The sequence below is a fragment of the Neltuma alba genome, unplaced genomic scaffold, assembly GCF_004799145.2.
Source record: "Neltuma alba isolate B1F8T4 unplaced genomic scaffold, ASM479914v2 tig00011439_pilon, whole genome shotgun sequence".
Taxonomy (NCBI): Eukaryota; Viridiplantae; Streptophyta; class Magnoliopsida; order Fabales; family Fabaceae; genus Neltuma; species Neltuma alba.
Window position 1 is genome coordinate 491,259 of NW_021636121.1, and position 72,089 is coordinate 563,347.

Consider the following 72,089-nt stretch of genomic DNA (forward strand, 5'->3'; position numbering starts at 1 on the left):
AACTGAGGAAATGAAACATTGTCGGTTAAAGCAACTCAATGAATGGTGGAGAGATTTTAAATCTATGCTTACAAGGGAGTATCTCCATGGAAAAAGAAAGGGCAAACATCCTAGGGATCGATACTCTTTTATTAGTGACGAGGCATGGGGGAGGTTTATGCAGCAATGGGAAGACCCTACATTTCAGGTTTGGTTTCTTCAAACTTAGTTTTTAATCCATTGATATTTTATTTAACTAAACTAACATTGTTGAATTTGTTTCATTGTCATAGGTACTGAATAGGAAGAACAAGCAAATATCTAAGCAGAATGTGTACCCACATACCATGTCTCGTGTAGGGTATAGTGGGTTGGAAAGAAGTATGATAGAGGAGAGGAAAAAGAATGCATAGATGGCTATTGCTTCAAATTCCACTAGAGTCATTCCACCTGTCGAGTGTCCCTCTTGTCAAGAAAAATGAAAGGTAGCAAGGGTTAAAAAAGGTCAATATATCACTCCAGATATTGCTAAGAGGATTGTAAGTAATATTTATGCATTATGCTTCATTAATTACTTTTTTCAATTATCTTAAATTGAATTTGTTGCTTTAATGTTAAATGATACACTTAAGAAACAATTATCCCAATGTACATTTGTTCCTCATAGACAGATAGATATCTTGGCTACTGCAATTGGAAAGGCTAACCATCCTGGTAGAGTTAGAGGGGCCCCTAAAGGGATTGGAATTAAATAGTTCTTTGGCCCTGGTTCATGAAGAAGTACTGGATCATCCTTTACTGACAAGGTATCTAAAGAGAAGCTTGACCAGTGATTACAAGAAAAAATGGAGAGAATTCAAGCTCAACTCAGTCAAGAACACAAGATAGATATGCAAAAGATGCGTGAGGAGTTCGATGCCAAGTTTGCACAGGCTAAGATGATGATGGGCATGACAAGATTCCAGATGCCCCGAGTGTCTAAACCTTCACAAGTAATAATCGCACATCTTCTCAAATCTTCTAAAAGTTCATTTTATCCATTTAAACTTATTTAATGTGCCTTAAGTAATTTCTTTTTATGTTTCAGGGTTCACCTATGATGAAAAGTGGGAAGGGTAGTAATAATCAGACGTAACAGCTGACAGTGTCTAGCCCTGACCCTGCCCAAGACAATTGAATGTTGTGTGCTCTATATATGGACCTTGATGATTCATCTCTTCATGTGGCTAATGGTCAAATATTCTCAGACACAACGATCCACAGCAAGAAAGTTCCGAAGGATCAAATGAGGGTGACGGTGGATAGGATTTGTGGTGGTCAAAGTGGTATACTAGTGCCCAACCCTACTAATGAGGTTTGACTACTGGCTCATGCTAAAGAAAATTTCATTTTGTGGCTAAAGAGATTTGTTGGAAAGCCAATACCAACAAAGAAAGTGACAACAAAGAGGGCAACAAAGAGCACATCAGATCTTGTCCTCTAGCCTTTTCCTGATCACATGGGGGTTATGTATGGAAGTTTCGCGTTTCTTCATTCCATGGTGGCAAACATGGAGAACCCTTTTACTTTTAAGATGCCGCTAGGGATTGTGGGTTCAAATATAACATACGACTTCACCATTGACAAGAAGGATCTCATTCAGTTTCTCAACTTTGAGAAGCTGGAAATAGTCTTCATGTAACTGGCTATTTTTGTAAGTCACAATATCATTTTTTAATTTCATGTTATACTTATGCAAGTCCTAATATTTCTTATTTAAACAACATGCACTTTATTGAGTCTGTAGGCAAAAAGGACTTGAGGACACATATGGCTTTATGTGTCTTCAAAGGGTGCGGAAAATAGTCAATACTGTGGAAGCAAGGTCGATCTACATGATGACCATAATGACTCAGATGAAAAAGAAATTATATTTTGCATCTTACATGAAAGGGTAAGTATATTATTGTATTTGAGATACACAAATTATATATATAGGATTATAATTAACATGATTCGTATTTTGCAGTTATCATTGGATCCTGATTGTTTGTGCCCCTTATGATAACAAAGTTTATTAGTTCGATTCCCTCTGTGGAGGTCCATAAGAAGAAACCAGAGATGTCATCAACATGTTAGTTTATGTTTATATATTTATTACGTGTAAAGTTTATAAACACATGCTCCAATATCATTTTTTTTTTATTGCTAATAGGGCTTTTCATAGTTCTAATGTTATGGCCAAACAGCAAAATAGGCAACCACCAAGATGGTTTCTCCCACAAGTATGTTGTCTAAATATATGCTTACAAATCTTTTCAATAATCAAAGTTAATGTTTATAAATTTTTTTTAGATAATCAAAGTTAGACATTTAATTTTATATTTCATTTTGTTAGTATCGTTGTCAACCCAAGAGTGTTCAATGTAGATATTATGTCATCCGCTATATAAATGACATCATTAAGATAGGGGTGACTGAGAAATTAAACGAGATAAATATAGATTACATTGCATACAATTCTTCAATTCTTTTAACATTTTTGATCAAATTGACTAATAACTATGTTATTTTTAATTTACAAGTATTCTAAGATATTGTGCCATATGATATGGAGGAAATCAACTTGCTGAAGGATACTTTGTCAACAACATTATTACAAAATTTTGAAAATGTGAAATAGTTAAGTGATTGATCACATTTTAGTTCATTGTTTGATTCTAGTTGAGTATTTGTTGATATATTAGGTGATTGAATAAGAATTGGATGTCAGTGTTAGGATAAATTTCTTGAAATGGTTCTGCATATTCTTTTGCCTTTACTGGTTCATTTGAGTCTGTACATTACAAGTAGGTTGTAAAAAAAATTCACACACTATTAAAAAAAGAACTCTTGTTTTTAGCAACGGTTATTTTAATAACTACAGTTAAAAATAGACTTTCCACGACGTTTTGATTAATAAAACCACTGTGGAAAGTTTCCACTGCATTTTAACTAAAAAACTGCCACGGAAAGAATTTTTTACAATGGTTTTAAACCACTGTCTTTTGTTTTTCTTACAACATCGACGGAATTCACATCACTTCCAAAACCACCATGGAAAACTCATTTTAACCACCATTAAAAGCTTTTTTTCTAATAGTGCGAGAAGGAGGCAATAGAGGGGTCATCTATGTCGTCATACTCGATGTGCCTATTATCGAGTAAGAGGTTGATCTTGTTGTTGAGGGCATAGAAGTGAGACACCAAATGATGGAGATCGCGTTTGATTGCTGCTACTCTTGCAAGTAGCTAGTCGAAAGGAGGCGAAGAAAGGGGAGGTAGGGAGGGTAGTATAGGGAAGGGGAGGGGGGAAAGATGGAAGATGTGTTGGAATGGTCTTCAATCGTTTCACTATTATGGGGCTGCCGATGATAGTAGACAAAGATAATAGGAAGGAGAAGGACAATTGGCTTCTGACTTTAAATAGATGGCAACAGAACATGCTTAATGTTCGAGTTCAGATTACTTCAGGGAAACAAAAAGGCAAGAGATAGGTTAATATAAAGATTAGTAACATTGATATCATTTAAGTATGCTTACACCGATTGGATTAAAGTTCGATGTAAAAAATAATAATGACATTGAGCTTTAATAATAACCGATGTAAAGATTGTATCGTCATTTACAAAAATACCACCACCTTATTTATTATGCTATTGGCGCAATAACTAGCATAGATTAGACGATTTAAAAGGATGTTTTTCTAGTAGTGTATATTAAAAGAGTGTTTAGTATAAAGGTTTGATTATTACTTGAAATTGGGCAAACCCATATATATGGGATTAGAGAATACCATTAGAGGAGGTGATATTTCCCAATCCACCTATATATATAGGTTTGTTCAATTCCAGGTAACAAACATTTTTTAATATTAAACACTCTTTTATTAAGTTTTTTCAATTTCAATCCCAATCTTTATTCTTTATTTTTAATGTTTTATACTAAACGGGACATTATAGTCCAAGCAAACTAGTGCATGGGAAAAGGGTTGTTATATTTTGTATTGATAAATAAATTATCAGAACATGAAATATTATAATGACTCTATAATCTAATGATATAAAACTTTTTGTACATGTTGGGTTGAACCCACGATGACCACGAAAGAGTAAGAGAAGCAAAAAATAAATACATACTACGCTAATATAAAGATTGAAAAGAGAAATAGAAGTTGATGAAAGGGAAAACAACAAAACAAGAAGAAACATATTTAGTTCTCAGGAGTCTCCGATCCATTCAACTCTTTGACGAAACCAAGAAGATACGATAATCTTACTAAGAAAACAAAATAATGTAACAGCAACCACGATTTACATAACATACTCAAATGATTCTTCACTTGCAAAATCAAAGTACTACCACAAACAAGAAATAAAAGAACACATCTCTCTAAAATGTCTAACTAACCACCGATACAGAAAACAATTAAATTCTCCAAATCCTTCACGCATGTTTAGATAACCATTACACCTTCATTGCCTGATCTTCAACAACAATTTCCTTTGTCTGAGCTTGAGTCTGAACCTGAACCTGATCTTGCGCCTGAGCCCCAGCCTGAGCCTGAGATTGCCTGGGACAGTGCCGAAAACGATGAGTTTTATGATGAGGAAGACAAGCTCGACTGATCATGATTCCAAACACGGTTCCTAACCCAAATACGACGCCGGTCCTGAGCACAGCCATGAGATGAAAGTAAGAGCAGAGCAACGAAGCGATTATTAATTATGAGTGGATAAGTAAAGTAGTTAATTGATAATTGATTTTGGAGGAATTGGAAGAGGTGTCGTGGCCTTGTGGGCTCTTTTATATCAATAATGCAAGTAAGAGATTGTTTCCGCGTTGCCTTAGCGCTCACGCCTTCTTTCTTTGACGGAACCCATGCTTAAGTAACCTCTTCTCCAAGGGTCAAACTCCCACCCTTCACGTTAACTTTTTTTATTTTTGGGTCCTGACCTTTCAAAACAATCTGAGATTTTAAAGATTAGTTTCTCCAATCCAAATATAATTGACAGCGAAGATCCAATTCACTTTATTCTTTATATTTGTCATTTTTCTTGAACTAACTCTATTAATTATACAAATAATGTGTGAATTAGTAGTCTAGTCTCTATGGAAAAATATTTTAGAGAAACCAACATAACTTTCATTTTTTTTTATAAGTAACTAATTGAATTAATTTTTTTGGTTTAATATGCAATTTTTTTCCTGAAATTTAACCTCGTTTTGGTATTAGTATTTGAAATTTGAAATCAATGGTTTTGAAAGGTTTCAGGAACAAAAAATTTTTGTTTCAAATTTTAGAAGTCAAAGTCAAAATAAAATCAATTTGTAATAACTAAAAATAATATTAACTATTTTTTAATTTATGTAAATTAGTTGTTAAATTCTTACGTATAACGTCTGAGAAATTATTTTTTATAACTTTTCTTTGTAATATATATTTATAAAGTCAGGATATAAAATGTATGGAATAATGGAAATCTATGGATTTTTAGGGTGACCACCAACCATAGGCCATAGCCCAAGAAGGGCGTGGATAAGATCAGAATATCTTTAATAATTTGATATCTTCAAAATGATCTTTTATTGGATGTTTGTCCTTTTAGAATACTTAAATATTGTAATTTAACTTTAATTGATGTACTTTAGATAAATGCAATTTATGCATTAAAGTTTACTTGTTAGTATGAATGGTGAAAGAAACGTTTGATGTTGGCAAAAAAAAAAAAAGTACAAATGATGATTTTGTAATATATTGCCCTCTATATTAATCACCTCCTCTTAACTTAAGCAGAAGATTACAAGTTTGACCCTCCGCAGGTATGATAGATGCATAAGATCAATGTGTCCTGTAGATTTATTTACAATATTTTCTTGACCAGATTTTATATATAGTATTTTGAATACAAGATCAGGAAAAATTCCATGGTGTTTTGATAAAATAGTCTTCGCTCTTCTTCAATTTTGAAGCAAACCTTCCATATTAATTTAAATTTTTTGAAATGAAATTATGCTTAAAAACGGTGAAAGGGAAAGAGATAAAAAAAAAAAAACAGATATGCGGCTGTACCTTTATGCTAATTGTAAATACTAAATAGCATAATTAAAGAGTGTGTTTGTGTGTGTGTCTTCAATTTAATCTTAATTACGTAATGGATTTTTTTTAAAAAAAATTTTACATCAGTATTTTTTGAATCTTGGATTTTTAACTCCATTCTTATCACTTAAACTATACTCAAATTAATTAATGACTCAAGTATATGATTTGTATATGTTTAATCTGACATTTTTCTTCGATAAGTTTTTCTTAGATAAGAATCAGAAAAAAGAAAAATTAAAAACAAAAAGATCTTGAGCAACATAATGATAAATAAAGACCATACAATAGTAAAATGATTTATCAAAGGATTCTTTTTTTTTTTTAAACCCAAAGTCAAAGAACAAATAGAACCTAACGCCAAGTTCTTTGACCTCTCATTGCTGCCCGTTCCTCTCATTCGCTGCCTCTTCTCTATTCGCCACTTGAAATGTTTTATAAGTGTAAAATGAAATTTGAATTGTATAATAATTAAACTAAAATATTCTAAGTATCATTCTAGTTTACATTAATTACACAGACCTCCCTTCTATTTTAAAAATATACAGTTTAGTTTAATAAGTTAATATCGTCAAAAAGATTCTAAAAACACTGTTTTTAACTGAAATTTATATTATAATAAATTTTATTTACTATTTTACCTCTCATTGTAATAAATTTATAAATTATATTTTACAATTATATGAATTTTATTTAGTTAAGGCAATACAAAAGACTTGATTAAAAATTTAACTAATTTTTTAATAAATATATATATAGTTGACTGAATATGTTTATAAATTTTTATAATAAAGATGTGTTTAAAAATTTTGAATTATAAATTTATATAATTTATAAAATCTTTTAAACTTATATCATTTAAAATTTATGATAAATAAAAATTTTGTATTTAAAATATATTTTTACAATTAAAAGAAATCAAAATAAATGATTTCTAATGAATGTGATAAAAAATTAAAAAATAAAATTTTATGATTTAAATCAAAATTAATAAATTTTATAACATATCAGAAATTTTTTAAAAAAAATATGTAGCAGAATTTTTTTGATTTTATAAAAAAATTTTGAAAAATATAAATGTCTAAATAATTATTAAGCTAAAAAGGGGTGTTTTGGTTAAAAGATAATTTAAAGTCAAACTTAACGGTCACATAACCGTTTGGGTAGATGAAAATAAAATCTTAAATATAAAAAGGAGATTTGTGTAATATATATTTTTATTTAAAGGAGGTTTATATATGTTTAAAATAAAAAGAAGGCTTGCGTAATTGAAATATAATAAAAAGGTAGTTGGTGTATTTTATTCTAATAATTAAATAAGATGACAAGAGCCAACTAATTTAAGCGATAAAAAATCCGTTTCACTAGAATAGAAATAATATGTTTATTAATAGTTTTCTTTTTAACGAGACAAACACATACATACACAAAGATATATATTTTTCTTTTAACAAGGGCTTTGTCCTATTGAGTTTTTTTTTTTTTTAAGTATGGCTCTAACAAGGCACATTGTTTACTTGTGGATATTTAAGAATGAGTGTTATAAATATTATTACAACATATGAACGTCCATAACCTCTCAAATGTCATTTGGAGGTCTACACTTAAAACTCTTCATTAATGATTTTTAGGAGTTTTCATTATATATGTTTAATTTATTGTATTATATATATTTTTATTACTACTTCCGGTTCTAATTATAAGATTTTGTTTATAAATTGTAAACAAAATCTTATAACTAAGAATGGAAGTAATATTTATTTATGTAACTCTTGATCTAACGCTAGAGGCTTACAAGTAGAGTATAGAGGCTATGTGAGGCACTTAAGACGCCTAAAACGAGTGGGATTCTTCCTATGCCTCATCCCTACTACAACCCTCTCTCACCCTATTAAAGCCTTTTATATTTATACGTTTCATAACACGTTTAAAAAATTTATTTTTATTTAAAAATAACACATTTTACTCTATGCTTTTACTGTTCTAACCATAGAAAAGGGGTATTAGTGACAAAAATTAGTACTTATCTGATTTTAAATATAAAACCTACTACTTTATATTCTTAATATAAGAGTTTATCTGACTTTATTTTAATCCTAAATATAAGATCCCAATTAACTTTATCTTTCATATTTATCAATTTAATCATAAAGTGATCCTTGTAATAATGATAGTTCTAACCAATATACTAGTATTTGATTAGCGAGTATATTTGAGGAAAAACAACATCTATTATTACAAATAACAAACATAACTAATTTTCTTAATCTATTGAAATTAGTCAACTAACTTTTATATTAAAAATAAGAGATAATATTTTATAATATAAATTATATTATAAAATGAATCTTATATCTAGAAATATGTTAGCATTTGTATATAGTAAAATGAAAAGCACTAGGCAATCCTCAATCAATTCATGACATTAAGAAACGGTACAAAATTAGGTGCGAAAATTTAAGATTGGCAAAAACGTTCGTACGCGTTCCTTATTTTCTTCTCGTTGATCACTCATTGTTGATTAATGGAAAAGATTTAATCAAAGGAAGGGTCACTTCTACGAAAATCCTAATCCAACCGTGGCCCAAAAAGCCGTCTTATAAAAGGAAACCTGACAAAGACACTTTCGGAAAAATAAAAAATAAAAACTCCTTTAATAAAGAAACGCTGCGCGGCTTTTAATTCATCAAGTTATTCCGGATACCTTCTTAATTGCTAATTTATAAATATTATATAAATAGATTGTTGTAATTTTTATTCTTTTCATTAAGTTTTTGTGGTTTTCTTAAGCTGTTTAGTAAGAAAAACAAGGTTAATAAAAGATGGACATGACTCTCATCCAACATATACCTATATCAATTTTACCTACTTTTTTAATTTCTTTGCACAAAAAGTCATGTCCTGCTTGTCTTAGCGCTTGTTATCTGAAAACCAACTATTTTTGTTAAGTATGTATATCTTTTTATTACAAATAATTCTATTTAAGATATTGTTGGGCATTAAGTTATCTATCCGAACAAATATTCAAATTTTGTATCGTTTTATTATGAGAGATTAACTTCTTCGGTTAAATTCGTCTACTATTAGTTTAAAAAATAGCATTTTTAGTCATAATTAACAAAATACTAGATAAATATATAAAAAAAATTTCACATGACTATGTAATAGATTCACCGCCACATTGTCCATATATTTTATATTTACAGTTTAATGATGATAATGGAATTAAGGAGTCCATAATTACTTTCTATAAAAATCAGCACCACTTTTAGTTAGCGAAGGAGAAGCGTTAGGTATATTTAATTATTTATCATTATTTATAATTATTAATATTAGAACTAACGGTCTCAACTCCCAAAGAGATGGTCGCTGTAGCTGTTAGCCACTAATGTGGCATTCTGCCTCTTTCTTTACCGTTAATTCCTGAAAAGTCAGCACCGAGACATCAAACCATGAATAAAGTTGTAATAAAAAATTTGTAAAGACAAAAGAAGAGAGCAAAAGTATATAAAATTATATTGTATGACCCAAATTTAATACTATTTATAATATAAACCCAGAATAAACTCCAATCATTCTCCAATGCAAAAGGACCTATATTTCTTTGTTTTTTTTTGAATTAAATACTAGATAACATTACTTACAACAACTGAAAATTATATCTAGTCTCCCTCTTCACTTTCCTCCTATGGGCACATAAGTGCAAGAAATTGTAGCTAATCATATGACATAATTTAGCAGGAAATTTTTTTTTTTGGGTGAGTATTTAGCAAGAAATTGGCAATGTAATTATCCTGCTTGTAAACATGGTATAAGGACTTATAGTTCATGTTGAAGCTTTTCCAAAAGGTTATCACCTAAGTTTTGCATAACTATATTTTAAAAAAAATTACAATTATCCTTAGGAATATTAAATTTTTATCACATTATTTCCCAAATTCTCATTTTACAAATTACAATTTATAGTTCCTTAAACTATAAAATAAAATATGATAATTAGACTTAGATTATAGGCTTTATATATTATCTTACTTTTAAACTTTTTTCATTAAAATTTCATCACATAATTTTTTTCTGTTATAAAAGACTTCATTATTTCTTAACATTGTTTATTTTAATTGTCAAATTAGAAAGTGTCTTCGTTATCAAATATAAAAGCTAGTAAATGATTTTCTTTTATTGCAAATATGAGATTTCAATTTGTTATCTTTTAAATTTATAATTTTTTCTTAAATTATTTCTATTTTATGATTATTATCTTTTTTAATGTTAGAATGGACAATATATGATTATACTATGGAGCTTTAAAATTTCTTTATGCCTATTCTTTAAGTATTAAAAGTTATAATGAAAAATTTTAAGTCATAAGGAATTTTTATGCTTATCATTACCGAAATCTAAATTTCTAACCATAAAGGCATGTTTGTCCATCAATGACAAAAGGAACATTTTTATCATAAAAATAACTTAAAACTGTGTCTTTGATCATAAATTTAACCAGGTCTGGGTACACCAATGTAATTTTCTATGCGGGTCTGTTAGTGTAATATTTTCCAAACGAGAAAGGCAAAAGTGGGGCATGATGCCCAGCTGGCCCAAGCCCACGTACCTTTCTTTGAAGACATCCAAAGCGAAGGAAAAGCTGTGGAATTCTTATTCTTCTCTTCCGTTAGATTAGGTTCATACTCAATTGATTTGATCCTTCTTTGCTTTCACGCTTTCAAGTTGCGAAGTTTTAATTCGCTCAGAATATGCCTGAAGTGGATAGTTCCTCCACCAAACCCCCTCAAATCTCCGAGATGTTCCAGAAATTTGCCCTCGCTTTCAAGACCAAAACCTTCGAGTTCTTCGCCGACGAAGATCAGGCCGCCGGCGCCGCAGGTGAAGACTCCGATGGCTTCTCCCTCTTGGATTCTGCCGAAGATTTCATCACCGACCAGAAAGTTGTGGTGATCAAACCAGATCCAGCCTGCAATTTCTTTCGCGAAACGACGCCGTCTCCGCCTGAGCCGCCCATAGCGAAGCCTGCGGTTGAGAGCTCCGTGAAGAAGTTGGAGCAAACTGAGAAATTATTGTCGCCGGCTCAACAAGCGGCAGTGACGAAGTCATTGAGCGAGAGTGAGATCAGAGCATTGAATACTCAGATGATGCACACGGTGATTTCCTCGATCTTCGCCACGGTTTCGTCATTTGAAGCTTCGTATGTTCAGTTGCAGACTGCTCATGTTCCGTTTATTGAGGAAAATGTGAAGGCGGCTGATAGAGTTTTGGTTTCACACCTTGAGAGACTATCCGAATTCAAAAAATTCTTTAGAGATTGGCAAAGGAGTCCTGATTTTGATTCTGAATTTCCTATCAGGTCTTGCTTAGGAGCTCAGGTGGAAGAAAATCAGAACAAGCTGCGGACTCTGGGGACTGTTTCGAACCGCTTACAGTCAGAGCTTGAACAAAAACATGATGAGGTTTCGGTTCTGAGGAAAAAGTTGGACGAAATTCAAAAGACTAATGTCAAGTTGTCCAAGAAGTTATGCGGTAACTTGAATTCTTCTAATGATGTTTTGCTAACCGTAAGAGTGTTTGATTCGGTCTTGCATGATGCTTCTAGGGAAACTCACAAATTTACTAAGATATTGATTAGTTTGATGAGAAAAGCTGGGTGGAACTTGGATGTAGTGGCCAACGCAGTTCATCCAAACATCAACTATGCAAAGAAAGGGCATAATCAGTTTGCACTTTTGTCATATGTATGTTTAGTGATGTTTCAAGGTTTTGATTTGGAAGATTTTGGGATGAATTCCGGTGAACCCATGTCAGATGGCCATGATTTAGATTCAGAAAATAAAAGTAGGTTTTTGAAGCAACTGCTTGAGCATGTATCCAGCAATCCAATGGAGTTGCTTAGCATCCATCCTACTTGCGAGTTTTCAAAATTTTGCGAGCAGCAATACGAGAGACTTATCCATCCTACGATGGAATCATCCATTTTCATTGATTTGGATGGAAATGAAACGGTACTGAAGTCATGGAGGTCAATAAGCATGTTCTATGATGCTTTTGTTAGAATGGCTAGCGCCATATGGACACTTCATAAGTTATCCCATGCCTTTGATCCCGTGGTAGAAATTTTTCAAGTGCAGAGAGATGTAGACTTCTCAATGGTATACATGGAGGATGTTACAAGGAGAGTTACTTGGCCAAACAAAAGAAGGGCAAAAGTGGGATTCACAGTGGTTCCAGGATTTAAAATAGGGGAGATAGTTATTCAATCACAGGTTTATCTGAATGACTTGAAATGTACAGAGTAGTATAAGTAGTTGTTCTTGTTCAAGATATGCTATCAGATGAGACTGTATTTGTAAGGTACCAAACCTGTTGGCGGCTCTGGCAGTGTACACCTTGTTTGCTTTTCATTGTAAGTGAAATCCACTGACTTTCCTGGAATTTATACCAAGAAGATGCCTGTTACAGATTGAGAAAGAAACGCTATGTATACCAGAAGAAGACGTTTGGTTCTTCTGCTGCTGTAGTGGGAACAAGGCAAGTTGTGACAAGTCTTCCCATCTATTTATTGTCAAAACTCATGTGCAATAGGTAGCCTGCGGACACTTCCCTTGTTTTATCTTTCTTTTCTGTTTGTCAGTTTTGTTTTGTTGTTTATAGGTTAGTTGTGTAGAGCTCTGTACAGAATACTACTCCGTTTCTGGGGACTATGAAAGCTGATCAGTCAATTGTGTATCTATCACTCAAAAAACGAATAAATGTTTCCTTATGGTTATCAGTAACATTTTATTTCAAGAATACAAGGCTTTATTTATGTTTTTTGCTAGCAAGTAACTTTATACTGTGGTTAGTAATTTTTTAATATTGTCTCTTTTGGTTCTGTTTTTGTTATGGGAAAATAAAGGTTCAAGTTCAAATGTTTCCCAGGTTTGGCTGGCTGAAAATCTTACCTCTTTGTATATGCACATTTTTTTTGGGATAATTCTGTTGCATGAATCATTTTTGTCCTGTTTTTGCCTGCCAACCCTCTTTCTGAACCTGGACTTAGGTATCCTATGATGAAAAAGTGGTAGGAGTGATATGTAGAGCCATGGCTGAGACCCACTAGATAGATTCCACCCATTTCTGTCTGTCATCATTTTTCTGCAGGAATCCACTCCACACGCAGCCTCCATGCCCACTTTAGCCATCGAATGATTGTTTTAGGATCCTTCAGATTCTTATGAAGTTGGATGTGTTGGCTGAAATAAACTGTTTTTGAGCGTTAAGTCCAAATATACTTATGAAATATTTGCAAATGCACACTTGGCGTCATAATATTTACATAGATGCAAAAGTGCTCATGAAGATTGCAAAAAGGTGTAAAAATGTCACGTCTGCTAATTTAAGCAAATGTCCTTTAACATTTAAAATAGGGTTAATACAATCTTTGGTTTCAAGTTTGTCCTTATGTTGATTTTCGTCTCTTAAGTTCTAAATCATAGGTTTTAGGGGCAAAATGGTTCATGTTTTTATTAAATTATAGGGACTAGTATTTTAAATAAAAAAAGACTTGAGGAGTTAATACTTATGATTTAAAACTTGAGGAATCAAAACTAAAATGAGAGTAAACTTGAGGGACTGAAAATTGTATTAATCTTTTAAAATATAAACAGATTTCCATCTTAATCCTGCTTTTGATTAGGCTCTGACAATTTTTGAATATGACCTGATAGTATTAGATATTAAATTTTGTCAAATAAAATAAAATAATGGTTTCTTAGTTATTAGTCGAAGGTAAAGCACCTACCTTCTCAAGTCGTTAGCGTTCTCGGGCAAGCATCCCGGAAAAAGGACCTTCTGTTTAATTTTTTTTTTTTTTTGGTAACAACGACCTTCTGTTTAATTTTATACTGCGAGGCCAGAAGCTGTTTCCTTCGACCCACTTTGTATTATCTTTCTTTGTTTATTCTGCAAATGGACTTAGAGAGCAATCATTTACTGCAACAAACAAGTTGATTGCCAGCTATGCACTGGAAAACGTAGCTGGGATCTGGTAAGATATTTGTCTTGGAACTTATTGTAGCTTTAGTTGGCTGCATCTTTAATCTAATATAATGTTGACGCTGTTTTCGTCAACCAACTTATTCCTTTGTGGTCATTATTTGGCAATGCTTAGTTTAGTTGGCTCTTCAACATGGATATTTGCTCTTGTTTGAGTGGATAAGTGTTTTTTTTTTTTTTAATAATACTCCTTCTTGTTATGAATGTAAAAGTTAGTAGATGAGTTTGTTATAGTATTTTCAAATTTTAATTCATAGTGTCTCTTAAATTTATAATTTTTCTCTAAATTCTTCATATTGATTATACGAATTAAGGGATTTTCATTGTGAGTGTAATGTCCAGTACAAATAATTAAAAAGAATATCTTAGAGAAATTATATATTTTTAAAATAATTAATTTTTTTTATGTATATACCATCTTGACCAGTTTGCTCCAATTTGAATTGAACTTCACATGGAATAAAAAAGAAATAAAATATTACCTCCAGTCCTAATTAGAAGAGCCAGTTGACTAATTTAAAGAGAGTAAGGAAGTAAGTTGAGTTAGTTATTTTATTGAGTTAGTTATTTTAGAGGATAAAAAAAATTCTTGTATCTCCTATTATATTTAAAAAGTAATGGTACATAGTAGATATTATTGAGAAATACGTAAGAGCTAATTAAAAAATTTTGTTTTGATCTTAAACGTAAGGCTTTACTTAATTTTGTCTCATAAATTTATATTTTTTTTCCTTCTAAACTCTTCTTATTGGATGCATATATTAAAGGGTTTTTTTATTAAGAAAATATTTTTCAATACAAATGATTTTAAACGGGTGTTTAGGGAAATTGATACATCTTTTTATAAAAAACTAAATTAATCTTTTAATATACATAAATATATATTTATATATTACATACATATATAACACTTACTTCGCTGCTACTTTTTGTTGTTATATGAGCTGGGCCCAAGTTACTGTTGCATCCTTCTTGTATGATTGACTATCGTTTAACTTTAGCACGCCTTGTCTCCTTTCCTTTGAAACGCATAATGCGGCCGAAAAATAATCCAATCATGATTTAACATAAATCATGCGAATCAATCTGGATGGTTTATGTCTGATACGTGTCCACCAAAATGTAATTTGGATCCGCACGTGATGGTTATGTGAGCAATATTATTGAAATTACATTATAAATCTAATAAAATTTGAATCACTTGGAAATGCTTGTTTAATTATTTTAAATTCATATTTAAGATTTTTATTTTGAATTTATTATTTATCCAAAGATAAACCCAATACTTAAGTTACTTCTTATTATATACTCTTTTGATTCTTAATATAAGACTTAGTCGAATAGTTGATGTTGCTTCCATACTTATCAATTTTTTTAAAATTAATTTTATTGATATTCTCTCAATAATAATCAAGTAGGAGAGGAAGGAAAGAAATTAGAAAGATGCTTAAGGTGTTTTATAAAAAGCATATTATATTAACTAAAACAACTAGCATCCTTAATCTACTCCAATTAGTTAATTACGTCTTACATTAAAGGCTAGAGGAGTATAATACTACTATGTAAAAGATAAAAAAAAAAATAAAGAGATCAAAATTACAGAGGTTAGAAAAAATAAAAATAAATAAATAATTTATCTTTTATGATTATCTGATATATGCGTTTTTCAATTTTACTACGTAAGAAGATGATTTATTTCTCTGTTAGTTCAGTCAACCTATGTTTACAAAGTTTGACTCATTAGTAAAGCTCTACCATATTAATTACCAAAAAATTTTGAGTATTTACAATAGTATTTCCCAAAAAGAGTAGATATTCATTAAAAATAATGTCTCATATCTATTAGAAAAATTTAATTAAATCCTGATTAATGCTCTCTTTATTCAAGAGATTAAATCCATAATTATTTAACTGAACAGCTATTATAATATTTTGGAGTATTAAGGTGAAAATTCATGAGCGTTGGACATCGATTCTATGGGGTTAAAATTACTATGATTTTAAATTTTTGGAGAAATATTGAATCCAATAAAATTTTTGAGTGCTTAGCACTCAAGTGAAAACTTCCAAGAAAAATTTACACTTTATCCTTTTTTTAATTACTTATACAAGTTTAGTTTCTTCTTTGAAAACTACAGTTACAAAGCATTCCTTCAATTCCCTGTAAAAGCTGAATAACTAAAGAAAAAAGAACTTTTAATGCTGAAAAACAACCAAAAAATACACATTACCAATAAATAATGAATTTGAAAAGTTATTGTAACAATACAAACAGTACGATGTATGCAATTCATGAAATTACTCTATAGGAAATTTGAGCCGACACAATGGACATGTATGGTATGGCCTGTTTTTAGCCATTTTACAATGCAATTATTGTGGAAAAAATGGTCACAAGGCAATGCAAAAGCATCTTCGCAACCATCATCATCTTCATCAAAACTTTCTAAGCAAATGCTACATTGGCTTGCCTCCATTTTATCATTGGACAATTCCATCTTCTTTAGTGGTGATATAGCCTTTTCTGTTACCGAAACTATAAACAATTGTTGCGTGGATTGGTCTATGGCTTGATTCACTTCTGTTGATTCATCAGAATTAGAAGATTGTTGATGATGAATGGATGGCTCTGTGGGATGATAGACTTCTCTATATATCATATATTCATCGTATTCATTGTCTGAATATAGAGCAGTAATTTGGAGATGAAAAGACAAAGGAACTAAGTCAACATCAGAAGCACTACCTTAGGAGTTGAATAATTTGAGCAGACTAAGAAAATTTGTTAAATTAATTATTTGTAATAAATAGGAGTTGTCTTTCTTAAAATATCTTTGCTAATTATGTGTATATTAGCTAAAACCATTATTTAATGGAACCTTTAATATATGCAATTATTATAAGGATTACTTTAGAAAAAATAGATAAATATGAAAGTCAAAGTGGGTTGAGATCTTATATTTAGGACTAAATTAAAAGTCAAATTAACTCTTATATTAAGGACCGGAGGTAGTAGTATTGACATGAAGTCTTTGAAGATTGAAACGTAAGAGGATTCATGATTATAAATTTATAATATAATTGCAAAAGGATGAAGATTTACTCCCAAGTAGAACTGCCAGAAGTCCTAAGGTTCCATTTAATATGAATCATTAAAAAAAAGGGATAATGATTGAGATTATAATTGAAAAAATCTATTAAAAGAGAGTTTAGCATGAGAGATTGCTTGTTACATTGGGATTGCTTGAGAAAATCTAAGGTCCCATTTAGTACAAAGCATTGAAAATAATGGATAAGGATTGTGATTAGAATCAAGAAAATTTATTAAAAGAGAATTTAGCACGAAAGATTGCTTGTTATATGGGATTAGACAAACCCATATATGTGATATTGGAGAATATCATAGGAGAAAGTGATATTTCCCAATCTCACTTTCATAAGTCTGTTTAATTCCATGTAACAAATAATTATTCATGCTAAATATATTTTAATGATTTTTTTTCAATTACAATCACAGTCTCAATCTCTTATTTTCAATATTTCATACAAAATGAGACCTAGAGTTCTAAGCTCTCGCGGCAACCTATAGCCCCAAAACCCATATCACAAATTAAAGTTTGCAATAAGCAAAACCAATATAAATAAAATTTCAATGGAAATTTATTAATTTCAATCCTCAGAATCTAATTACAGCAGTTAAACGCATGCATATGGGGGGGAAAAAAAGAAGATTTAATCATAAGATTTGGAAACAAAAATTTGAACCAACCGAAGGAAGGAGGTTTGACAAAGAGAGGCTCACAGATGGTGAATGACTGAGTCCCAACTTCACACACACATTTATATTCTAATCATAAGACATATATTTTAACCATTCAAACGTAATCTTCTATAAGATATTGTTTAAAATTATTCTTTTTTATAACTGTTTTAAAATTATTCGACATTTCATTTTAAAGTAATTCATCATACCAAATTTTAACACTTTCAAATTTGATTATTTATTTTTTTATAATTTAATATTTTAATAATAATTTTATGAAAGACCAAATCTAATCTGTTTAAATATTAATCTAACAGTTAGAGAGAAAAAAAGGAAAGAGAATTGGAGGTACAAAGACAGAATCATTTTTTCCCTCTACAGTTTACTAAATCTAATTAACCTTAAAGTTTACTCTCTCAAAGGTTTGGCCAAAAATATTTATTTCCCACAGTATTTCCCAAAGAGAAGAGACTTGGCCATTAGCATTTAACTTGATTTGCAATTTCTTACAAGAGGTTTACATTTTCTCTTTCTCTACACCAAGTATGAAAGATTTTACCATTAGGTTCATGTTCGTGTATAAAGATATCATATAATTGTAGTCCAACTTCATGTGTAAATTCCATAAAAGATGATAGTCTCATCTATCTATTTCAAAATGAAATTAAATTCTTATTGTTGCTTTCTTTATTTCACAAGTGTTTCATTATTTAATTGAAGTAATTTTTAATTATAAATTTTTTTAATTACAGATACAATCATACAACTTTATTAGTTTCTTCTTTGAAACTTGTAAAGCATTCCTTTCCCAGTAAAAGCTGAATAACTAAAGAAAGAAGAATTATAATTCATGCGGTAAAACAACAAAATTAAAGAATTACACAATAAATAATGAGTTACGAAAATTTATTCCACAGGCAATTGAAAGCGACACAATGGACAAGTATGGCCTGTTTTTAGCCATCTTACAATGCAATTATTATGGAAAAAATGGTCACAAGGCAATGCTGAAACATCCTCGTCACTATCATCATCATCAAAACTTTCCAAGCAAATGCTACATTGGCTTGTCCTCATTTCATCCTCGGACAATTCCATCTTCTTCAGTGACGACGCTATAACTTTTTCTGTTGCCGGAACTATAAACAACTGTTGCATGGATTGCTCTAAGACTTGATTGATTTCTGTTGATTCATCATGATCAGAAGATAGTAAATGATTAATGGATATCTCTGTGGGATGATAGATTTCTGCATGTATCGTGTATTCATTTGCTGCACTTAGAGCAGTAGTTTGAGGATGAAAAGACAAGGATAGCAAGTCTTGAATGGAAGAAGTATGGACATGAAGATACACATTTAGAGGTATTAAACGATGATGATGATGTTGAGTAGTAGCTTCTTGGTCGTAAGATCTGATTTCGGATGCCAATAACTGAATATTATTTTGGGAAAGATAGTTGGCTACGTTTTCACGAAGAAATAATAAAATTTCTTGAATTAATTCTTCACGAGACATGGTGATTGGACATTCAAACATTTCAAAAGGTGTCATTCGAAAAAGCCTCCTGTTGGGTGAAGTCCCATGTTGAATGAAAGCAAAACTGATTTGGAACATATCTTCCGTATCAAGTCTTCAGAAATCGAAGCCTATACAAAGAGGAGGGTTGCTTATGCTTTGTTTGTTGCGAGGGGAAATATTAGTTTAATTTGCTCTGGAAATTAAAAAAAAAAGATAAATTTTTTAGAATAAAGAAAGGAAGAATATAGAATCTGATAAAGAATAGAAACATATTAAAGTCATGAAATATTTATATTAAAAGAGAAAAATAATTAGTCCTAAAAGGGAAGCAGGAATAACAAGTGACTAAGCTTGGACTATCATAGAAGCTCCCGCCCTGAATGAATTTTTTTTTTTCATTATATATTTCAATATTTCTCATAAACTTGTTCTTTTGGTTCCTTTTATTTGAAGTCATAAAAATAGAAATTAATGGGAAAAAGATTGATCCAACACAGACGATGATGATGATGGTGGACTTCCACAAGGAAAAACGCCTAAACCTATAGCCCAAAACCCATGTCACAAATTGAAGTTTGCAATATAAATAAATTCTCAACCGAAATTTATTAATTTAAATCCTCAAAATCTAAACTAATCGAAGTATATACATAATTGTATATTCTAACAAAATTTGAAAACAGCAGAAATAAAAATTCAAACTAACCAAAGAATGAGGGAATAGCCTGGGACGGAAGCTTGACGGAGAGATCAGGGCCTCACCAATGGCGAATGACTTTGTTCCCACTCTATATGTGTGTATATATATTCTAAGATTCTAAGAGGTAGACCGATAATTTAATGATTCAGATTATTAAATTAAAAAGATAAATCTAAATGGTTCAAATATTAATCTAACGAAAATGAAGATGGTAGAGTAAGAGAGAATCATTTTTCCTCTATCTCTATCTATCTATATCTATTTCACCTATAAAATATTGCTAAAAGATATGTTTTGAATTATTTTCTCTTTAAAAAATTTAAATTTAAGTCACTTTAACATTATTATTCATTATTTAAAAACGTTTCATTCTAGCACTTTTAAAATTGAAATTTAATATTTTTAGTTTGGTTTGTAATTTATCATGGATTAAATCTTGGTCGATTTTAAAATAGCCTTGATGTTAATTATTTAAAAATAATTCATGCTAGCATTCTTAAAATTTATTTTATTATTTAAATTTATAATTTGAACGTAGATAGACCCCCCATTTAACTTACTCAATTCATACACATAATATATATATAACTAATTACTGTAACCCTATAATTTTGTATGTTTTCTTTTTTTTAATATCATGTTGCCTTTTTATAATATATATATAAATATAACTATTATTCTGATTTTTTCATAAAATATTAAATACTTTATGCAGCGGAATACGTAGTTTCAGCAACATTATCATCTGAATCCTAAAAATTCAATAGGATTATCAAGTTTCATTTAGCGAAGTTTTCACCATTCATTACATGCTTGTTTTTTTTTTAAAAAAAAAAATCATTCAAACGTGGTAGCTTAGAGATAAATCTGTTCCCTAAAATTATCATGAAGTTATTATAATGCTAAAGCCCTTAAATTCATCCTTGATTAATTACATGAGCATAAGATTATCTAATGACTTTGGACAAATTATTTATCTTCACATTTTTGTGTTGAAGTATGGATATATATATATATATATATGGTAATGTGACTTAGATTTCTATTCAATCTTATAAAATTTTCAAGCTCAATTAAAACAATACAGCCTCTCTAAAAATATGTTCTGAATTATTTTCTTTTAAAAATTGAAAGTTGAATTTACGTATGTTTATATTTTTTTAAGTGAAAAATTGAATTTGTACCAATTTGAGTAAAGCTTGCCTTGCAATATTGCTATTTGCTAATAGATTTTTTTTTTTTTAACTAGCCTATTTGCTAATAGATTGTCCTCGGAGGGTGAAAAAATAGAATTGAAAAAAAAAGGGAAAGAAGTAAACGAAGAAAATGCAAATGAAGGAAAAGGACGGCTTCTTTTATATTAAACCACTTATTAATTTTTCGGTGAAAAAAAACTACTTATTAATGTGTTAATCATTCACATCAAATCCCTAAGGATATATTTGATTAACATTTTTTTGTAACAGATTTACATTTTTTTTTCGTATATAGATATATCATATGAATGTATCCCAACTTTAAGCCGAAATTTCATCAAACATAATCATCTCATCTACGGTGATAATACAAGCCAACTTGATTAGGGTTAGACGGTACACGTTAAAAAGACCTATGTGATGACTGTAACATCCCAAAAATTTGAAACCCTAGTAATGAGAATGTGAGAAATGGGACATGATTGATAAGCATAAGGTATGAGTAAAGCATGGAAACCCAAAATGGGATGAAACTGACTTTATCGGGTCCCTAGGGGCAAAACGGTAATTTTGAGAAAAGTTCTCAAAAATTCCCTAAAAATAGGAAAAGGTGGAATTAGGGGTTTTTAAATCACATATGATATTTTGGGAGTGAGAATGGCCCAAAATAAATTTTGGTGAAAATTCCTAAAAAAATTAATTATTTTTGGGAAAATAGGGAAAAATGAAGGGGAATTAAAGTGATATAATTATTTTAATTAACTAAGGACTCCAAAAATTCAAGGAAAAATATGGATACACTCCCTAGGAATATATATGAATTTATAAAATTGTTTCCAAGTATTGAAAATGCAGGAAATAATTTATGGGGAATTTACTTCTGAATTCCTGTCGGTAAAGACCAGATTTAAAAAAAATGTGAAATAAATACCTAGAGGTCTTGAAAAATTTCCAAAACTTCCAGATCACACTTTTAGAATAAATAGGGATTTATCATGAAAATAAATAGAATTTTTGAAGCCCTTAGCTATTTTTCCTAATAGGGGGCAAGAAATTGGGTATTATGTGACCAAATGATTTTTAAAATTACCCTAACCAATTCCATTGCTTCCTAATCAGTTTTTACCATTTATTTAGCATCTAACAAGGCCCAAATTCGTGCCCATCATGACCAGAACAGCTGCCTTGTGTGCTGGGCAAATTTTCAACCATTGGATCAACTCTCTTGGAATTTGAGTCAAAACATGTGTAGCTAGGATTGCCCCCTCATTTTGGCCGACTTATGCACTTAATTTTAGGACAGAAATAGCTGCCTAAGAGCAGGTTTTGGGACAGCAAATGAGGTCTATAAATATCCCAATAATTCTCCCAAAATTCGTGCAAAAATCTGGAAAAATAGGGAAGGTTCTGCACAAATATTTCTTAACTTCCAAACACTCTGCAAACCACTTCCAATCCAAGGCTAATCATCAAGCTTTAATCCAAGACTCCTTAAGGTATGTTTAGGCTTTAATTTGATGCATTTTCAATGGCCAAATCGTGACTTAAATTGAGGGGGAAGTGCTGTTCCATTTCTGTTTTGCTGGAAGTTCTAAGAGAGAATAGCAAATTGAGTTATGAGCTTGTGGTTGATGTTTGGTGCTGTTTCGAACGGGTTATGGAAGAAATTACCCTAGGACCTATGACTATTCAGTTCAGCCAACTCAAGAACTCAAGGGTAGGAATTGTTTCAATGAGTTTTAATGGTTCCAATGGATTTAAAATGTGATTTTGTGTAGGATTATGCTATGAAAGTATGTTTAAATTCATCGGAATCAAATGTGAAAATTTATGAACCTAAGGGGAGGTGTTCGGCCATCTTGAATTCATGGACTTATGATTGGATTTTGATGGTTTTGATGCTTCCATTGAATTCCTTGGGTGCTTTTGTGTAGGATTATATGGAGGAATTGAATTTGGAAGCATTAAAAATCAAAGTTGGAAATTTTGACATCTTCCCTTGTAAAAATTCGTTTTTGTTTTGACCAGAACTTAAGGAAGGGATTTGATTTTGTAAAATTTGATTTGATATTTAAATTCTACATGAAAAATTATGTACGAATGGCCAAGGAGGTTTCTTGAATCAAAGGAAAAACAATTAGGCCAAAAATCCAAAGAAAGAGGGTTTAATGTTTAAGTAATGTGTAATGTGTTTGAATAATTGAATGATTGGCATTGGTGTTGGTTTGATAGGTACCTTGCCAAATCCTCAAGAGAACATCTTGAACCTAAAGGAAATCAAGAACCAAGTGTCAAAAGGTAGCATTGAATTACATTTTGATTGCTTTCTTGCTTACATTGATGTGTTAATGTGTATGTGTGCAATGTGTGCCATGATGTGACTAAGCTTTATTGCAAATGTTGATTGCAATGTTTGAACTATGTTGCCTTGGCATTATATCCACTGAATATGTGTATGATAGCTTACTTTCCATGGCATAAAAGCATGAACACATAAGCAAGATAAATGTACAAAAGCATTGCATGTAGTGTTTGCATGAATGCATGATAATTGTGATTCTGTGCTACTGAGATTTTTTTGAAATCTCACTCTTATGTTTAACACCACCTAGGAGGGAGTTCAAGCAAGGGCAAAGGCAAAGAAATTGTCCCGGAGGCCTAATGAACAATTAATGTACCCTAGTGTAAATTTTGGAACTTGTTATGTAATATTATGACTTTGGAAATGTTTGTTGGATAATAACTCCTAATGGGAGCCAAGCATGTATGTCTATGTTTAAACATGTGAAAGTATAGTAGAATATATGTTCAAGCATGTGTTAAGTCCCAAATGATTAAGGATGGGTAAAAGGTTAAGAAAGAACCAAAACAAGTATAGTTAAGGGATGAACTTTCCCTAGAAAGGACCAAACTTAGTACATACGAAAGAAATAGCAAATATTTGAATCTGAACTTGAAATTTGGTAGACTTATAGATCACATTTTAGCTTTAAATCAAGTGGTAGATCATTCAATTTGGAATTCTGTACAAAGAGTTATGCCCTTTCAAAGTTGGGCAAAAATACTGAAAATTGCAGAATTTACCAAATAAACAGTACATACTTGCGTGGAAACTGGTATTGATCTGTGAGAAATTGATACCTATGAATATTTTTCCTATGTAGAGAATTTCATAAGCTTCACATGAGACTTGAAACCACTCCGTTTTAATTTTTCTACATTTAGTTATGATTTTTCAAAATTGACCTAATTTTTAGGGGTTACATGAATAGTAATTGAAATCAAAATTTTAAATATTGAATTTTACCTACTTTGAGCTTCGTGTAACGATTCCGAATGGTTTCAAATGATATATGGGGTTTAAAATGAAGGTGTGATAATGACAAACTGGCTTTTAGCTAACTTTAACCCCATGGTGATTTGACGGGTTTACCCTGTCAACCAATTAATTATTGTTTAGTTTCTTTAAAAAAATAATTTTAAAATATTTTTTCTCATGCAATATAAATAAAATATAGTAAAAATTTTGTTTTTCCTTCAAATGCTTGATTGAAAATACAAAATAAATGATATAGATATTTTTAAAGATTTTTTGAATAGGATATAAAATATAGGGAAAATGATAGTAAAATACCATGTGAATTTCAAAAAGACAAATAAGGCACTTGAATAAGCAAAATGACAAATAGGGCACTGGGTACCAATTTAGAATTTAGATTTTTGGCCTAATGACCGAATTGCCCTATCTGAAAGTGAGAGAAAGCAAACAGAGGAAGATGTTAATGAACCACAGGAAGAAGGAAAGAAGAATGTTGGAAATGCTATTATCTTACTCCTCCGCATCACTATTCTGTAGATATTATTGATTTGGTGGGTTTTGGTTGTGGGAAAGAGGATTTGTAGTAAGAGAGGGAGTGAACCTGTAGGAATACAAGAGTAAGTAGAAGTTGATGGCAGGATTTGGATTATTCATTTTTGTGGCTGCTCCATGGTGAAATAAGAACAAGATTATTGCATTTGAGGGTTTATATTCAGTATTTGGTGAATAATGAAGCAGAAATTAGAAAATAGTGGCAAGCAATTACGTAATGTAACTGCTGTCACATGCCTAATGGTTTTTGATAAATTCCATTACGTGAATGGTAGATTTTATTATACATGTAGTTAATTATTAAAGTTAATACATTGCCCTGTCTAAAAGAACTCGTACTCCCTGAGATTGTCACTGTCGAAGAGGTCGCTGAAGTAACATCAATTATGATAAACAAGTAGGAAGCTTAAATATTATTCTTCATAGAGCATTTTCGATGGGTCCCCACAGCTTAAAATGTTATTACCTAGCATTCCTCTTTTTGTTTCTGTCTCTGTTCTTCGCATAAAACCGTTTTCAAAGAATGTGAAGCCGTCTGGTTTTCTAGTATTATTAAACCATTTGTCCTGAATTTTACAAAACACATATTGTGATTTACAACTTTCGTAGTGAAAGTGACCACTTTGTTAATGGGTTTTGCAACCTTTTTTAGGAGATAAACAACTTGTTTGTAAAAACTAATAAATTCCATGCTAAATTTGACAAAACATATAGTGGGATTTACAACTTCCGTAGTGAAAATGACCACTTATTCAATGGGTTTTGCAACTTGTTTTCAGGGGATGGGCAACTTATTTCTAAAAACTAATAAAATTTGACGCTATATTTGACAAAACACAGTGAGATTTACAACTTTCGTAGTAAAAATGATCACTTCTTAAATGGCTTTTGCAACCTGTTTTCAGGAGATGGGCAACTTGTTTCTAAAAACCAATAAAATTTCACGTTGAATTTTACAAAACATATATTGGGATTTACAACTTTTGCAGTGAAAGTGACCGCTTTGTTAATAGGTTTTGCAACATATTTTTGAGGGATGAGTAACTTACTTTTCACCACCAATAAAATTTCATGCTGAATTTTACAAAACACATAATGTGATTTACAATTTTTATAGTGAAAGTGACCACTTCTTCAATGGGTTTTGTAAACCTGTTTTCACCGGAAGGGCAACTTGTAAGCATAAATAAATCATTCAGTGAACGTGCACCTGAAGTACATCACAATAAACATTGAACTATTAACTTTCATAATTAACTACATGTATAATAAAATCTACCATTCACGTAATGGGATTTACCAAAAACTAGTAGGCATGTGACAGCAGTTACATTACGTAATTGCTTGCCACTATTTTCTGATTTCTGCTTCATCGTTCACCAAATACTGAATATAAACCCTCAAATGCAATAATCCTGTTCCTATTTCACCATGAAGCAGCCACAAAAATGAATAATCCAAATCCCGCCATTAACTTCTACTCACTCTTGTATTCCTACAGGTTCACTCCCTCTCTTACTACAAATCCTCTTTCCCATAACCAAAACCCACCAAATCAACAATGTCTACAGAATAGTGATGCGGAGGAGTAAGATAATAGCATTTCCAACATTCTTCTTTCCTTCTTCCCATGTTTCATCAACGTCTTCCTCTGTTTGCTTTCTCTCACTTTCAGACAGGGCAATTCGGTCATTAGGCCAAAAATCTAAATTCCAAATTGATACCCAGTGCCCTATGTGTCATTTTGCTTATTTAGGTGCCTTATTTGTCTTTTTGAAATTCACATGGTATTTTACTGTCATTTTCCCTAAAATATAATAATATGATTACAATAACTAATAAAACTGGAAAAAAAAATTAAATGCACGTGACGGATTGTAAGTCTGACGGTACGGGTTCAAAAGTCTTACTTGCTGCCAGATTAGCTTTTAACCAACTCTAACCTGTCATTTTTGGCTGGTTGATCAGATTTATATTACCAACTCTAATTCTCATTATTTCAAAAATGAGATTAAATCCTTATTGATGCTTTTTATATTTCACACGTGTTATGTCCATCATTATTTAACTGAAGTAAATTTTTATTTATACATTTACCTATGTTTGTCACCGATTGAATAAAAGGAAGGGGAAGAGAAATTTTAATCAATTTGATTTAAGAAATTGAAGAAGTAAGAATTTTAAAATTTTAATAAAAAAAAGATGTAAAATATAAGAGTAATAAAAATTAATTAAAACTTTTTTTTGGTAAGGAAAAGAGGCATAAGACCTAAATTAATTAAAACATTTTAACCCTACTTTTTCAATTTTTAAAATTAACTTAATTGTGGTCTTGTTTGGTTTCTTATTTTGAAAACAGTTTTTTTTAAAAATAAAAATAAAAAGCCTTGTTTTGTAATTTATTTTTGGTTAAATGTTTTTAAAAACAAAAAAACAAAAATTTGTTTTTAAAAACCAAAAAACTAAAATAATTTTTAGTTGTTTTCTTGTTTTTGTTTGGGAAAATTGGTAAAAAAAATCCCTGGTTGAAAATTTAATTGGCTAAAAAAACTTGAATTTGAGCAAGTGCAATTATGATATGTAAATGCAACATATCTTCCACTTTGTACAACATATCATCAATGATATGCAACAATTATCAATACGGAAGTTATTTGCACATAACAGAAGATATGTTACACACAGCAGAAGATATATTGCCCTCAAGGATCATATTTGCACATACTCAAATTCATATCCTTTTAGCCAATTAAATTTTTAAACAGGGATTTTTTTTTTATCAATTTTCCCTTTTTGTTTTTTGTATTTCCTTTTTTTTGTTTGTAAAAATTGAAACACCCTTTCTTCTCTGCTCAATGACCTTTGCTCCATTTGAGAATTTGAGTTCTAATCAAAACTTAACCCTCTGGTCTCAGCATGTTTACCTTCAAATACAATTTTTTAGAACAATTATCCAAGCAGATATTTTTTGTTTTTTATTTTCAAAATGTGCTTTAAAAAATAATTTTATAAAATTGTTTTGAGAACAAAAAAATACAAAACAAAAACAAAAAAAGCCCTAAAATTTTTCATCCCCTTTGTTTCCCTCCATTTCCCTCAAACCAAACAAATGAAATCCTTTTTTTTTTTTCCTTCGAAACCTACGAAGCGCTCCTTCCTAGTAAAACCTCAATAACTAAAAGGCAAAGAAGTTTAAATTCATGCCGAAAAACAACCAAAGAATACATATATAACAACCAAGGAATACATGTCACTAAGAAATATTGAATTATGAAAATTTATTGTAACAGTACAAAACAGTATGATAATGAATGTAATTCATGAAATTAATTACTCTACAGGGAATTGAAAGCGACACAACGGACATGTATGGCCTGTTTTTAGCCATTTTGCAATACAATCATTATGAAAAAAATGGTGACAAGGCAAAGCTGAAACATCTTCATCATCATCATCAAAACTTTCTAAGCAAATGCTACATTGGCTTGTCTTCATGTCATCACTGGACAATTCCATCCTCTTAAGTAAGGCCATAGCTTTTTCTGCTGCTGGAACTATAAACAGTTGTTGCATGGATTGCTCTATGACTTGATTCACTTCTGTTGATTCATCAGAATCAGAAGATTGTTGATGATGAATAGATGGCTCTGTGGGATGATAGATTTCTGTATATACCATATATTCATCGTACTCATTATCTGCATATAGAGCAGTAGTTTGAAGATGAAAAGACAAAGGAATTAAGCCATGATCAGAAGTAGTATTGACATCAAGATACACGATCAGAGGTATTAAGTGGTGATAATAACGAGTAGTTCCATTAATGGCGGTACGTTGGACTACTTGTTGGTAATAAGATATGATTTCAGAAGCCAATGGCTCAATATTGTTTTCGGAAATATAGTTGGCTACGTTTTGACGAAGAAATAATGGAACATCTCGAATTAATTCTTCACATGGCATTGTGATTGGAGATTCAAACACTTCAAGAGGTATCCTTCGAGGAAGCCCGGTGAATGGTGAAACCCCATGTTCGATGACTGTGAAACTGATCTCGAACATGTCTTCCATCAACTCCTCGGAAATTAAAACGTAAGAGGATGTCATGGTTGGATGGTTGGGTGAGGGTTGCTTTGTTTGTTTCTTGTGAGGGAAAATATCAGTTTGATCTGGAAAGAACAGAAGATAAATTTATAAGAATATAAAGTAATAATATAGAATTAGATAAAGAATTGAAAAAATATAATGTCTTGAAATATTTATATTAAAGGAGAAACATAATTAATTCTCAAAGGGAAGCAGGAATAACAAAGTGACTAAGCTTGGACTCTCATAGAAGCTCACTCCCAGAATATGTTTTTTTTTTTAAAAAAAAATTATATTATTGCAATATTTCTCATAAACTTATTACTTTGCTTCCTTGTATCATAGAAATAGAAAAGAATGGGAAAAAGACTGACCCAACACAGATGATGATGGGCTTCCACATGAAAAAACGCCCAGAACTATAGCCTAATACCCAGATCACAAATTAAAGTTTGCAATATAATAAGCAAAATCCCCATAAATAAATTTTCAGCTGAAATTTATTAATTTCAGCCCTCAATGTCTAAGTCAATAGAAGTATATACACGTAATTATAAATTATAAGTTATAAGTTCTAACAAAATTTGAAAACAGCAGAAATAAAAATTCAAACTAACCAAATGATGAAGGAATGACGTCCGACAAAGGTTTGACGGAGAGATCAGAGGCTCACCAATGGCGAATGACTGTGTTCCGACTCTCCATATATATATATATATATATATATATATATATATAACTATATATATTCTAAGATTCTAAGAGGTCGTAGATCAATATTCTAGTGATTCAGATTTAATATTTTATAAAATATTATTTAAATTTTTTATTTACTTCAGTTTTACATATTAATATAAAATCTTAGCAGTTTGAAGTTTTATTATTTATTTCTTTATAATTTAATACTTCAAATATCATAATTTCATTTAAAAATCTAAATCTAAATCTAAATAGTTCAGATATTAATCTAACGAAAACGAAGAAGATCTTAAGGTAAGAAGAGAGAGTCCCTTTTTTTCTAGCTCTCTCGCTCTCTCGCTCTCTCTCTATCCCATCTACATGACATTGTTAAAAGATATGTTTTCTATTATTTTCTGTTAAGAAAAATTTGACTTTAAGTCAAATTTGACCAATGTTAATTATTTAGGATCAGTTCATTCTAGCTCTCTCAAGTTGAAATTTAAGAGTTTTAGTTTGATTTTATAATTTATCATCGATTAAATCTAACGTTTAATTTACTCTTTCTAAAACAGAATTTAACTTTAAAAGATAAGATATTACAATATCTTATTAGTATATTTCAATATATTGCCTCAGATCCTTTGAATTATCCTGTCTGGGTATATCTTATCCTATTCCATTTATTGTATTTTTTTATTAGTTCTTTTCTTTTAAAAAAACATTTGGTTTATGAATAAGGGCCTCGGGCCTAGTAATAAATTAGGGTTTTTAGATGTCTTAACTTTTAAGTTTCAAACTAGGGTTTTAATATATTTATATGAAAATATATTAATAAAAGATACGTGTGTGCACATATCTCGCTTACACACATATGATAATTCTGCAAACTTTCACTTTCTAACGATGCTCAAATGAATGTGATCGTTCAAGCCATTCTTTCATTGCCCTCTTATTTTTTCTGCTTTTTAACTCTTGCATCTGATTTTTAATTGATATCATTTTGATCTTTTAGGGGACAAAAAGTATTTGTATATATAAGGAAAAATTAGCTAGTTTGCAAGTTCTCACAGTTTTACTTGGTTTTTAATCAGGACCTTTTAGTTTTTTTCCCCCTCCATTTTATCAAGGGCTTATAGTCTTACATGCTTATAGTTTCAGATGATTTTAATTGAGTCCTTGTGCCTTTTTTCTTTTTATCAATGACTTGAAACTATAGGGACTTAACTGAAAATTAGGTGAAATTATAAGACCCGATAAAATTAAAAAAATTGTAATGACTTAATTGAAAATAGGTAAAACTGTAAGAAACTTGACGAAAATGAAAAAAAAAACTACAAAAACTTGATTAAAAATAGGGTTAATAGGAACCCAATACTTTAAATTATTTTTGGAGATGCTTCTAGCACCCTAAAATATTTAGAGAAGCAATTTTGCCCCTAAAATATTTGCCTTTATAATACAAAATAATTTTTTTTTTATGAATACGCCATTGTTTTAATTCAGTAGCAGATGTTAAAAGCATAGGAGAGCAGCAAATGATTCAGTTTGACATGTAAATCATAATTTTCAAGTCTGTTTAAAATAGCTTATAGATAACTTCTTAATCATGCATGATTTATGAAATACAAGATAAATATGTTAAAAAAAGTTTGTCTCGACTTATGTTAAATTTGCTTATAAGTGATCCTAAGGCTTCGTCACCCCTCTAGAGGATTGCATATTGCCACTGTTGTCCGAGTCCATGAGAGAGATAAAGAGCGGAAAATGGAAAGACAAAAGTATGAGAAAGATGTGGGTTACTTGCAGCAGAGAGTTTTTTTTTCCCATAAAATTCTTACAGTTTTACCTATTTTTAATTAAGTTATAAGGTCAAAAAGACTTGCTGATTAATTTTTCTGGTGTAAACATATGAGAATGAAGGCAGGGGTTAGGGGAGTAACATCAACGTGAGTCATCAGCTAGTGAGGATTTTGTATGGACTTCTTTTTAATTATCTATTCGGAAGTCCTCATCATATCTCCTTTTCACACACGCACACAAAACGTCTATGGTCCTTAATATAAGAGTTAGATATGACTCATTTACCGATATTAAACAAGTTATTTAAATTAGTTATTTATAATAAATGGGTAATCTTTCCTAAATACCTTATATCAATCATGTGTATTAAAATTACCATTTTGTAAAAACTCATTAATATATGTAATTATCATGTGGATTATTATTTAAGGGCAAAATAAATAAATATTAGAGAAAAAGTAGATGGAGCTCTTATAGTTATGATCAATTATGATCACCAATTAACTCTTATACTAAGCAATAAAACATATATAACCAAAACAACCCATTGATCCGTAGAACAAAATCTCGAGTTCTCAACTGACAAAAGTCATTTCCATGATGTTGGGAGATTACACCGTTCGTCATTAGTTCTACAGAAGAAAGAAAGCCGTACGTACGTACGTGAGCCTTCATGGATGTTCAAAACAATTACAGTAGTCACTAGGCTTCATTCACATCAGAGTCCATCCTCCTCATATTTAACATAATAACCACCTTAATTATATAACACTACAACAAACAAAGTAACAACGATAACACAACAAACGAGTCAGCTATTTATATATATCTTCATCACAAACCAGCAGCTAGCAGCAGAAACCCTAACAATTACAGACACTGATCGCTTAATAGTTAAAAGGGAGATATACCGACGTTTGTGGGACCCAAATATCCTTCTTTCATAAGCACCTCTTCTCCTTCCTACACGCATAACATTTACAATTCCATATCAGAAACCCTGCGAACACATGCCTACACCTCTCATCCGATAGCGCTATGTGGCTATGTGGTGTAGTTTTTGTAAATGACCTAATTACTTTTAGTAAAATTATTTGTCACTTAGATGTGATCATTTAGTAAGTTAAAATTGATATTCAACAAGAAACTTTTGTAAAATTAATTCTCACTTCTTTAGTAGTCGTCATTAATAAACTATTCCTTTGATTCTTAATGCAAGACGGCAACACCTATATAACTAATTAATTAAATTAATAAAGTTAGGTAAGTTAGTTAATTATAATAAATATAATATGTTTTTTTCTAAAATATCCTCATAATCTTCTTTAATATCCTCCCTCTTTTACTTGATTATGATTTAGAAAATATCAATATATAGGATAATATAAGAAAAATTAATAAATATCATAAATAAATCTAAATTTATGATTAAGGCTGACTCTATAATTAGGTCTTACATTTGGACCGAAGGAGTATTTTCAAATTAAGGGCATTTTGGTAATTTCAGTATAAAATTTAATCTCAAAATAATCCCTAGTGACTTCACAATAATGGTTAGACCATTTTAGGATCCTAAATTGGGCTTTTCAGATTTTGGGATATTTTTATGTCTTTCTCCCTTTATTATTTAAATCTTTACAACCTGTAATACCACGATGCTACATTCTTTTCTTAATATAAAATATATTTAACTAATTTAAGTAGATGAGAAAAACTATAAAATTAATTATTTGTAAAAAATAGTTGTTGGTTTTCTTTAAATACTTTTTTAAATCATTTGCATTGAGACTATTCCTCATATGAACTTCCTTAACATGCATGTGTAATTAATAAGTATAGTTTAAAAATAATATGATAAATATAAAAAGCCAAATAGATTAAAATCTCATATTTAAAATCAAATCTAACTCTTTAAATAGCACTTATAGCCTTATATTAAGAACGGGGTAATGTTAGTTATCAACTTCTTAATTTAAGAAATTTATCTGCTTAGGTGTATCTTTTGTTGTGCGACCTAAATCAAATGAAGAAAGGAACTAGGGCTTAAGAATGGTACACTCAAGTCGTATCATATGTTTGCTAAAATGTTAGAAATTGGGAGAATGACAAATACATATATTTAAAATTATTAAATTCTAAATCAAGATTTGTTATCATACTTTAACAGGTTTTGACAAAACTTGACCTGCAAATAATAACATATTTATATAATAATACGTGATTTGAGATTTTGTAATTTTTATGATTTTTTTTGGGTCAATTTCCCCGTCAAAATTTGAATTGAGTTTGAAGTTGAAATTTCCGCAAAAATAAAAATGAAAATGAAAATAAAGTAAACGTACTGTAGCTAGGGTTCCGAGATGTACCTGGCGCACATTGGCTTTCTTCACGGGTTGATGATCAGGCATGAGTCCGAAGTGTATGTGAGGGAAATGGGCCCACTGAAAGGAACAAGTCAAAGGGACTCGTTTATCAAAACACCCAACTCCTTTTTAAGCGCATATATATTCTTTTTTTTTTTTTTTGACCAGCCATATATATTCTTTATATAGTCCAGGATACATAATGAATTAATGATATTAAGAAAAATATTATTACTTTTTTTTGCCCATAGAAAATATAATTACTTATACTATGTATGTGCCATTTTAATAAAATTTTCCTTCTTTATTACTCGTAATTATTTTATATGTGTTCATGGTTATGAATATATTGAAAATTCCAGTAGCCAAAGAATATATATTGTTTTAATTTTAAATATTTAACATTGTTTGAAATTTATATAATAGAAGAAATCCATTGTAGAGTAATTAAGATTTAGAATCTTCTTGGATCTTACATTCTTTGCAGCTGCACTAAAGGCCTCTCTGTGGCTTATATCAGGATTCCCAGCTTTGATGCGTTGGATCTCGTCCCTGAAATTCAAATTACCAAAGTTATGTCCAGCTTTAGATTTAATTTTCAGAGCTATTTGACAAAATTTATTAACAAGTTAACAACTCTAATTAACATTTATATTTATCAACTCTTGTTCATTAGGTGACATATACAATATAGATGTTACTCCTAGATTGCCTAAACCATAATATCTCTTTCATTAATCAGTTCATTTTGCAGCTATATTGATCGGTCAAGACAAATTAGGAATTGAAATTATTGAGAGTACTGTAATTTTGAGATATAATAACATGAATTAATACTAATATATATCAGTTGTCAAAGTGGAACTTACTTGATGAAGCGGTTGTAAGCAGATGGAACTCTCTGTCTCTTTTCTGGAGCTGGACATGCATGCAACAACAAGGACATTATGCTCAGGCAAACAGACAACAACATTAATTCACTTCGCTGACCTTTTGTCTAATTCATAACCTCTCTCTCCTCACTTCATCCTCTTCCTCCTCCTCCTCCTTCTATCATTGCCTCATCATTATCAAATTTTTCTGTAACAAATCACCCCCCTGGATTCTGCACTATATTTTCGGGGGATAATAAGATCTCTCTCTCTCTCTCTCTCTCTCTCTCAGAGTCTCTCTCAATGTGAGTTCTTGCATGTATCTCAGAACACATAAACTCTTCAACTCAGAGAAAGAAAAAGAAGAAAGAAATTGTACTTCCCAAGGTGAAAAGAAAATTAACTATTGCTTTCATGATTCCGCAGTTGTACTGTTCTGGGAATTGATGTTATATTTGCATGCAAGGGGCTAGATTTCAAATTTTGAAAAATTTAGGAAATTTAATGTTGGTAAGCAAATTGAAGAACTAAAGCTAGCTCTGTGGAAAGCACTGAATAAAGCAGCAGGAAAGAGAGAGGTGGGAAAAAAGGCAGGCATGAGATAAATGTGTTAAAGATTCTTTCTTTTATTGCCGCTTATTGCAGTATACCAAGAACCACGTTCAGATTGATAGAGATACAACATTTTTGCTTACTTTTCTTCCTTTTTACCTCCATTGGTTAAGTGGTTTCACACTTAAAAGCTAAAGTTGTATCAAATAATGAATGATTTACTAGCTCGTATCTGCAGGATTCCCTTTTTTCAGTTCTTCTAGTCTCCAGATATGACTTCACAAAAAACTTTGGTCAACTCAAGGATAAAAGAGAAAACAAACATTACAGAAACTTCATTGCACACACAAACATGTCCTCTGTTTTGTATCAGACCGATAGATTAAGGGATCGAAAAGCTTACGTCTGTTTGCAGCTGGGGGAGGTTTAGGGGTTTCCTCAAGTCCTCCTCCTCCACGCATGGTGCTCACAACTGAGTCATTTGGGTGTGGAAGTTGATGATGATGGCTCATCATCTGCATATTTGAATTTGAAGACGGTGCATTTCGAATCTCCTCCTAAATTCAACCCCACATAACTATAATTAACCAGAGTTCTATAGTCATCCCACACACACACACACACACACACACACGTGCATCTTGGTTCATTCTCATCAAGAGATAACCCTATTACCATCATCCATTGGATCTGTCACAGCTAGTTTTTGTCTCACTTTAATTTAGTACCTGGATGATTTTGCTACTGTTTCATTATTCTTTCATCTAGAAATAAATTCGATGACCGTTCAAATACTAAATCTAAAGCCGGAAATTACAGTATGTGAGATAGCTAAGTATCTCTAGACTCTAATCACTAGAGGTAAACTCAACACAAGGTCGTGATCTTCTTTTTCTGCGGTTGCTTTGGAAGACCAAGTACCAGAGTATGTTCTTACTCATCCATCTACATGCTTCGAGCGTATGACAAGGAAGAAAACACAAATTTACGAAAACCCTAGGTTTTATATATGTATATATACCACAAGATTCTGAGGGGGCAAGAAGGAGTGTCCGAGATGAAGCTGATTGGCAGGAGGAAGAAGAAGGCCACGCATATTCACAGACAGAAGGTTGGTGCAATGGCCGCATCTCACAGTGACGGTCTTGAACAAGCTGGTGCAAGGAACACTGACCTACACACACACACACACACACACACATGGACACAACAGAAGAAGCAGCAGCTTAAAAATTTAGGTTTAGGGCATAGAATAAGACAAGAAAGGAGAAATACGTATGCATATATATATAGAGAGAGGAAGGGAGGGATGGAGAGATACCGCAAGAACAGTGTCACAGAAATGGCAATGGACATAGCAGAGCTGGTCGGAGGGAGAGAGATGGGGGTCCGGTGAAAAGGAAGAAGTGGATGATGATGAGGCCGACATGTTTCTTTTGTTGTTTCCGTTTTCTGAGGATTAATTGATTTGAGATCACTTTCTTTCTCTCTGACGATGATGATGATGAGGATTCTTGATTTGATTGATTGATGGGGATTGACTTATCTATCTGTGCGTTTGTTTGGTGATGATGGAAAGATGAAACTTCATATGGATCTGAGACTTGTGAGGGAGAAAGAGAGGCATGGAGAGAGAGAGAGAGGCGCCACTAAAGTTAAATGAAAGGATCGAAGAGAAGCAGGGGAGAGAGAGAGAAGTGTAATGTTTTGTTAGGCTTCTCCCTTCATAATGTGGCCTTTTAATGTAATGTTCTTGTACTCGTACCTGTATTGTGGCTTTGGGTGATGTATCATAACTCAACACAGGTCTACAGGCTACACTAGGAACAGATAGATAGGACGATAGAGAGATAGAGAGAGAGAGAGAGAGAGAGATCGGTTGACCTTGGAAGGCATGAAAATTAACCCCACAAATTATGTATTTATTTATAAAATATATAATACCTACATTTTCTTAAAATTATTTGATTTTCTTTTTCGTTCAGAAACAAATATGACCAAATTTGCGGCTCCAATTTGATCCATCAACATGTGAATCGTGATTTTTGCACACTATATAAGAGGTTGACATGTTAGTGTTTTTATTATAAAGCATCTTCAATCATTTTAGCCGACCTATATAGTGATTAAGTTATTAGATTTATTTTAAAATAATTTTTTAGATTTATTCATAATTAAAAATTATGAATTACAGAGAAACAAAATGGAAATTTGCTTTAAACTTTAATTAGGGACAACGTTAGAAAAATGTAATTAATACCACTTGCTCATAATAATATCACTTAATTATTTTAGATGTCTTCTAATACAAATCAGAGTAATATGTTAGCTTCTTAAGCTAAGTAAATACACAGATAATTCGACCCGAACTTGTTTTAGAATAGTTAAAATGTATAATTTAAATGTAACTTCTGAAAATAAGATGGCATGTAAGTGTGTGAGATTAATTGACTTAGTGATAGGTCGAGTGGCGATGGAAATATAAATAATAATAAAATAAAAATTCCATGCAGATCAATATAAAATTTCGTATAGGTTATTGATAATAAATTATGGAAAGAATCAACACTATGTATACAGAGTTACTCATCACACGGCTCATGATCTTGCAAATCTGCATATATTTCCTCAAATATTAATATGAGTAACTTTTAACGAAAAGATCTTATATATTAAAGAAAAACATCTTATATATATTTATTGAAAACTGTAATAAGAGAGTATTTTTAAAAGAAAAAGAAAAAGAAAATAAGCTTTAAATAAAAACAATTATGCAAAAAGAAAAATGACCTATAAATTGATATTGAGGATGGTATCCAAGTTGAATTAATATGCACTAAATGAGGGTAAGTACAGTTGTGGGTGTGTGCGTGTGAGAGAGAGAGAGAGAGAGGAAAGGGACGGGTGCATGGGAGTGATTAGCTTTATTTCATTCATAAGTTGTTTTCACAGTTATGAGCCCTCCTCGGTTTTCTCCAATTCGGCTTCTTCATCATCTCTGTATTTTAACTAAATTTGACGATGATGATAGGGTTTAACATCAGCCGAATAATATTTAATTTATTACTCTCATCCTTCCTTTTTATCCTCTCCATTTTTTATTATAAGATAAAATGATTAATATAAATCATTATTACTTCTTCTGATCTAATTATAAGACCTTATTTGTAGTTTACAAATAAGGTCTTATAATCAAGATCGGAAGTAGTACTAAAATTAATGTTAATATTCCTTATAATTTGCCCCTTTTTTTATTTTAATTCTGTACGTTTTAAAACACATATAGGTTTTGACCTCTTTTTTTTTTTTCCTATATAAAATGTTAGTCGCTATGTTTTAATAAGAATTTGAACCATTTTACTTCTTAAGAGATTAAAACTTATAGTTTGAAATTATAAGGATTAAAAAGTTACTAAAAACAAACTATAAGCACCAAATATTATATTAATCTTAAAATTAATCATACTTCCTAATTATATTATAATGTCAATTTTTTTAAAAAAATAATGACTGAGAATAATGCAATAAATGTACCAAATGATGGGCTAACGATGTTTCATATATTTGGAAACAAAAGGAAAAAAAAAACTCTCCCATATGTCTCTTAAAAATAAAATAAATAGAGTATAAAACAACTTTCAAGATTTTAGTATTCTTATTCATAAAATAATAATCAGCAAAATTTATAAGTAATTAACACACGTCTCCTTCAAAACAAAATCCTTGAAAAGGAGTGCTATTAATCAATCAAAACGGAGAGTGTGTAAGAAAATAGAGCAACAAAGGTATTTGTGAAAAATTAGGTAGTTTTGGATATATAAATTTAGTTTTAAATTTAAAGAAGCAGCGGGTATGATTCATCATTATATAATTTTTGATACATTATATATATATAATATATTAGGTATAGTACGATTTCTTTTTAAAATAAGATCAGTTAAAATCATTCGATTTTCGTTTTGAAATACATAAAACGCCTTTTACAAACAAAGGGTGAGCTACCACACTAGCAGAAAAAGAGCTTTTAAAACAGCACTTTATAGACCAGCTCACTGAGGAAATAGTTTAAAAAATATTGCTTGTGACAGTTTTTTTTCCAAAATATTGATATACTTTTTTGATTGACTAAGGTTGCATCTAACGAAAAAAGTTAATATTTTAAATTTTAAATTCTTTTTTAAAAAAATGTGTTCATATTTAGTGCTTGATTGTATTTTAAATAAGTAAGAAAATATTTATGCTTAGTTAAAAAAAATGTGAGCTGAATTTTTCTACTCAGGTATACCAATTTCTTCTCAAAACAAAGTGGAATAATTATTTCTTTACAAAAAGTAATCTATATAAAAAGCAATCCAGGTAATTTTAAAATTAAATTATTTTTAAATATAATTCTAATAATAAACATTATAATAGTGACCAATAAAGTGTAGCTCAACTGGTAAAAAGCTGCTTAGTTTAATAAAAAGTCTCAAGTTTTGGAAGAGCTTATCTTTCTTGTAAATCCGACTTGATTTCCTCGTCTGAACTACCGTTGAGGACTAAATGATTAATTTTGTCCCCAAAAAAAAAAAAAACACTTGAAAGAGGACAATTCACGGCAACGATAGCCGATACCCCCAGCCTGAAGATTGATGTTAAATAGGAACTAAATCAAAATACTTTCTCAGCACTTTATTATAAGATTCAAATTTTTAAATTGATTTTTTTTATAAGATTCATTTTGGGTTCGTTAAAGGATTAAATGCATTTTTACTCATTTTACTTTTAATTAATATATGATCTCTCATTATCCTTTTTCCATGCAGTCTCTCGTAGTTTTTTTGTGATTCATCTACTCATTTATAAATAAGAGCATATTTGGAGGGAAAAGGGTGCACTTTCTAAATATTTTTAACTAATTTTTAACAATTTACTTAAAACATGTAATTCGGTTCCTTGAATCTTATAATAGGAGATGAAGATAGTAGCATGGTATTCGCTCTCGATAAAAGAAATTAAAAAAAAAAAAAAAAGCATAGGCACATGCTGTTCCTAAATTATAAGCCGTGAGTTATACCTTATACTGAATTATATAAAACTCTATATATAGTAGGACACCCGTTAGTTTATATTATCCTCCCAGGCCAAAAAAAAAGAGAGTTTATAATATCCTCATCTGATCCTTATTATGATGCCATTTAATTTCTTAAGATCCATGTAAAAAAAATTATCTAAAATATTAATTTTCTTTTGTTGAACACTATCTGGTTAAATTAACAACCTCTTAATTGATAAAATAATATTTTTTATTAATGAATTTCATTGACCAGAATTTTAAATTTTAAAAATATCCAAAAACATAAATTTAATTAAACTCTTTCTTGATCTGTTTAGAATTATTAATAAGGTTCCTGTAATAAAGTATTGAAGGGCGTGTTTGTTATGCTCATGAGAGTCAAAATGTTATGTTTACCTTGTGGTGGGTTTCATTCCAACCGAAAAACCTAAAGTATAGCAATCAAGAGATGTGTTCTCCTTGAAGTTTTGTTGAATTCAAGCTTCCCACCCACTTCACCTCAGCAGTTCCCCCTCTCTTCCCCTCTCTCTTATTAAATGCTTGTCCGATTCTATTATTTATAAAGCACTTTTAGCTTGTTTTACATAAACAAAAAAACCTTAAACTATATTAATTTTCTATTAAAATATAACAACTTTTTAACTTTACTTCTATTTAGTATACATACACCTTTTAAGAAAATAACTCTCTACACTATAATAAATGAACGAAAAAATAATACATCATGTTAAAAATTTAATAAAATCAATTACTTATAAATAGGACAAAGAAAAATCTTCTCTCTCCACCTTATAAATACGGCAAGAGGGGTATGATTTAAAAATATGAATGCACGCGCACAAACATTTCAACCTTTCTTTAATACATGCCCAAGTATATATTTCTTTAATCCTATTTATAAGTCATTTTTAACACGTCCTACCAAGACTTAAAAAAACTTTAAACCTTACTCCCCCCTACTCTTATTAATATAAGTTTCAAATGACTATTTGTGTGTAACAAAAGGTGGTTAAAATGAGTTAAAACGCAATAAATTAAGGAGATAATATATGGGTAAGTGAGAGGAACAATAAATGACAAAGAGTATGGCAACTGGCAAACGAGAAAGAATAAAAGTACAAAATTAAGGAACAAATACATTAAATGTTAAGACAAATATAAATTAAAGCTTATAAAATCGATCACCATTCATTCCCAAGTTTAAAGTTTATAAATAGCACTGGAGGTAGTATATACATTTTTCAAAAAACTAACAATCTACACAATAATAAGTCAAGGTAAAACATATGTATATATAATATACATGTATGTTAAAAAATTCTTCTTTTTTTGGTTTTAAATATAAGACCTAATCTACTTTGTCCCTTAAATTTATAATTTTTTTCTAAACTCTTCTTACACATATTAAGGGGTATTTATTAAGAGGTAATTTCCAATGCAAATGACAATTACTACTATAAAAGGTCCATTTTCATCTGAAATTGAAAACAAAAAAAAAAAGGCCGATAATCCGTCTAGTTACACCAAACAAAAGAATATAGGGCCCTATACTCATTTGTTGGGCCATAACATATGAGCATGGACCCATATACTCATCTGATCACTTGAACAGACGAGTATATCAGCCTACACTCATCTGCTCAGGTGACCAGACAAGTATATTGGGCCCATACTGGACCATACAAGTATATTAGGCCCATACTTGTTTGGTCCCATGGGCCAGACGAGTATCTGGCCCTTATACTCATCTGGTCAACTGATCAAAAGAGTATATGGGCTTATACTCATTAGATCCAATTGACCATATGAATATCTAGGCCCGTATTGGACTAGACGAGTATGGGGCCTGTTTAAAAAAAAAATTGAAGCCCTACCCCTCCTATTTCACACACTCATTAGTCTCGCGCCCCCTTAAACTCATCAGCCCCCCCTAAATTTCCTTCCACCTTGGATCACGGTTGACGGTCCCCCTAATTTTCAGCTTGTGGTTCAGTTTCATTTCCTTCCACCTTCCACCTCGCGGTTGATGTATGATCCCCCTCCCTTATTTCTAGCTCACAGTTGACGCTCCCCCTCCCCTATTTCACATTTTCTTCCTCTCTTTCTCCTTCCTTGCTCACATTTTCTTCCCTTATCTCTTCCCAGATCAGCTTGTCGTGGGTGTTCAAGCTCATCACCATAGATCAATTCGCTGTGGGATCTCGACTTGCGTGTCTCGCCGTGGGTAGCCGTGGGTAAATCATTTGTAGCTCGCTGGGTTGTGCGCCCCCTCCTTCATTTTCATTTTTCACATCATAGGTTAGTAACTAGATATCTTTTCTAGATTGAAGGATTGATGGTATATATAGCTTGTGTTAATGCAATTAAACCCATTAGATGTTTGATGAAATTCCTCTATGTATAACCAATGGAATGGAATTGAGTTTTGTGATTTTATCTTATTTGGTTTGTTTAAAAAAACATTATTATAGCCATGAATTATGAAGGAGTGGTTTTAAAGATTTTATTGCTGTACTTTGGGTGTTTGATGACATGTTTATGTGTATAGCTATATGAATTTGAGCTAGAAACCATTAATGATGGTTAGATTAAATAAATTGGTGAGTTTAAATAGAAATAAACATGTTTTATTTATTGGAAAAAAAATTTAGATGATAAATTTTGTTTCTTGAAAATGAATAAAATTTGCTCTTGGTGTCATACAAAATTTCGTTAGCACCAAGTTGTTCATCTTTAGATAAATCATGCAAGAATTACCATTATCAATATTATTAATACATAATAAAATTTTATGTTAAAATACTATGTAATTAATTAATTTATTTCTTTGTTTATAAAAAATGTCAAATTGCAATAACCAATTAAAAATATTTTAAATATTAACTTCTTATACTTTTATTTATAAGTTGAATAATGAAGTACAATTCTAAAACGTTTGAGATCAAGTTATAAGATATCAACTTAATTAATATTAGATAATCTTTTATTTCTTGTAAAAAATTTTAATTTATGTTCCTTATTTCTAAATTTTCTAAATTGCTTAATTTGCTAGATTAAATTGTTGAAATTAGTTTTGAGTTGCTTTAATTTTCTTGGAATTGAGCTGAATGGAATTACAGTATTGTTGATTTTGGTCTTGAATTAAATTATTTAGAATTACTTACATATTACCAGAATGGATCATAGTTGGATGAGTACCTTGAGAACAAGTAAGGAGTATGAGAATGGGATAAAAGAATTTATTGAATTTACTAAAAAGAATACTTATGAAAAAAGTGAAAAGTATTTTTACCCCTGTATTAATTGTTTAAATAGGAGACGATTGACTATTGATGGTATAAGGGATTATTTATTTTGTGAGGAGATAAATCTTTGATATACAAGATGGATATGACTTGGCAAAATTAAAGAGGAACAACGCCATTGGTTAAAGAAGAGGAAGTTGTGGGTGGCTTGAATGATAGAATGAGTGATATGATTCATGATGTTGGAATGGGCTCTTTGCACGATCGCATATAAATGACAACTTGCAAAGTGATGCAAAGCAAACTTTATATCTTGGTGTTCTAAGCATACACAGTTGACAGTTGCATTGAAATTATTTAATTTGAAGGCAACTAATAGGTGGACAGATAAAAGTTTTATGGAGTTACTTCAATTGTTGGTTGATATACTTCTAGCCGATAATGTTTTTCCAATATGTATAAGGCAAAGAAAATCTTATCTTAAGTGGGTATAGGCTATGAAAAGATACATGCCTATTCTAATGATTACATATTATACAAGAAAGAGTATGCTGATCTTAGTGAGTGCCCAAAATGCCGATCTTCACGATGTAAAATGAAGAAGAACATAGGTAGTGATGGTGATGCTAATGAGACAATTAAAAGGCAACCTTTGAAGGTACTATAGTATCTTCTAATAATATTGTGATTTAGACGTTTGTTTGCTAACGCAATGGAGACAAAAAGGTTGACATGGCATTTTGATAAGAAAATATCATATGGAAAACATCTCAGGCACCCTACCGATTCTCCCCAGTGGAAGAAAATAGATGAAATATATCCAGAATTTGGTAGTGAGCCAAGAAACCTTCATCTTGAGCTTTGTACAAATGGAATCAATCCTTATGGTACTCTCAATAGCACACATAGTGCATGGCCAGTTTTGCTAGTGATTTACAACTTACTTCACTGGTTATGCATGAAGTGCAAGTATATGATGTTGTCTATGATGATTACGGGACCAAAATAGCGGGAAAACAATATCGATATTTACTTGGCACCTTTGATTAAAGACTTGAAGAAACTATAGAAGGAAAGCGTGGATGTGTTTGATGCACATAAGCAAGAGTCCTTTAAGTTGCATGCAATGATCTTCACAATGATAAATGACTTCCTTGCCTATGAAAACTTGTCAAGATACAGTGTAATGGGACATAAAGCATGTCCTACATATGAAGCAGACACACATTACCACCAACTTAAGCATAGAAGGAAAATAGTTTATCTTGGTCACAGGAGGTTTCTTGATCGATTCTACCTATAATGTAGATTGAAAAAGGTTTTTAATGGCTTACCAGAACATGGAATGACTCCGAAGCCATTAACTGGAGAGGAAGTTTATTGTAAGGTGGAAAGAATTCATGTTGTCTTTTATAAGAACAAGAGGATTGTAATTGAGAAGAACATTTGGAAAAAAAGGTTCATTTTCTTTAATATTCCATATTGGTATAATCTTGATGTTAGACATAGTCTTGATGTGATGCATGTAGAGAAAAAGAGTTTGTGATAGCTTTGTTGGTACTCTTTTGCACATAATAGGAAAAACTAAGGATGGAATCAATACGAGACTAAACTTGACTAAAATGGGAATAAGAAAACGGTTACATCTACAACTAAAAAAAGGTGGTAAGAGGGCTTATTTGGAGCCAACGGCACACATAATCACTAAAGCAGAGAAAACTAGCTTGTGTCAATGTTTGTATAATATTAAGGTGCCACAAGGTTATTGTTCTAATGTGAAAAGCTTGTCTCGATGGATGATTTAAAGTTAGTTGGAATGAAGTCTGATGATTACCATGTATTGATGCAGCAACTATTACCAATGATTATTCAAGGCATTATGAAAGATGATGTAAGAAGCACGATAATTAGACCGTGTATTTTTTTCAATACTATTTGTAGCAAAGTCATTGCCACTGAAAAATTAGATGAATTGGAAAATAAGGGGTATGTTATTCTGTGTCAGCTAGAACTGCACTTTCCTCCAGTATTTTTTGATATCATGGTATATTTGATAGTTCATTTAGTAAGAGAGGTAAGGCTCTCTAGCCTTGTATATCTAAGATGGATATATCCATTTGAGATATACATAAAAGTCTTAAAAGATTATTCTAAGAATTTTTATTGACCTGAAACATCAATTGTTGAAAGATATGTTGCTGAAAAGGCTATAGACTTTTGCAAAGGATACATATCTATGGTGGAGGCATAGGCTTAACATGATGATAGGATAGGTAAGGGAACTTGAGGGCTCAAAGTAAAGAGCATTGACCCTGAAGAACTGTTCCAAGCACACTTATACATTTTAAATAATATGAAAAAAGTTCAACCGTACTCAGATAACCATAAGAAGAGTTTAAAGGACAAATATATGAAGAAAAGCAATAGGCAGATGGCTAATGAGCATAACAGGACATTTATTGTGTGGTTCAAGAAAAAAGGTTTGGAGGGAGACAAATGTTTCTAATGCAATAAAATGGTTAGCTTGGGAGCCTCAATTTGATATCACTACTTCGAGTGAAAATGATATAAATGGGTATTCCTTCTACACAAAAGCTCAAGATGAGAAAAATACTGTGCAGAACAGTGGGGTAATAGTAGTAGCTAAAGCAATGCATTTCTTTAGCTTCAAAGATAAAACCCCTAAATTGGCATCCATGGCCTATTATGGTGTTATTGAAGAGATATGGGAGGTAAGTTATACTAACTTCAAGGTTCCTATCTTTAAGTGTAAGTGGGTCAATAATAATAGTATTCAAATAGATCAAAAATTTGGATTTACCTTAGTTGATCTTCATAGCGTTGGTTATACAGATGAGCCATTTATTTTAGCAAGCCAAGTAAAACAAGTATTTTATGTTACCAATCCAGCATACACCAAATTTTCAATTGTACTTCAAGGTAAAAAACAAAAGAACGATAATCCAATTTTGAATATTGATGAGACATCACCTTTCATTACAAATCTACCTACAACAAATGAAGTAGGCTGGTAGATGATGATGAATATGTTGTTAGAGATGATCACTGTGAAGGAATATGGGAAAATACATAATGTAAGACCTAAAAAAAAAGTTATACACTATAATAGAATTGTGTGTTTACTTTTGTTAATTTTTTTATTGATTTCATTGCTGTTGACTTACTTGTTTCACTCTGGTTTACTAATAGGACATAGAGGATAGTGATAGAAACATGGAGGATTCTAGTGAAGATCAAGTGAACGATGAACCTATTTAAAAAAAATAGAGGTACTACAGGAATGCAAAAGCTAGCAGTACGTTATGGGCACATTTAAAGGAAGCATGTGAACTTTGATGATGATATGAATCTAGTTGGTCTAAAGGGAGATAGGTTCATAAGCTACGTAGATCTTCTAGGTCAAAGCAAAGTGAATATTCTGTATTCTAACTAGAAAGAAGCACCATCTAAAATGAAGGATGTGATTTGGCAAGATATATTAGTATTTAACTTTTTGACCTTTATACTTTTAAATATTTATTACTGTTAAATCTAATTTCATTATACATGAACTTTGTAGCAAGCCTATGATGTCCCTCCCACTGCTAAGATGAAGAAGCATTGGCTAGACTAAGTACGCAATTGATAGAAAGATTTCAAGATAATTCTCACTTGCACTTACATTCGAGGGGCTAAAAAGGATGAGAACCCATGTGATATTTACTCCTTTCTTGACAAAGACACTTGGAGAAAATTTGTGGTGTCACAGAAAGGCACAAGAGATGATGGAAGCTTATTTCAAAAAAATGCGAGAAGCTGTAAAATTAGACCCCAGTATTGTTGTTCAAGCCCTCCTCCTGCTTCTCGACAGAGAACGTGGAAGCATATAAGGATGAAGAAAGGTGAATACTGGAAAAATTGTAAGTAATTAAATTAAAGCAATTAAATTAAAATAGTGTTCACGTTCTGCTGAAATTGTAATTACTTTTCATTTATTGCTTGTATGTTATAGCATGCACTTGAGGAGCAGAGTAGTCAAGGTTCTTTTACTCCAAGTGGAAGGATAGACATCATGGCAACAGCAACTGGGAAGTTAGACCATCTTGGTCAAATAAAAGGGTTATCAAAGACAATTGGTTTAACCCAATTTTTTGGTACCAGTTCACAAAGCTCTACAAGAAGAAGTATCCCAAGTGCTGATCTGATGGACAAAGTTCAAGAACAAGTTCGCCAAGGGTTATGACTAGTGATAAGGTTCGTCAATTCTTCAAAAATGAGCTTATGGCCGAGATTCATGAGGAGACGCAACCTTTGGTCTCAAGTTTGCAAATTGAACGACTTCAACAAGAAGAACTTACACCTCAGGTATAAAATTAATCACAACTTAATTAATTTGCTTTGAATTTTGCCATCTTTGTTTTTCATTTAATTCCATTCTTTCATTTCTGCCATGTACTCAGAATTCCTTAGCCTATGGAAGCATAAAAGGTAGTTTTAATTCACAATGCCATTAGCTCTGTTTGACCCTGGTCCCACACCAAATGATGGAGGACCTTTGTGTTCTCTATTTAGATGACCCAAATATGTGTGTTGTTGCCAATGCCATTAAATACACACAAGGGTCTAAAATTCATCATCAAAAAATTCAAGCAGACTTGGTCAAGGTGATGGTTACAACTGTTTGAGAGGAGGAGGTAGATGCAAACATGCCATTCCCCAGTGACAAGGTTGGCAAGCTAAGCTAAGCAAAAAGATATTTTATTTTTTGGCCTAAAAGACTCATTGATGACATATTTCTAATGGTACAAAACACACCAGCATTTTCTGATTTTTCTTTCATATACTACTTATGTTACTTATCTTTATTTTATTTTTCTATTAGGACGTTCAAGATGCTACTAAATTTCCCTGTTTGGTACAACTGTATGACATTTATGAATCAGTTAACAAAGTCAATATAAAAATGCCTATTGGGATTGTGGGGGAGCAAATGACATATAATTTTGGATTGGACCAGAAGGATCTCAAAGACTTTCTATCTCTGAATCAGCTAGACATTACATGGATTCAATTGGCAATAATGTGATTCTATTTTATGATTTATATTTTCTAATTGCTCATTTTTTTACTTATATGTATGAACTAATTTTTGTCTCATATCAAATTGATGATAACTACTTTCACAACTTGTGTGCTTCTACGGGAAAGGGACATTTGCATGGATTCATGTGTCTAGCCGCTTTACAACCTTTGAAGAATACCATTGATAGGTGGATGAGATACGTGGATAATACCATTGGGGACTCTCACTTACCTTGTTATTTTGCCCCAATTATTGAAAAGTAAGTAGCTTATATCTATATCTATATATTTATATATTCAACTTTCAAAGAATCTTTACTGGTTTTGTTTTTTTTTGTATTTCAGTGGACATTGGTCGTTGTGCATTTCTTGCCCCATAGATAATGTCATTTACTGGTTTGATTCATGGGCCATCTCCCAAGTGGCGAAATGAAATGTGTCTTCAACACATAAGCCTTATAATCATATATTTAGTTTTCCTACTTCATTAAGTTGTTCTAATATTTAGTTTTCCTACTTCATTAAGTTGTTCTAATGTCTAGTTATTTCTATTTGGTCATAGGTCTTTGAAAACATATTATATACGGGTGGGAAGCATGAGGAAAAAAATGGCGAGACTGTTTGGCACAAACTGAAAGTAAGTGTTTTCAATTTAAATTATTTAATGTCACCAATAATTATATTGCTTCATATATATACATATTCATTTTTCCTACTCACTTTGATTTTACAGTGTCATCTGCAACCATGAAGTGCAGAGGGCATATATTATATTATCTGTTTCATGTACAAAATTATTAAGTTTGAATGTATTAAAAATTTCGGGATGGTAATAATTGGTTTAATTATGATTCTTTGCTTTTTCCTACTGAATTGTTGCTTTCTTTTAATTCTCTTATCTTGATGAATTCAATCTTCTTATTCATAAACTTATAGATTTTTTATGATGATAACTCCTACACTAATGAAGAGATTGATGCTATTCGAGATCATTTGACAGGACAATTTTTTCAAAAGTTTTATTCTCAAAATGATACATGAGGTTAAAAGATAGGAAGATTTTATGGTACTGAAGTTTCTTGTATCATGTGTAGGATGTTAAAACATGGTTAGGATGTTATTAAGATTGTGGGTTCTTTTTGTATGGAATGGATTTGGCTATGCTGAATTACTGTTATTTTAGTTGAATTATCTTGTTGTACTCTGTTTTGGTTCTATCTAAATTTCAAGGTTTTCAATAAATGAAAACGGGCAATTGAAAGGATACAAAATAAATAATTTTTTTCAAAAAATATATTCGTCTGTTCAGCCAAAACATATTCGTCTGTTTAGCCAGAACAGACGAATATGTTAGGCACATTTTCGTCTGTTGTTAACAGACGTATATCTAATTTCTATTTATGTCTCCTTTGTCCACATTTCCCTTGAAACAGACAAAAAAAGGCCTCTAGAACAGATGAAAGCAGACCTTTTTTTAGTAGTGAATAAGGATATTTTAGAGAAATCAACACATGTTTTTATATAAACAACTAAGTTAACTAATTTTCTTAATTCGTAACAATTAGTTAACTAGATTGTATATTTAGGACTAGAGTTTATACATTTTTTATGTCTTATTCTAGTTTGGAAAAAGAAATTTTCTGTATCACTCTAATAAAAACACAATTTTGCCGAATAATGTTATGTATGATATGACTTATGACATATATACTAAGTTATATGCAATTTTTTTTTTCCTTCCACACCTTTATCAAGATATCCTTATAGATAAATGAGATGTAATCACACTTTTAGGAAAAAGAAATATGCTAAATATATTTATATGACATTATATAATTATTTAATATTATCTTAAAATATCAATAATAAATGTAATAAATTAATAGTTAAGAAATAAAAATGATAAAAAACTGAAAATATACGGTAAAAATTTACCAAGAAATTTTTTAAAAAATTATATAATTAATTTAGATGAAAAATAAATTTTAAAGCAATGAAAAAATACATGACCAAATCTATAAATGAATTTTTTATTTTTATATAATAATTTTAATTTTTAATTAATATATTAAATAATATTAAAATCTAAATACAAATAAAACATTTATTGAATGTATTACATTTCATTTATTACATAAATGTTTTAATTTATTTAAGAAGAATATTATAAATATATTATCAATATATATTAAAATATAAAATATAATATTAATATATATTTGCATAATATTTATAATATATATTAATATTAACATATACGTTAACATATGTATAATTTAACATATTTATACAATAATATTTACATATTTGTATCATATGTATATTAATAAATATTATTATAAATAATATCATACATATGTATATATATTTAATTTTGCAATAAAAAAATCAGAATTCATCACACTTTACATAGCAGAAGGCTTAATACAATAATCAAGAGGTCAAAGGTTTGAATTTGAGCAAGTGCATTTAGGAGGCGAACATATTATGCGATGATGTGGCACGATGTGGGGGTGATGATATGACAACACGTGGCGAGTGAGGGGGGAGGCGATGACGTAATATGACACGTGGTATGTAGGGGCATACAAGTGATGTGGCAAGTAGGTGTGGATGATGTGCGTGATGTGGTCGGTGAGTGATGATGTGTCTTTCTTTTTTTTTCACTTTCAACAGCCACGTATAGGATTACAGCTGAATGTCATCACTAAAAATACACGTGTAGTGATGACTTATTTTATCACCACCGATTATTACTAGCAACAGTTACTATAACAACGAATTGATGGCAATAATGAAAACCTTCAGTAGTGACATTTTGACTTTCAGTGGTGACAATGTTACCACCAAAAGTCAAATTTTTTATGGTGTATATGGTTAAATTGTCCATATATGGACAATTTAACCCTCTTCCCATATGTGAGGGGACCCACATAGCAACCACACATACACACATCCCCCTTATTTTGATTAGTTGAAACATAGAACTCACAACGTCCTAAATGAGAAAAGAGGTGCGTATGGGAAGATTCGAACTCAAGACATTGTCTTCAAATAGTTAAAAATACTCGTTGATAGAAGAAGATTATTTTAGTTTGCAATAAATTCTTAAAAAAAGCTAAACATATATATTTTTCTCAACATCGCCTTTATGATTAGCTTTATTTTAATTTCTTCTACCAATTCAAGAGTTTCAAACTTCATTAAAATCACCCTTTTTAATTTTGAACAAATTAGCCCTCAATCATCAAACCAACGGAAGATTAAAAAAAAAACGAAAAAGAACACTAGTAGAAATAAAAAATAAATACTAGAGATTGACAAAAGCAAGAAATTTGAAAATATTAATTAAAAGACAATAATATATATATGTATTTATATTGGGCAAACAAGTGTGTGGACATATTCATATGGTGTGCTACTTTCGGTCCTTAATACAAGAACTAGTTGACTAATTTGAGTAAATTAAGAAAATTAGTTAATTTAGTTATTAATAGGTATTATCTTTCCTAAAATATCTTTACTAATCAAGTATATTGACTAGAACTATCATTAATACAAAGACTATCTTGGAAAAAAATAGATAAATATTAGAGACAAAATAGATTGAGGTTTTATATTTAAAACTAAGATAAAAGTCAAATGAGTTCTTGTATTAATTACTAAGGGTAGTATATATGTTGTGTCACTATAGGAAAATGCATGATTTTCTTATCCCTAAACAATGCCAGTATTGGCCACTGAAACAGTCTTTCTTATTTCACACACACACACACACACACACACACACACACACACACACACACACACACACACACACACACACACTCTTAGAGATCTGTTTCAGTCTCATCCTTATTATAGGTAGATCTGGTTTTTCTGGCTCAAATCTTTTCTTTATGGATTTTTCTCTGCCCCTCGTCTGAACAATATATGGTGTTTATTAGTCTCAACAAAATTCGACAAATATATATATATATATATATTCGCTGTTGCGACAGAGGCAAAAACATAAATTAACAAAATAAAATTTAATGCCCAAGCTAGAGATATTAAATAATTAATATATTAATACCGTTTTCCGTGCTCAGAAATTTAGTTTGTTGCGACTTGTGATGTAACACTATGGCGGAGGGTAGGATTGAACTCCTGAGGACGGAGACATACACTTTAGACTAGCTTATTTGGAGTTATTTTGGATAATATGAAGTAAATATATATAATTGTCTCGTAAAGTTAAAAAAAAAAACTTTTTTTACAAGTAATTATGGGAATTTCACAAATAAAAACCAATAATCTCCTTGACATGCTATGTTGGAAAAAGGGAAACTATCGTTGTAAATTGTGAAAGCCATGTTGAAAAAACACTTCAAAAGTTAACAATTGATTTTCCTATTTTTACAATTGAGATTTTATAATTTATAATTGAAATCCTCAGATTCATAAAAGCTTCCTCGATTTACATTGTATTTGCTACTAACCTTTTGATTTTTGTAACTAAGCTTTTGGGATTTATAACTGAGCTTCTGTGTCATTGTAATTTGAATGGTGATAACTATATGATCTTTAAATTATATATATTTTTATGCATATAACTTCTTAAGTTTTGAGTTATATGCATACAAACCTCTACATGTGGAGACAAGTGATGAAAAAAGCTATTAGTAGGAAAGTCTTTACATAAACGTAAGAGTTTAGAGAGATTCATCGTAAATTTTCGAAGCTTGAAAAAGAAAATTATTACTTGCACATAATATAAAGTTTAGGGAGTTATATATAATTTCTTTTATAAATAAATAAATCAGTAGTAGAGTGTTGATGATAATAGTCAAAGATCCCAGTACATAAAATAATTGCAATAAATATTGATATTAATAGGGTTGGTAAAAATCAATACGGTTATAGCCCACATAGGTACTTGACACCTAGCTATATATGCATGTGTATATATAAAATTAATAGGAAATTACAATGAGTTCTCAAAAAAAATAATACTACCTCCAGTCTTATTTAGTAAACCTCGTTTGTAAACTACAAACAAAACCTTACAAATAGGACCGGAAGTACTAATTATTAAAAAGTCTCAATAATAATCTAAACAATTTTCAATGAAAAGTTTTAGAATAAAACATGATAACTTTTGAAATTTGTTTTGCAATTATTTTTCTTCCTTAGCACCTCAATTCTCCTAAGATTAATTTGTCTGTATCTGTGTAGATCATGATGCCTATTCTAATCTAATTCAGCGACCCTTGGAGGCTTATCATCACCTAAATAATTTTTTAAAAAATACAAAAAAATTTATTCACGAAGAAAAAGGGATCTTTGCTAGCAAATTAAATAGACACGTCTCTCATTCAAAAAGACCCTAAGAACACGTTCGCGCAAAAACAAAGACTTAACTCATGCCCTTCAAGGATATGGTCTTAAATATTATTTACTCATCTAAAAACCTTTTTGATAAGTAATCTAATATTATCTCTAGTAATTAATATAAGAGTTAATTAACTAATTTAAGTAAATTAAGAAAGTTTGTTAAGTTAGTTATTTGTAATAATTAGATATTGTCTTTTTTAAAATACCCTTACTAATCATATATATTAGTTAAAACTATCATTCAATAAAATTTTTAACATGTGTAACTACTACAAGGATAACTTAAAAAACATAGATAAACATGAGCATCAAGTGAATTGGGGTCTTATATTTAGAACCATATTAAATGTCAAATTAGCTGTTCTATTAAGGACTGTGGGTAGTAATACTTTTCAAAATTGGAAGCTACACTAATAACAAACACATAACTTAGGTCTAGTTTAGTGTGAAGTATTTAGAATAAGAGGCAAGGATTATGATTGAAATTGAGAAACCACATTCAAATAGTGTTTAATATGAAGGATTGTTTGTCACTTGAGATTGGATAAACCCATTTGGGTAGGATTGGGAAATACCATGAGAGGAGGTAGTTTTCCCAATATCACTCGTATGAGTTTGTCTAATCCCAAGTAACGAAGAATCCCTTGTATCAAACACTATTTTAATAAACTTTCTAAATTCCAATCCCAACCATTACTTCTCATTCTCAACACTTCACTAACGTGGAGCTTAGTTAATTAATACCGAGATGTGTGTGTTAACTAATGATCTTAGGTTCAGATCCTGGATACACACCCACACAATTGTGTTAAGTACTCCCTCAAGTTCTTAGTATAAGACATACTTTGCAGTGCAATTTGCACTGCAAAGTATGTCTTATATTAAGGATCGATCCAAATTATTTGGAGTCCAATATGACTTTAGACATCGGCTGTAATTATAAAAACAAAAGCAAAAAATCAAAACAAAAATAGACCGTGCATGGTAGTGGCGAGATATATGTTCTAACCAGATGACTCACCAAAGCCTTTTTACTCCTTTGGCCTTCAATGTAAGACTAATCTATCTAATTTAATTATAGTAAAAAAAAATAGATAGTTAGTTAGCTATAATAAACACGACGTATTTTTATAAAGCACTCTAATCAGATTCCCTAATACCCATCACACCTCTCCTATTTGATTATTGTTGAGAGGGTATTACTAAAGATAATTTAATTTTAAAAAAATTGATAAATATAGAAAAAAAGGTTTTATATTTAAAATCAAAATCAACTCCACAATTAGATCATATATTAGGAACAGTAGGAGTAATATTTTGTATAACACATTAACTTTTTCACCAAACATCCCAAACTAATTATATAAAATTTTCTTACTAATAAACTAAACTCTTTTAACCAATGATTTTTATTGAGAATATTTTTTAGATTTTAAAAAATAATTTTGATTAAGTTTATTAACTTAGACAGAAGTAATTAATTGAAGTTTACAAGGTAACTGGAGTTTATAAAAAGAATATAAAGGAGTACCTACTATAAATCCACGGCTAACATAGTGGATTCATAAAATAATAAGAATTGCATACTACTGCTAGGAAAAATAGACAAGTCTATCCCTGTAAAAGCCTGTAAGAACACACACCGTCAAGCAGACTCTCACTCCCACACACTCACATCACACTGCCTTCAGTTTGTGAGTGTGTGTGTAGAAATCCAATAAAGATGACACTGTTTATGCAATATCTTTCACAGTTGAGGGTAGCCTCATAGTAGGTAGAGAGAGTACGTGTAACTCTCTCTCTCTCTCTCTCTCTCTGTATGTGAGTATTATTCGTACTCCTGCATGCACAGAATCCCTCTCTCTCTCTCATAAGCTCATCAGCCTCTTATTACATATATAGCCTTCAAGCTGTGTCACATATTGCCTTTAATTTCTTCCCCAACAAACAGCTTTTGTGTCCTCGTGTTTTGCAGCACACACCAAACTAAGCTTTATTCCCTCTTTTCTTCTGCTTCTTAACTGTACGCCCATGTCTTCTTCTTACTCTAACTCTGTTTATAAATACTCTGAACTCATACCAGCTTGGTATCTATAGGGATTCTAGGGTTAGGGTTCTCTTTATATAACAAAAGCTTCTGCAGAAAGATCATCTTTGTTTGCTGTTTCTTTTTTCTTTAAAGGAAATCTAACACATGACATGAATTATTTTAGATAACTAATTACCGAATTTAGATTTTTTTAGCAGAAAAAAAGATTTGATATATATATTAAGCATTTGGTTGACAAAAATGACGTCTGAAGTTTTTATAGCATGCATGCATGCATATCAGACGCAGACACAGTGCTATTAAATTCATAGTGGGATTCACAGTCGAGAGAGAGAGAGAGAGAGAATAAAAGACAAGCACTAGAAAACAATTAAGAGAAAACAAAGATATGATCATACCAGTCACAGTATCTGATCATCACAGCAGTACAATATCTGACCCTGATAGTATAAGATATATAATTTGCTGAGTCATGGATTGTGAGCACATATATATCTTTCTGTAATCGGAAATGGAGACTAATTTGTCTTAAATATTGAGTAATATTGGAAGCAAAAGATAGAGGGAGAATTATTATAAGGTTTAGGGAAAAAAATGTAATTATTGAAAAGTCTGACAATATATAACTGAATAACATGTAATAACAAGTTGCAATATAGGAATAACAAGAAGTTTATGTTGCTCACGTCGTTATTAAGATCTTTTTTTTTTGGTAATTACATTTTTCCTTCAAACTATATAGTAATTTTCCTGATGATAAATTCCTAAACGAAATTTATCTCAAACATAAGAGTTGAAAACCACTTGCTTAAACCATCCTTGACTGATATAATTAGGTGGGAAAAGTTTGCTCTATAATAGGGTTTTGGATTGACTCTCTTGTTCCCAGAGAAGCTTGTTAGTTATACAGTCTCATGCAAATTCCATTTTAAATTATTTAAATTTTGTCAGTTAGTTTGTAATTTATAAATTTTAATAAATTATTTTATTAGTGTTAATATTTAGTTTGTAATTTATAAATTTTAATAAATTATTTTATTAGTGTTAATATTTGGTCAAAAAATAATTTATGTTAACATGAAATTAGATGCATTTTCGAATCTCATACATTGAATCTTAGCTAAAGTGAATTGCTTTTAGCCTGGATTATAAATGGTATAAGCTTATCATAATAAATTTTGTATTTTATATTGACAGTAATATAAGGATGTTTTACTAAAATAGCCTTGTGTGTGTGTGTGTATTAATGTCATAAAACAAATATTTCTTATCTCTTTTGGATTCACAATTTGGGGTTCTTTTTTTAAGGAGTGACACTCTGGAAATCTTGTACATCAAGAAGTAATTAAATTTAACTAGTTCAGAAACTACTATAATAAGGAAGTTTGTTTAGCTGGAGTACATCTCTTTTATACTTAACACCTTCTCAAGTGTGTCATTTGGGTTATCACAAAATCACCTTTTAGGAGGAAGAAAATGACATCCATTTTAGGAGGAAAAAATAAACCTTCAAAGTGATAATTATTTTGAAATGAAGAGTGGGTAACAACCTATTTAATAAATTATTGTTTATCATAAATAATTGGGTTTTCGAGGTTGGATAAATGAAATTCGCCATATACCACTCTGGTTCCAAATGTAAGTTACTTATAGGAGGAAGTTTTGATTTTAAATATAAGTCATTTGTAGTGTATTTAATGTTTGTTTTTCAATTTGAATCTTATTTAATTCTCAGAGAGAAAAGAGAGGGAAATATAAGAATAATTTATAAATATAGAGTGAAAAAACTTTTATAAGGATAAAAAATTTAAAAAAATTCAGTTTAACATATTCTTTAATGTACGACAATGTCAAGTACTACCTCCGGTTCTTAACATAAGACCCTATTTGATTTTTATTTTGGTTCTAAATATAAGACCCCAATCTACTTTATCTCTCATATTTATACATTTTTTCCAAAGTAACATATCTAACAATGATAGTTCTAGTCAATACACTTGATTAGTAAGAATATTTTAGGAAAAACAACACCTATTTAGGACAAATAACTAACTCAATTTACTTCCTTAATCTCTTCAAATTAGTCAACTGGCTCTTATAATTAGGATAGGAGGTAGTAACTTATATTAACCGCCCAGGCAGAATTGTTGTTGCCCAAGTGAAGTTTTTGACATCAAGCTTTAACGCCTAGGTGCTAAAATCACCAGTACTCCCCCCCCCCCCCCCCGGGGGAGCTAAAATCACTACCTTGCCTTGACGTTCCTATCGCAACTTTTATAAAAGAGGAGACTCTGCTATAGTTACATTTACGAGGTAGGAGATCAAATCATGGCATATCTCATTGGATCGCTCTGAACCTTGGGATAATGACGTAACCTTAATGATAGTCCTTGGGCAGGCGTGAAGGTGTTGGGTCTTGAAGACGCTCCAAAACGACTTGTGGTTACTCATAGAATTAAACAACGGCATCTTTGTTGAGTGATGGACTTGTGTTGTTAATTGATTAGTGATGGATTTCTAACGAAATTTTTGCATGTGACTAGCGATACATTTTAGATGAAAAAAAAGGAAAATCGCAAAAAAAAACACCGAAATAGAAAAATTATAATTAGGGATCCGTTACAACATTAGTATGTATTTTGAAAATAATAATATAGTTTTTTATAATGATTTTTGTGAACGGGTCTTTGCATACAATTTTTTAATTTTAGTGGTCTTTCTTTTAGGATTTTCTCATAAAAAAATCCCATCACAGATTGGCTATAGAATATTCCGTCAGTAATTAGAAATAGAAATTTCTGATCAAAAAATTCCATCTCCAATTTGCCTGAAGATGATGTGGGATTGGGGAAGGATGAATAGAATCAGAAGTGAAGTTCTTGAAAGGAAGCAATGGACGCCAAGTTAAAGCTGTGCATTTTCACTTACAGGGAAAACGGTGTCGTTTAAAGGTAGAGGAGGGGGATCAGATCGAACAGACTCGAAGAGAAGTACTTTAATGACCAGGGATGGACAGCTAAAGCCATATGAACAAATATACCCTTGTATTAATTGTAACAGATTTTAGCTTCAATAACAATAATATATCTTCATATTATATCAAATCAATTTTATTATAAAAATGGAAACAGATTTCTTTATTTATAACAAATTTAGATTAGACTAGTGGAATCATATTCCCAAAAATAACAAGAAAATAAAGTCGGGGATGAGAAACTTAAGAAACTAACTGGTTAAAAAAAATTTTAAAAAAACATAATCTGTCAGTTTAAGTTAATTAAACAGATAATTCATGTTGCTGACCAGCCTAGTTGGCACGTGAAATATAGAAGAGAGCCAAGAAGAGAAAAGTGAGAGAACTGCTAATTTGGGAAATGAACAGTTATTATGGAATATTAAAAGATAAGGGGAAAATTGGGGGAAAAAATCCAAATTAAAAATATTTGGAAAAGTCACTTACATTGTGGACAAATTTTTTCTCCGGGGAAAATGACAAAAAATTTGACTCCCCTTCCCTCCCACTTCCCCTGTTTGCCAACTAAACACACTTACCCCCTTTCCCTACCACCCTACCCTCTCCTTCCCCTCCCCCAAAAACTCTGAACCAAACACTGCCTTGGTTCCACGACGAGCACATGCAGCCACAAAATGCTAATAACCAGAGTGGTCCATATAGAAGCACAATCATTTATGCTTGATAATAAACAGCACTAGCAATTATTCATAACAAAGTCAAAATGAACCAATGATGGGGGAAAAAAATTCAAATTGGCAGAATCCTCAACAGGAACCTCATGCTGAATAAAAATTATGACAGTAAAAACTTCATACAAGAATGAAATTAAATGGGCACAATCATTAAAGTGGTTATTTTCCGTTAGACATGAATAGGAAACAAGTCCGCCAGAAACTGAACTTTTATCTATGATAACAAAATTCACATTGTGAGTTTGTAACTCACAAGTATTTTACTTTTTTGAAAATGGCTGGAGAAACTTTCCTGTGAAGTATCAACACTACGGAGAAGATAGACTATCCTCTCGAAAGACAATAATTTTCATCTATTTTTTCACTGTTTTCTGCAGAATTACATCATTCTGTCTTCTGACCAGTGGACTAGGAGGATTTGTTTCTTATGCCAACAACTTTGGCGAAGATTCATACCTATAGTGGGGAAAGGCAAATTTTGATCAATAAGAATCTATCCTAGCCATTTATTCGCAACTCACAAGACAGATGGATGGCTGGGATGAAAATGATACGATCTTATTGAATCAAAATCCAGACGAGGCCCTTGACATCGTGCTGTCTCTTGACTTTGACAAGGACTTGATGGCTGGGATTAGCGTTGCAGACTGATCACCTGAAGCAACAAGAACAAGAAACATGGCTTTCTGGTGCGACGTGATTTAAGGTGCAAAATTCAGATGAACTTGCCCTCCATCAATCGAACAAAATTTAAAACTTTGCAAGCCATTTTCACAAAGCTGTCAACTTTGACCTGAACACATGCCAAATTTTCTTAGTAGCTCTATATTTTCAGAAATAGTTGAACCAGCAGTTCCAACAAAGCCTAGCGTAGCACAGCTGCATACTGCCTGCTCCACATAAAGAAGTACATCAGGTAACCTTTGATTGAAACAATACTTTTTATCAGCTGCTTTGTCCGAATATGGAATAAACCTCTGCTCATAACCAGCTTCCTTGAGCTGTTTGGATGCCTGTCTGACCAGCTCATCATCCTCTCTCAAGAAATATACCTTATAGTGAAGCGAATCGCTTATTAGATCACCTAAGTAAGTGTCAGCCCAATTTTCTCCAGGAAGATCAGTCATTAGAAAAATATGTATAGGTAGAGGACCTTTCTGCTGTAAATATTCTAATTTTTGCTTCAAACCATGAAATGCAGCCTTCCGATGATTCTTGAACTGCCCATCCAACAATCGCAATTGTGCACAAAGAAATGGAGCTTTTATGGTCGCATTTGCAAACATCTTTCCGGCCCTTGTAATTTCGGAGACAAATGGAAGAAATTTAGTTTTCTCCATCAAAGATCGGATCCTTTGGTCCTGAACAGATTCATGGATATCTATATATAACTCAGAACCTTTGTATGGGGCTGTAAAAAGGCTTCCAAATGCAAGCAGTGAGGCTGACTCAGCCCCAGAACCAGGTCCAAGAGTCTTGAATACATCTCTACGTCTCCTAACATATGTTATATTCTTTTTCTTCTTCAGCTGCTCATCAGGTTGGAACAAATCTAACAGTCCATCCTCATTACCAATATGGCGAGTCCATACTGTAGTTCTGCAATCTTCATTGACAGCATATATGCACTTGTCAACACTCCCATGGACACCCACTAACAGGGAACCACATTGCTTTTGTCTGATATTAAAAGACGACTGGACCTTTGAATCATTTAAACAAGCCAAATCTAAGCTGATACCACACCATATTGACACAAAATCCCTGAGATCAATCACACGAACCAGCGAGGAAGAAACTAATGGTGAGATGTCTATAATTTCAGCGATGGAAACATACCTGCAAGAAACAAAATTAAATGGGATTTCTTAATTCACACAGATGAGCAAGTGAAATATAATGTGGAATACACCTTTTCTATGTCACAAAAATTAAGGAAGAATACTATCTCAATCCTTTAGAACTTAGTTTCTAAATACAATCTCATTATACCCATATATCCCGAGATAAAAAGGAAGTACATGGTCATCTGTAGGTAATCATGGAATCTGATAACCAAGCTGTAATGCAACTGATCACACAGGATTGAATACGAAAGAATGCAATTTACAGTAATTTTGGAGATATTCAGAAGCTTCTCTCTCTCTCTCTCTCTTTTTTTGGGATAAAAACTCAGAAGCTTCTCTCAAGAGAATGGAGAGTGGATGCGCTGCACATCTACAGGGAGAGCAAGAAGTGTGCACGCTGCTTAGCTTTATATGGCTTGTCTATTTTTTTAATTTTTTTGGGTTATCTGCAGTGTTTGATGTAATTACTTTCTGAATTATAACCCTCTCGTCACAAAAAGAAAAACGCAATATATGAAAAGATAAGCTCCCATTTTAAAAATATAAAGCAGTCAAATGGAAAAGTCGTGGTAGGAGAGATGACATTATGGTAAGTATACTGCATATATCTTAGCCTCACTATCTCAATTCTAACAATTTATCCGGTCCATCAAAGGTTCACTGAATTATTAATATCTCATTCTCAACAATAGCGAGGCATCATATACTTCTTTCTTGGCCATTTCTACAGACGCTTATAAGTAGACCAACAGAATAACAGAGCTCACTAACCTTCCACTCTGAATGAGTTCAATCACGTGATTCCAAACAGAAATCCGGAGCTTATTAGGATCCAAAACCCTAAACTTGGGACAGCTACCAAGAGCAACAGCATGGTGATCCAGAATTGGAGGAACAATCAAAGTTCGATTTAATATTCCTGCCATCAAAATAGCATTCTTAAACTCCAAGAGCTGATTATTGAACCCACTGTGGGGTGCATACCACAGGAATTTCTCACTTAAGGCTAGTGCTTGGCTGGAACATCGAGTGAACTTTAATTTTAATGTTTTGGATGATGCAGGAAAGTGAGCATTGGTGGTCAGAGACAGAGAGTAGTAATAAAAAATCAGGAAAGAAAGCAAAATAATGAGGACAGAAAGAGGAATGAGAGGCCATCTATAATTTGGTTTCTCTGAAGTCGAAGTTTGAGATGATGTACTGCGGTTGATATGGTTCATGGTTGTTTAGCTGTACTCATCCCCGAGCAACGCCTAGGCTTATTTATGTTAAAGAAAATAAATAGAAGTAGATTTCCCCCCAAATTCTACTAATGTGATTTGAAGCAAAGCTACGATTTGCAGGGTACTCTTCAGCAAAATCACAATCATTGCACTGTATAAGCCAGCAAGCTTTCCTGCCTCTGAAATGAAAGAATAAACATAAGTGCCCATATGCATTAACCCCTTGAATATCAAAGTTTTGAAAAAATATCAAGTTATTGCATATATCATTACTCAACCATGCACTCCGAATTTTTCTGGGTTAATTTTTTTTTTTCTCTATGAAATTTCTCCCATTACCTAACCTATTTGACTCCAAAGAATGACGCAGTAAACACTTCTTATCAGAAATGCCCATATGAAAAAGTGATTTCCATTTGGAACAAACTAATACAACACTGTAAGATAAACACACATTTTCCTTAAAGTTGGTTTAAGAGGAGAGGATTGGGCAACATTTCTCTAATAGAAAAACTCTTCTTTAATTTTGCATGAACTTCATTAAAAAGGAATTTATTTCAATTGGTTTGCAAATGATTTAAATTGTTTGGAATACATTACAAATTTGATCATTTCAGTTAACTCACGAAATGATTTTGTCGTTCGAAGATGCAATTGTACGCTTTCTAACTATCTCATCTTTCTTAGCACCTATAAAAACCGTAAGATTAGTCTGTATGAAAATTCTGGACAATGAAGTGCCTGATGCTTGGGCATGCATTTCCTTGTGGAATAAGCATAAGGTATTACAGACAAGTATCAGAAACTATGCTCAATACCCAGTGAATCTAAAAACAAAATGCTCACAACAAATTTAAACCTAAAACATCCTTTAGAAAAAGAGAACAAAGTCAACGGCAAAATCTAATCGCTCATCGACAAGAGTCGAGGTTTGACAGAATTGAAGCAAAACATTTCCCAGATTTGCTGTAGCCTTCAAGAGATACGCGGCTTTTTAAATCAGAAAAGAGAAAGACAAGAAACACCGTTGAATGCATTTTGCTCAATTACTCGACAGAATCATTCCAGTTTAATGTTCCAACGTATCGAGAACTTCATGAGTAGAATAGAAGATTGAGAATCATTACCAGCAAGGAACGAAGCAATGAAACGCGGAAAATATACTGTGAATATCAGAGGAACAGATCCGATTTGGCCATACCGGGTCCGGGTCAACGTGATTCTTCTACCAGAGCTCTGCCTCTGGCGTCTCAGACGGGGAATTTCTGCAGAAAGAAGAACACATCAGGCCCAGTAAAATAAATAAATAAATGTATTGAGGGCAAAATAGTCATTTAGAAAAAGTCGCAAATCCACAGGGTTATTTAATTATTTCATGAATAATATTTTTATTTAGATAATTAATTTTTAAAAGCTTGATTTACCTCTTCCCATCCTATCAGATGTTCTCCAAATGATGACTAAATGATATGGTTAAATAATGTTAATTGTTTTTGCATTTATATATTTTAAATTATCCAATAGAATTAAATATAAGAAAATATTATGTACTAAATTTTCCCAACTGAGTTCGGCCCCTGGCCAAAAAAAAAAACTGAGTTTGGCCCAAAAAAAGAAAATTCACAACTTGCGTGGATTCCACTCTATTCTATGGAATGTATGAGCTGTTCAAGATTCCATGAGCACTTTTTCTTTTTATTCCGTGAGTATTTTTATTTTTAACTCTACAAAAAATATCCTTCAACATAATGAATTAAAGTTGGCTCAACTAAGAATTTTGATACTAATAGTAATGTAAGTTTGAATCCCATTATTGATATAAAAATTTTAATAATAAATAATTTATAAGTATTTTATGAGAATTCACAGACTCTTTTATTTTCTTTTAGAAAAAAAAACCTATTCTTTTGGAAGGAAGATCAGGAATTGGTTTTTTTTTTTTTTTTAACCTCCCGTGTTTATGCCTGGTTAGACACTTCACCCTACGAAAAAAATTTATGTACCCATCATGTTCACAAATGATCAAATTTGCAATACCTTTGTTTAAGATTTAAAGACATGTTTAGTGTGAATTGACCAATAACTTTAATTTTTTATACTATTAAACAATTTTTTGTCAATTTCAACATACTTTTCTGTAAATAGTAATGACTAATTCTTAATAACCAAAAAAACGCGGGAAAAAAACTATAAATATCTTCAGGTTTAGAGGGCTAGATATATTGATTATAAGCATTTTTTTAAATATTTTGTATTATCTATTGCATGGAATCTTTCGCCGTACTTTTGCACCTCAGTGTTGTATTATGAAGCAAAAATGATCCCTTTTTGGATTAAAGCCACTTAAAAATATTCTACCAAAAAAACCACTTAAAATATTCTTAGACATCTAATTTCAACTTCTTAAGCACATGATCGCTTTTATAAATTGAAGCAGATTCTAATGTAATTTTCTCCTTATTTTTTCCACTTATGTGAGGCCATTTCACAATTTAAATAATTAAATTTTGACTAAATATCACTTAATTAGTCAAAATTAAATCTCCATAAATTTTTAAGGTATTTTCATCATTTTTGCCTCTTTTAAACCTCAAATATGTTTTGCACAACTTCTCTTTATTTTTCATGAATTTATAAGACTTTTTAGGATTTTCTATCATATTTTTTTAAAAAAAATTATTTATAGCCTAAAATTTTTTAAAATTACATTTTTGACCCAATTTGGCCATAACATCAAAAGTTGTTTGTTTAATTTCTACTATTTTTTAACTCAGGACTAAAATCAATTTTCATGTAGAACCATTATTCAAGATGCAAATATTATAGTTTCTACTTGAAATTTACTGATGAAGGAAAGTTAGGCCCTTATCATTAGGGGTGTGCATGAATCAGACCAGATTGAATCTGCTATCAATCCCAAATCTGGTTCAGTAAAGGTTTTGGGCTGAAAAAAATAGTTCGAGGTCTGATGTAGTCTAGTACCAACCCAAGGTTCAGTTGGACTAGACTTGGTCTTTGTTTTAAAAAAATTTTTCCTTCAATGCAAAGCAAGATTTTAACTTACTATATAAAATTTTGCACGTGTTTTGATCCAAATTTCATCAAATTTGATCATTTCCTTTTAATTTCTCAATAATATCATATTATTAATCCTCATCAATATAGATCTTATATTGAAAAACATATATACACATGCTCATCACTTAGGAAATTAATAGATAAATCTTGATTAGTTGAATTGACATAAAACTTATATAGAAGAATTAAAAAAATAAAATTATATAAATAATTGCAAAAAATTAAGGGGAAAAAACTCGGTCCAAACTAGATTGGACCAATTGGTCTAAAGAGTCAGTCCCCAGTCCAGTCTGGTCCAGTCTTGCTTCGGACTAATTTTTTGTTTTACTAAGTTTGTTCAAGTTAAATCAAATCATATTATACCACCAAGTTTTTGCATAGACCTACTTATCATTCAAGGGCCTATATAGGTTTATGCTAAGGCATAGATCTCTTTAGGCAAATAGGTGGGACCTATTTTTATAAAGCCTAAATTACAAGCACAGCAGCTTAACCTATTTATCTATTTTTAAAATATTGCATTATATTATTATATATAATATAATATCAATCAAGTTAATAAATTATTTATAAAACAACTAACCTAATCTTAATCCTAAGTTTCACATCCCACAATTACAATTTTGAGTCTTAATGTCCTACAAATCTCTCTTGATACATTACTAGAAGAAAAAAAATCTTTTTCTTAATATCCTACAAATCTCTCTCAATACACTACTAGAAAAAAGGTTTTTTTACACTGATTAGAATAGGTATTTACTATTTAGCATCGGAAAGACAACTAGTGTTAAAAGTATGCACTTTTTACACCCATTTCCTAACTAATGTAAAATATATATGTGTGTGTGAGAGAGAGAGAGAGATTTCACCAGTGATTATTATACCAACCAGTATAAACATTGAAAATTTAAATAAAAAAAGGTCCACTTCTTAGACTGATGGTCTAAGAAGTTGACCCTTTTTTTTTGTAAATTTTCTTATACTAGCTAGTTCTTTTATGACTATTTTTTTTTTGCCACAAATAAAAGAAACTATGAAAATATAAAGTAGTCTAGCAGTTAAGAACTAATTCGTATTAAGGTTAGCTCACTAGGGAGAAAACAAATGAAAGAAGATTAATTACTTGTGATTGATGGGGAGAAAGAAAATGAAGGCCAATTTCTTTTACAAGGATAGACTAGATAATTGACAAGTCTTTGGTCATTCAAGGTACTACAACTTAGAGCTGATCATACTTGAATGACAGATACTTAGCAGAGTTCCTTGTCCTCTTTAATGGACCAAATACGGTGACAATGCCTCAAGTCTTAAACAGTTTATTGCAACCTTTAATCAAGAGATTCAAAGCTAATCTCAAATAGAAAGAGAGTTGTATTAGGGTTTAGGCAAATAGCTTAGTGAAAAAATAAAACAGCAACAATGATACCTACGATGAGACTAGAATAGTGGAGGCAACAAATGATGGCGATAATGGCGAGCTACAGAAGACAACTTGAGCACTTCATGCCATCTCCACACAACTCCCAAGGTGAGAGCACGCCAAACCATATTCTGAGACTTTGAAATTGAGACCCCAAAACTAGTGTTGAAAACTCATTACATTGAACACAAGATGGTTTATGTAAATTTTAAATGTAGTTACCAATTCTTCTTTTTCTTTAAACTAGCAACCCAAAAAAAAAAAGATGACATTTTTACCAGTTTTAAGATTCGTTGTTAAATATTAGAAAACAAAAAATGCGTTAAAATAAAGGAACAACACAAGATTATCACAAAATATCATTATATATTTTATATTTAGTGGGAGGAGTGGAGGCTGCCTTTACAAAATGTTTTTATAAAAAAGACTACATTTTTACAATAATGAAAAAAACTAATAGCCGTAAGAGGAGGAGGACGACAATGAGGAGGAGGCAGCAAAGGGGTCATCCATGTCATCATACTTAGTGTGCCTGTCATTAAGTAGGAGGTTGGCCTTGTTGTTGAGAGCATAGAAATGAGCTCCTATACATGGCAGAGGCTGCAATCAATTGCCACTACTCTTTGAAGTAGCTAGTCAAAAGAAGGCGGGGAAGAAGGAGGGGGTGAGGGGGAAGGTAGGAAAGGAGAGACAAGGTGGTGGGGAGGGGGAGAGGGGAGACAAAGGATGAGTTGAGACGATTTTCTGCTGTTTCACCATTGTAAGATTGTTAGTGGTAGTAGACGAATAAGGTGGAGAACAAGAAAGACAGTTAGCTTCTGAGCTTAAATAGATGGTGACAAGATATGACTGGTGACCGTTTAAGTTCACATTACTTTACGGAAACGAAAAGGCAAGGGATAGGCCGGTGTAAAGATTAAAAATACTGGTTATCTATAATTATCGATGCCATTTAATTAAAATTACAACGATTGGGTTAATGTTTAATGTAAAAAGTAATAATAACATTGGACGTGATTATAATAAGTTTAAATATTATATTGTCATTTACAAAAATACCACCTCCTTATTTATTATACTGTTGGTGCACTAACCGGCGTAAATTAGGCAGCATAAAAGGGTGTTTTTCGTCATTAAATTTATAATATTTACAATTACTTAAATCGATATGCACATACGACTCCTCTTTCTTTAGAATAATGTTTTAAGGCCTATTATTATTAAATTGATGATTTAATTTTCAGATACTTTAGCCTTTACTCATTTTTTCCCCAGACAAATAGGTAAATGATACATTTATCTAACGATATGAATGGTAGGGCCTGTCTGTGCCCTCTTTGACTTAAATTGATGATTTAATTTTCAGATACTTTAGCCTTTACTCATTTTTCCCCAGACAAATAGGTAAATGATACATTTATCTAACGATATGAATGGTAGGGCCTGTTTGCGCCCTCTTTGACTTAAATTGATGATTTAATTTTCAGATACTTTAGCCTTTACTCATTTTTTCCCCAGACAAATAGGTAAATAATATATTTGTCTAACGATATGAATGGTAGGGCCTGTTTGTGCCCTCTTTGACTCTCTTTTGTTTTTTTTCCCCCCTGCAGCCCTCAAAAAAGAGGAAAAAAAAAAGGGCTTCACATGAAAACTCAGGAAGACCAAAATAAGACCCAGCTACTCTGATCTCTCTCTCTCTCTCTCTCTCTCTCTCTACGCATATCGTCTTTATCAAGCAAAGAAGGCATCAAACTGCTGAAAAACCAAGCTAAAAAGATGTTGCTGAAACCCCTTCAACAGAAAAACTCCATTAATGACATATCAATCATTCTCTTTCCTAACCTTTCTTCTCTTGTTCTTCTTCTTCTCTTCTTTTTCCTCTTCTCTGCAATAATCCCTTTCTCCCTCGCCTACCAACCTCACAGATTCATCTATGGAGGTTGCTCCCAAGACAAATACCAACCCAACTCAGACTTCGAGTCTAGCCTCACTTCCTTCCTCTCTTCAGTCTCAAGTTCTTCATCTCAATCCACTTACAATAGCTTCGCCATTGGAAACTCCACTTCAAGCTCTTCAGATTCCACCATTTTTGGCTTATATCAGTGTAGGGGTGACCTACAACTAAAGGATTGTTCAAAGTGTATCGCAAGTTGTATTAATCAGATAGGCATAATTTGCCCTTATGCTACTGGAGCTTCTTTACAGCTTGAAGGATGTTATATCAGATACGAGCACTTTGATTTTTTAGGGAAGCCTGATACGAACGTGAGGTTCAAGAAGTGCAGCAGGTCGTCGGCGACCGACAGCGAGTTTTACCGGCGCCGGGACGACGTGCTGGCTGAGCTCCAGGCAGCGTCCGGGTTTCGGGTTAGCAAGTCAGGTTTTGTGGAAGGGTTTGCTCAGTGCTTAGGGGATTTGAGTTCGGAGGATTGTTCGTCTTGCCTTGCGGATGCAGTAGGGAAGTTGAAGAGCTTGTGTGGATCTGCTGGTGCGGCGGATGTGTTCTTGGGACAATGCTATGTTAGATACTGGGCTTCTGGCTACTACAATGAACCGGGTTTGTTTTCGTTATTCTGATAATTTCCTTCTTTGCTGGTGGTTTCCTTAGTCCAATACTTAGTATAAAAACTAAATAACTAACTTACATATATTAAAAAATTAGTTAACTTAATTATTTATAATAAACGTACGTTAGTTTCTTTAAAATAATACATTTTCTAAGAATACACATTATAACTAACTTTGATGGAATTATGAAAAGACCCTTCACTACTTGAAATTAATATGGATATTTTAGAGAAATAAATATAAATTTAAAAAACAGAGTAAATTGACATCTCATATTTAGAGTTGAAATAAATAGGAGAATTAATCAACTAATAGTTTAATTAGGTGATAAAAATACGGTAATGGGATTGATGTAGTTAAGATGGCACGTGTATAGTTAATTAATTAAAAAGTGAAAAAAAATTGGTGAGAAAGTGGGCATTTTCTTTTCAGAAGTATTCTATTCCTGGGTTCTTTTATGCTTTTACTTTGTAGCCAGTTGTTTTGGTGCGTACTTAGGTTATGCGTGCGTAATTGTCGTCATATATAATTATATATAACATTCTTCAGTACAATAGTTGAAGAGGACTTAAGGAAAAACGAACACAAAAGGCTTTTTTTTTTTTTTGGGTTTGCTTTGCCGGTGACTGAACTGGTACGCTTGAACCTCCCAGCTAGATTTGTTAATTATAAATAGCTAAACTCATCAGCCTAGATCAATCAAGAAGGAATTAGTTGTATATTAGAATAAACTAGGTCTCAGGCCACTATGCATTCAAAAAAGGAAGTGTTAATATCTTTGTGAACGGTGCAATAAACCCTGCCTTACTACCTAGGTTGGTTATAACTGGGTAATTGTATTCTATCAATAACCAAATTTTTAGATAAGTTGTTAATCAAAAGGTCTTGATCACTAATTACATGGAGTGTTTTCTCCCCTATTTTCTCATCTCCTTTTTACAGTACGTCAAATTGTCTGATTTACCCTCCTCACCAATATCTCTAACGACCTTCTTTTTATATATATATATCTGAATCACTTCAAATGTTTTTATATCATTTTATCTTTCGATAGACATCACTCCAACTCTTGTTTATAATCTTCCAGCCCTTAATGAAAGACCTAATTAACTAATTTGAGTAGATTAAGAATATTAGTTGAATTAGTTAATATGATATGTTTTTCTAAAACACTCTAAGCATATTCATTATGAATATTATCTTTTCTTTTATGACTACATATCTATTTCAACATCCTCATTCAATTACCCGAACTTTATACTCTTGCTGTATTTTTAAAACCCTACATTATCATATATATATATATATATATATCATTATTAGTTTTCATAGCAATTCAATAAGACTTTTTCTTATCTTGCTACAAACTATCTGATTAAAAAAAGCCACCAATATGTGCAATCAAATAAATAGTAGACTCTGATCTTCTTATGCCCCATACAACACAAGGCCCACCACGAAGTTTATTTAGGAAAACAAAATTAGAAGTAGAAAGAAAAGTAGGGAAGGAGGCAGAAAGTACTAAAAATAATTGTCAAACATAATCGTCAACTAAGTAGTCCTTTTTAAAGCAAAGCATTGAGAATATATGCTTCTCATCTATTTTTGGGAAAGTCACTGTTTCTGACATTGTTTTCTTCCCCGTCTTCGTCTTTCTTTACTATTCATGGGTTCTGTTCTTTAGTTGATCGGTCTCAGTTTTAGGGTTTATCTCTATTATTCTTTTCATGCAAGGATAGGGCATAAAGCCCGATAAAGGGGAAGATAATAGGGAATGAGAATACCATCTTTTAATCCCAAGTGCCCAAAAGTTCTATATTCTCCCGCCAACTTCTCCACTACCCGCACACAATATAATGCTCAAAATTTTCACGAAAATTTTCAAAAA

The 72,089-nt window shown here is 31.4% G+C and overlaps 6 protein-coding genes across 8 annotated transcripts in view; 3 read left to right on the plus strand and 3 right to left on the minus strand.

Annotated features, from left to right (window-relative positions):
• Positions 1 to 10,754: 10,754 nt before the first annotated feature.
• LOC114713582 (uncharacterized) lies at positions 10,755 to 11,735 on the plus strand. Its single transcript, XM_028898253.1, has 2 exons — positions 10,755 to 11,253; positions 11,457 to 11,735. The coding sequence occupies exons 1-2, from the start codon at positions 10,849 to 10,851 to the stop codon at positions 11,541 to 11,543; spliced, it is 492 nt and encodes a 163-aa protein (XP_028754086.1). The 5' UTR covers positions 10,755 to 10,848; the 3' UTR covers positions 11,544 to 11,735.
• A 4-nt stretch (positions 11,736 to 11,739) lies between these two features.
• LOC114713598 (protein GRAVITROPIC IN THE LIGHT 1-like) lies at positions 11,740 to 12,817 on the plus strand. Its single transcript, XM_028898266.1, has 2 exons — positions 11,740 to 12,369; positions 12,758 to 12,817. The coding sequence occupies exons 1-2, from the start codon at positions 11,740 to 11,742 to the stop codon at positions 12,815 to 12,817; spliced, it is 690 nt and encodes a 229-aa protein (XP_028754099.1).
• A 15,704-nt stretch (positions 12,818 to 28,521) lies between these two features.
• On the minus strand, positions 28,522 to 29,298 carry LOC114713599 (uncharacterized). Its single transcript, XM_028898267.1, has one exon. The coding sequence runs from the start codon at positions 29,296 to 29,298 to the stop codon at positions 28,522 to 28,524; it is 777 nt and encodes a 258-aa protein (XP_028754100.1).
• A 3,060-nt stretch (positions 29,299 to 32,358) lies between these two features.
• Positions 32,359 to 37,045, minus strand: LOC114713617 (axial regulator YABBY 3). The gene is made up of 7 exons (XM_028898290.1): positions 36,867 to 37,045; positions 36,567 to 36,719; positions 35,949 to 36,102; positions 34,991 to 35,039; positions 34,598 to 34,673; positions 34,125 to 34,199; positions 32,359 to 32,721 (listed from the first exon to the last, which is right to left on the minus strand). The coding sequence occupies exons 1-7, from the start codon at positions 36,972 to 36,974 to the stop codon at positions 32,653 to 32,655; spliced, it is 684 nt and encodes a 227-aa protein (XP_028754123.1). The 5' UTR covers positions 36,975 to 37,045; the 3' UTR covers positions 32,359 to 32,652.
• Positions 37,046 to 60,212: 23,167 nt separating this feature from the next.
• On the minus strand, positions 60,213 to 64,374 carry LOC114713614 (O-fucosyltransferase 30). Of its 2 annotated transcripts, none has more exons than XM_028898285.1 (3): positions 64,260 to 64,374; positions 62,681 to 63,311; positions 60,213 to 61,901 (listed from the first exon to the last, which is right to left on the minus strand). In XM_028898285.1, exons 2-3 carry the CDS (start codon positions 63,127 to 63,129, stop codon positions 60,845 to 60,847), a joined length of 1,506 nt encoding a protein of 501 aa, XP_028754118.1. In that variant the 5' UTR covers positions 63,130 to 63,311; positions 64,260 to 64,374; the 3' UTR covers positions 60,213 to 60,844. The 2 variants fall into 2 exon arrangements, with proteins under 2 accessions (XP_028754118.1, XP_028754119.1); XM_028898286.1 differs by having other exon boundaries at positions 64,334 to 64,349.
• A 4,921-nt stretch (positions 64,375 to 69,295) lies between these two features.
• LOC114713613 (plasmodesmata-located protein 8) overlaps positions 69,296 to 72,089 on the plus strand; it is a 4,869-nt gene continuing 2,075 nt past the window's right edge. For both annotated transcript variants that reach the window (XR_003737354.1, XM_028898284.1), the window contains exon 1: positions 69,296 to 70,190. Coding sequence is in view for 1 of the 2 variants with exons in the window: in XM_028898284.1 (XP_028754117.1) it covers positions 69,410 to 70,190 (781 nt within the window). In the remaining variant the exon portion in view is untranslated. The remainder of the gene's footprint in view (positions 70,191 to 72,089) is intronic.

Bases quoted from the DNA above. Each gene is read 5' to 3' on its own strand.
- LOC114713582 (XM_028898253.1), top strand. From the start codon at position 10,849: ATGCCTGAAGTGGATAGTTCCTCCACCAAACCCCCTCAAATCTCCGAG. The intron at 11,254-11,456 runs GTGATTTCCTCG...ATTTCCTATCAG, and splicing joins ATACTCAGATGATGCACACG to GTCTTGCTTAGGAGCTCAGG.
- LOC114713598 (XM_028898266.1), top strand. From the start codon at position 11,740: ATGAGAAAAGCTGGGTGGAACTTGGATGTAGTGGCCAACGCAGTTCAT. The intron at 12,370-12,757 runs GTTTATCTGAAT...TGTTGTTTATAG, and splicing joins AGATAGTTATTCAATCACAG to GTTAGTTGTGTAGAGCTCTG.
- LOC114713599 (XM_028898267.1), bottom strand. From the start codon at position 29,298: ATGACATCCTCTTACGTTTTAATTTCCGAGGAGTTGATGGAAGACATG.
- LOC114713617 (XM_028898290.1), bottom strand. From the start codon at position 36,974: ATGTCGGCCTCATCATCATCCACTTCTTCCTTTTCACCGGACCCCCAT. The intron at 35,040-35,948 runs GTAAGCTTTTCG...ATGCATGTCCAG, and splicing joins TCCCCCAGCTGCAAACAGAC to CTCCAGAAAAGAGACAGAGA. The intron at 34,200-34,597 runs GTAAGATCCAAG...TGTTCCTTTCAG, and splicing joins TTAGTGCAGCTGCAAAGAAT to TGGGCCCATTTCCCTCACAT.
- LOC114713614 (XM_028898285.1), bottom strand. From the start codon at position 63,129: ATGAACCATATCAACCGCAGTACATCATCTCAAACTTCGACTTCAGAG. The intron at 61,902-62,680 runs GTTAGTGAGCTC...TGTTTCTTGCAG, and splicing joins GAACTCATTCAGAGTGGAAG to GTATGTTTCCATCGCTGAAA.